Source organism: Hyperoodon ampullatus (genome assembly GCF_949752795.1).
Source record: "Hyperoodon ampullatus genome assembly, chromosome: 3".
NCBI lineage: Eukaryota > Metazoa > Chordata > Mammalia > Artiodactyla > Ziphiidae > Hyperoodon > Hyperoodon ampullatus.
Window position 1 is genome coordinate 170256061 of NC_136916.1, and position 70960 is coordinate 170327020.

The 70960-nt window shown below is 49.5% G+C and overlaps 3 protein-coding genes and 1 pseudogene across 4 annotated transcripts in view; 2 read left to right on the plus strand and 2 right to left on the minus strand.

Moving 5' to 3' along the window:
* The window catches only part of LOC307049681 (serpin A9-like), a 5408-nt pseudogene extending 3975 nt beyond the window's left edge, over window positions 1–1433 (minus strand). Inside the window, exons 1-2 of the transcript in view lie at window positions 1371–1433; window positions 246–516 (exon numbers count right to left, since the gene is read on the minus strand). The product of the transcript in view is annotated as a serpin A9-like (transcript). The remainder of the gene's footprint in view (window positions 1–245; window positions 517–1370) is intronic.
* Window positions 1434–13776: 12343 nt separating this feature from the next.
* On the minus strand, window positions 13777–24930 carry LOC307049784 (serpin A12-like; the record flags this gene model as incomplete). The annotated part of the gene is made up of 4 exons (XM_079699389.1): window positions 24273–24930; window positions 22297–22561; window positions 15591–15738; window positions 13777–13968 (listed from the first exon to the last, which is right to left on the minus strand). Exons 1-4 carry the CDS (start codon window positions 24904–24906, stop codon window positions 13777–13779), a joined length of 1239 nt encoding a protein of 412 aa, XP_079555515.1. The 5' UTR covers window positions 24907–24930.
* A 2796-nt stretch (window positions 24931–27726) lies between these two features.
* On the plus strand, window positions 27727–55447 carry SERPINA4 (serpin family A member 4; the record flags this gene model as incomplete). Its single annotated transcript, XM_079699201.1, is given in 9 exon segments — window positions 27727–27782; window positions 29251–29384; window positions 48758–49056; window positions 49058–49421; window positions 53148–53401; window positions 53403–53422; window positions 54313–54418; window positions 54422–54472; window positions 55250–55447. Coding segments are annotated over 9 exon segments (1482 nt in total).
* Window positions 55448–67233: 11786 nt separating this feature from the next.
* SERPINA5 (serpin family A member 5) lies at window positions 67234–70809 on the plus strand (the record flags this gene model as incomplete). The annotated part of the gene is made up of 4 exons (XM_079698896.1): window positions 67234–67840; window positions 69185–69455; window positions 69813–69960; window positions 70621–70809. 4 exons carry the CDS (start codon window positions 67234–67236, stop codon window positions 70807–70809), a joined length of 1215 nt encoding a protein of 404 aa, XP_079555022.1.
* Window positions 70810–70960: the final 151 nt, after the last annotated feature.

The following is a 70960-nucleotide window of genomic DNA, read 5'->3' on the forward strand; positions in this document are numbered from 1 at the left end:
GGGCAATTCACTTCTCCTTTCGGAGCCTCTATCTCCTTATCTGTGAATGGGGGTGGTAACACTTCTCATCTGTCAGGTATTCGTGAAGTTCAAGGGAGAACATGTCTGCAGTCCCAAGCTCACTGTCCAGCATGTAGCTGGTGCTCAATTTGCAGGAGTGATTATTCAACAGCTGTTATCATGACCTTTTCCTCATCCTTGGGTGTGTACCATCACCTGCCTCAGGCCACAGCAAATTGGCATACATACCCACTTCTTCTGGAGTGAGCGGCTCCACTTCAGTGTCCTGGCTGACAAGGCGTGTTCCAGCTGCCTCATCCTACCCTCACCAGGAAGGACAAAGAAGGCCACAATGTCTCTGCTGTAGTCCATCTGCAGCACAGAGTAGTTCAGCCCTGGATCCACCCCAAAAGGAAATTGTTCTACCTGGTGCATCATTGGAACATGCACAGTGGTCCTCTTGCTCACCAGGAATGGGAAGCTTTTACTTGTATATGCAGGGTTAAAGGGCTTCTCCTACTTGGCTAGCACAAAGAGAGAAGAGATGTCTTTATGTCAAAGTACAATTAGTGAGGTGAAGACGGCAAGAATGGTGAAGTAAGGACCTCTGAAAACTCATTCCTCCATAAAAACAATGAGAAAACTGCAACAATGGTCAGAATTAACTTTTTTAGAACTCTGGAAATTAACCAAATGCTTTCAGAAAATCAGGGGACAATTTATTAAAGAAAAACAACTAAATCTTGGTAAGAACAGTGAGCTTTGTGGTATTTTCACTTGCCCTAGTTCCATTCTCCACTTCCCAGCCTTTTGTAGCCTGAAAAAATAATGGCCTGAATTCACAGTGAGATATAGCAGCCTGGCAGTCACTGAAAGGAAAAAAATAGGGCTGGAATACTAGAACAAAGTGAGAGGACTGACACTAGCCAACTTCAGTACTTACTATAAAGCTACAGTAATCAAGACAGTGTGTTATTGATAAAAGAACAGACAAATAGATCAATGGAACAGAATAGGGAGCCCCCACCTTGACCCACATAAATACAGTCAACTGATCTTTGACAAAGGAGCCAAGGTAATACAATGGAGCAAAAAGTCTTTTCAACAAATGGTGCTGGAACAACAGACATTGATGTGCAAAAAAAAAAAAAAAAAAGTTAAGGAGAGATCAGGACATTTTCCAATAATAAACAAAAACAGAGCTTTTGTCACTAGCACACCTGCCCTATAAGAATACTAAAATTCCTGCTCCCTCCACGGGCCTCATCCAGCAAGACTGGCGCCAGGATTTTAGACTAAGTGACCCGACAGCAGTTGGAAACTCCAGCAGTTTTGGAGTAAGTCAGTGTTGGGCTTGTATCAACTCTGACGTTCACGATGGGCACGTTTTTAACCTCTCTGGACTTCAGGTTTCTTTCTCCGCTCTGTGACATAGGGGTAATTACCTGTACCCTGTAGAGTTGCTCAGAGGATCAAGAGCAATAGGGCGCTTGCCTACGTCAGGCCAGTCCCAACGTGACAGCCACGTTCCCAACAGCCTCTTTGTTGAAACTAAATTTATGTAAATTGGATAACACTTTATTGTACCAAATACGACTAAAATTAGAGGAAAGTATACGAGGAATCTTTTTGCTGAATGAGTAATTCCTTTAGGAAACTGCAAATTTCTCTCCATTTCCATTTATTTGATTCACCAATGTTTTGTTTTGTAGCTTTGTGTCTGTTTGACTAGAGTTGAGTTTTCTCTCTAAGCTGGGCTCACATAGATCCACCCACCTACTGGACTCTTTATCCACACGTTCCAAGCTGAGCCCCTAAGCCATCCCCACCCTGGGCCCGGTGGGCATAGATCAAAGCCGCTTCTCCTTCATGGCTCTGGTGCTTTTGCGCTCTTCACTTGGGAGCGGGGTGGAGAGACAGGCTTGTGGCTGGATATTTGCGACTGTGAGGGGGGAGAGGCTGTAGGCCGGGACCAGAGGGAAGGGAGCTGCTGCCAGGTTCAGGGATGAGGCACCAGGGAGCGCCGGGCCATCCTACCAGGGGCCAGAGTCCCATCCTGGAGAGGTCTTGGTGGGGTGGGGCACCCGTTAACACCCTGTGCCTCCCTGGGAGCCCACATCCCCATCAGCAGACATGGCCTTGCTAGAGGACTCCGGACTCCGTGCCCCCAATCCTGCTGAGCGGGGATCTGGGCTGAGCAGGGGGCACCCTCTGAACTAGTAGCCTCTCAGGGGTGTTGGCTTGTAGGAGTCCCAGCCCCGTCAATGGCGCTGGCCTCCACGTGACCTTGGGCAAGTTGCTGCTTCTCTCTGGGCCTCAGGGAGGAGGCCTCAAAGGGCTCCTTACTTGACAGCCTGGGCTGCATGTCCACAGGCCTCAAGAGGCAGGTCTTTATGCTCTTGGGGGAAAAGCAAAAGGAAAAAAGCTTATTCTGTTGGCTCTTAAAATCCAACCTCCTGAGACTTCCCTGGCGGTCCAGTGGTTAAGACTTGCCACTTCCACTGCAGGGGGCGTGGGTTCGATCCCTGGTCAGGGAATTAAGATTCCACATGCCTCACAGTGCAGCCAAAACAACAAAAAAAATCCAATCTCTTTCCCCGCTTGTCCTCTCTCCTCCCAACCTCCTGTCCACCCGAGGCCACTCCTTCTCTCTCCCAGCCCCACGAAGACCCTCGCCCCTCGCTCTGTGGTGACGACTGTGGCCTGGAGGTATGTGTGCGTCCTGCCAGGGGCTCTGCCTGTTGGGGTGACAGGGACACTCCATACTCTCTGTGCTCGCCCCATCTGGGGTCCTCCTTCCCAGACCCCACTGCCTTCATCTCACCCTCCACAGGCTCACACCCCCTCAGTCCCTCACAGTCTTCCAGCCCCAGTCACTAACCACACTGCAGACAGCCTGAGCTTCCCCCAGATGCAAATCTCAGGGGTCACCCACCTGCCCAGATCCTTCCATGGCTCCCCACCAACCTGGGGAGGGATGCCCAACTCCTGGTGTTCAAGGTCCTTCTCCACTGCGCCGCAACTTACCTGTCCCCCAGCTTTACCCTGGAGCACACAGCTGGTCCTGTTTCCTGGACAGCTGGTCCCATTTCCCTTAGTCCACCCACCCTCTCCTGTCTTCACTTGCCTCCTTATCTAGCTTGGCTGTCAAAGAGCTTTATTTCCTTCCCAAACCCTATGCTCCCCGGGGCCGCTGTGTCTGTGACACTCACTTTTGGTGAGTCCCCAAACCTGGAATGAGCCACCTCTCTGCTCTTTCTCTGCCAGCGCTGCGGGGAAGGAGGCTCAGCAAGGCAGCCTGGTCCACTGTGAACTCCCAACCAGCCACCTCTATTTGCCTGGCAACAGAGCTCTCATCAACGCATTCACGCACGGACTTTGGGGAATCTCTCAACCTTTTCCTTTTCCTTGAGGTGGACTCCTCACCCTGCCACAAACACATGTACCCACGCATGCGTGCACACACATACGCACACCAGACAACCTTGCCTCCTACCTCACATTAAAGAGAGACCCTCAGAAGAGGAACTGCCTCCCCTCCCCCATCAGACATACCCCTGCTTTCCCCAGCACGCCTCCTCTCCCCCATTACTTCTAAGGTCCACCTCCCTTCCCAAACTCTAGAAACCTTCCTTTATCTCCATCACAGGACCCTTATATCTCTCTCTTCTGTGTTTAAACACTACTCAACTGGATCCTTGCCACCGGCTTTTTAAAATAATTAATTAATTATCTTTTATTGAAGTATAGTTAGTTTACAACTAAACTTGAGTTAGTTTCAGGTGTACAGCAAAGTGATTCAGTTATACATACATATATATCTATTCTTTTTCATATTCTTTTCCCTTACAGCTTATTACAAGATATTGAGTATAGTTCCTGTGCTATACAGTAGGTCCTTGCTGGTTATCTAGTTTATGTATGGTAGTGTGTATATGTTAATCTCAAACTCTTGATTTATCCCTCCTTTCCCCTTTGGTACCCATAAGTTTGTTTTTATTTATTTATAAATACGTTCAAGTCTTGTCCATTAAGATAAACCACCACCAACAACAACAACACATTGCCTTCTATCTATTGCTCTATCTCCATCCTCCCCATCACGGCCCAAATCTGAAAGAGCTGTGTATTCATGGCCTCACCTTCCACTCACCCACTGGCCCACTCTAGCCTGGCTTCTGGGTCCACAGAGCCAGGACCAGGCTATGAACATATCTAAGTTCTCATCTTACCTGACTTCCCAGGAGCTTCTGACACTGGAGACCACACTCAGCCCTAAGCATTCCCTCCCCTTGGCTCTGGGACACTGCGTCCTCCTAGATGTATCATATCTCTCTGCTTCTCCCCCTTGTCTCCCCTGCTGGTTCCTCTTCTCCCAGTCCTCACATGTTGGCGAGCCTGCCAGCATCTGTACTTGGCTGTGTTGCCCTCTTCACTTTAATCTCTCCTTTCTCTCCAGCTAACCTCATCACGCCCACGGTTTCATTACTAAGAGATGCAAATCATTCATTACTTTCAAGCTCCAGCCCAGACCTTTCTTCTGAACTTCATGTATTTAACCACCTACTTGATATCTCCTTCTGATGTCACAAATGAACCTTAAGCTCAATGTGACCCAAATGGGACTGAGACTCTTTCCCAAGCACCATCTCCCAACCAAAGTTACAACCGAAACTTCCTTTCAACATCTCCTTCCACGGCACCACCACTCACCTAGTTATTCAAACCCAGGACTCATCCTTGCACCTCCTTCTTCCTCACTCCCCTTGTCAACATATCACTTATGTAGTTTAAATGTTCCAACAGCCTCCTATTTCCCAGAGTGGGCACTGATCTTTAATCCAACCCACAAAGCCTGTGCTCTGCTGGCCTCTCTAACTTCATCACACATCTCAAAGCCAACGCTCAGACTGCTATGTCCAGCCATTCTGCCCATTTTCATGATCCTCACAGGTGACGCTTGTTGGACCCTACTCCTAGAGTGTTACCCACACTCCCCTCACTGACCTTCCCCCTAATTAATTCATATTCATTGTTTAGATCTTAGCTCATGTTGCTTCCTCAAGGAAGATCTCTTTGACTACCCAGATAAGAAAAATTCCTCCTATGAAATGTTTTCATAGCACCATTAACCTCTTGGTGAAATACCTACCATTGTTATAATTTTGCTTTTATTTGTGTGGCTGAAAATTTAATGAATCAGGAAGTTGTCTATATTGTTCTCCCTGTACAGCACTGTTTGACCAATAATAAGTGCTCAATAATTGAAATAAAATTAAATGAGCAATTTATCTCTGAGGGGTGATACTGACTGGAAACGAGCAAAAGAGACTTTTTTAGGGTCTTAATTAGGATGATCATTCCACAGGTATATACGTATATAAAATTTGAATTGACTTACACTTCTGGCCAAGATAAGTCTGACACTGGACTTGCAGTTAGAAAACTGGGCAAAATATATGAAACAATTGAGACACAAAAAATATGAAACAATTCAGACACTGAACAACAGGCAGAGAAGGGAAACAAATGAGGTAAGTCCTATAATTGTTTCAATTTTCTGCCTATTGGCACGTTCTGTACACAGGGAGGGGAGCCCAAGGAGAACATGGTAGGTTTGCTTAGAAGATGGGCATCAGAGTTTGGGAAAGCTGAAGAAGCTACAATTTGTGCAGCAAAAATGTACATTAGCTTAAATCCAAAGGTAAGTGCTCAGCTCTTCATGCACAAAGTGAAATTCCACAAAGTTGGTCCAAAACAAAAATAAACAAACAAAAAAACCCTGCTGTTAAGATGTAAGCAGAACAATTCCTAGGATTCACATAGCATGGGGAGATATTTAGGTTATAACCTGCCAGAGTGAAGAGACCTCATGGAACACCTGGGGCATTCAGTAGAGACCCTGGAAGTTTTGCATCTTGACATTAGGCTAAATTAACTTTGGTTTAAAGCTGTTCTAGGCACCCTAACAAAACCTGAAAATATGCATTGACAGAATAAAGCAGTTTTGTAGGTAATTTAGTTCACTGTCAAAACCAGTGTCAACACACCATAGAGGAAGACAACAAAACCCAGAGCAAAAAATTGAAATGCCACAATGTCCAGCATCCAATCAAAAATTGTTAAATATTCTAAGAAATGGGAACATGTGATCCACGTCCAGAAGAAAAAATCAGTCAGTGGAAACAGACACAGACATGACTGAAATTATGGAATTAACAGACAAGGACTTTAAAATAGCTATTTAAATATGCTTAAACAATAAAACATTGATATAATGTGAGAAAAATGAAATGTATAAACAAGAATCAAATTGACCTTTTAGAGATGAAAAATTCAGTATCCAAAATGAAAAATTCACTGACTAGGCTCATGAGAAAATTTGAATTGTAGAAGAGATCAGTAAGCTTGAAAATAGAGCAATAGGAGCTCTCCAAACTGAAGAGAGCAAACTGGGGGAAAAAATAACAGTGTCCCAGTGACCTGTGGGACAAAATCAAGTGGCCTAACATATGTGTAATTGGAGTCTAGGCAAAAAGTGGGGAGGGGAGGACAGAAGAAGCTTTGAAGAAAAAATGGCCAGAAATATATGTGTAATTTACACTGTATAAACTATACCTAAGTAACATAGACTAAATAAAATAAAATGAAGTGAATGCAGCCCTGCCATTTCTTTCCCTGTGCGGTATGATCACACATGATTTTCAGTCTGTCTAGATTGCCCTCGCTGCTCTCTCACCTGACAAACTCCTTTCCACCTGCCAGCTCCAGTTCCAAATCACCCACTCACCAAGTATTCCTGGATCCCATAAAAAGTCTGTCTCTCCCTTTACAAACACCTGGAGCAAACCAGAGCAATTTACATTCCTACGTGTCAGTCTTCCTGGTCAGACAGTCTGGACCTTGTGTGGCTTCCTCTGGGACAGGGACTATGATCAGGGAGTGATGGGGAGAAGAATAAAGGGAAATATAAAGATGGTGGAGGCAGTGGGAGGGCAGTGGGAGGAAAGGTGGGAGCCCTGAGGGCCAGGCTTTGCTGATTCACCCACGCCCAGGGACTTTTGTAAAGACCTACAGTTGGCGAAACACAAGTTGGCAACCTAGAGGAGTATGGGGTTTCCCAAGCTTGGCTAATTGTCAGGAGAGCCTGTAGTCTTGTAAAAATTCAGATTCCCAGGCCCAACCTAGAACTGCAGAGTCAGGCTTTCCAGGGAAATATGAGAAGGCTTGGGAGTGGAGAAAGCTGGGCGCTCCCTCCCCACACAGCTTGTGCCCTGGCCCCAGAGAGAAGCTCTCCAAGATTACTTTTGGCTCTGAGCTCCTCAGCTGCTGAGGTCTTGGACTTCCTGGAAAGTAAAGGCCTGTTTCTCCCCAGATCGTAAGACCAATCTGGCTGGATCAGCAACAAAGCAGGAAAGGACCCCCATTCACAGTCCCATGAAGATGGAATCTTTCTCCCAAGTCCATCCTCCAACTGCCTCTCCTGCTGTGTTTGGGCCACTCTAGACTCTTCCTTTCTGGGCTATAGGATCTCCTGCCTGCCTCACATATCCTTATGCTTTGGTCCCATTCCTGGTTTATGAAGATCTTCATATCACTTCATATACTTTTCTCTTTATATGTATATATTTAATGTATTTTTGCTGTTAACTGTGGAGCAGATTGGGTGCCTCAAGGCTGACCTTGCAATGCCATCTTAACCAGAAGTGACCCTTCAGAGCCTCCCAACAAGGACCCAACATTACCCACTGTGGACCTGTGCACCTGTCTCAAGGGGAAGGGCTACCCAGAGCTCCTGGCAACTTCTTTCGCTGCAACTTTGCTCATTTCTTAGCCTGCCTGGATGATCACCTGACTTTTAGGAATCTGAGTCAAGCTGAGGGTGGAGATGTGGAAGGGGGGTAGGTCTAGACAGATGCCCAAGCCCTGAGGAGTTTTTTTTTTTTTTTCTGACTGTTCATCTGTTTCTGGCTGGTTTTGGAGAGGAGGCCTCTATTTCAACACTATGAAACACACAGGCTTCCCGCTCCAGAAGGGATCTTTCTCCTTAGGGGTCCCCTTCCCCAGCCTATTCCAGGAATCTGTGAGTCTTTTGTTTACATCATGCCAAGAAAAACAACAGCCAAAATGTTACCTGTGCTGGAAGGACAAGTGGCTTTCATGGAAGTGCACACAGTACACTTCCCTCCCCAGCCTGGATGTCTTTAACAGCCATCACAGATATGGATGAATGTTTACCAGGTGCAAAGTAGATTCACAAGCATTACATCATGGAAGCCCCCTCAAATACCCTGTGAGACGTCTCTGACGATCCCCACTTCACAGAGAGGAAAAACTAAGGATTGGGCCCAATTAAGTGCCTTGCCTAATGCCACAAACCAAATGCAAGACAGAGCTGGAATTTTAAGTTCAGCCTATCTGACGCCAGGGCCTCCTGCCAACCTCCAGCGCCTTGAAGCCCCTGCCAAAGTCCTTAAAGTGAAAGGCCATTAAATGCAACACCGTATCTTGGGTTTGAGCCTGGAACAGACAAAAGGATATTAATGAAAAAAAACTGTTGAAATCCAAATAAAGTTCAGTTAATAGTAATATACCAACATTAGTTCCTTAATTGTGTCAGGTGCCTCATGGTTATGTAAGATGCTAACATTGAGGAAATCGGGGCCAGGGGAAGCAGAAACCCTGTACTATCTTCACAACTTTTCTGTAAATCTAAAGTTATTCAAAAGTTTAAAATTTATTTTAAGAAAGAAGAATGGCCAATCAGGCTCATAAGTCATGAACACTTTCCAACCTTGGCCTGAGACTCCAGGACAGGGGATGGGGAAGGTGAGTTCCATGAAACAACCTCAAGTGCTTTCTGCCTGTGACATGGACCCATGCAGTAGCAATATCCTTCCTTTACCAGCTCTCCTTCCTGATCTCCTCAAGGGGGAAGTCTCTCCTTGGTGCCAGCATGACTTTACATCCATTGGGTGGCTGCTAATTTTCCTTTATTACAAAGTAGAGCAGGCTTCAGGTTCAGAGGCTGCAGGAGAAAACGGTCTCGGTGGAATATAATCACCACCTTGGTTGTGTTGTATATTTTTACAATTAATTTTTATTTGTGTCAAGTTTTTATCTTTCGTTTTCTATATTTGGTTGTGATGTTAATTTTTCTGCTTAAACTTTTTTTTTGCTTTTTTTTTCAAACGTGCATTGATTTAAAGATCAATCTAGGTAAATAATGGAATGAAAGAGATGGGGGTTCAGCCACAGTCATAAAAGTGGTTCAGGAGTGGATGAAAGTTGGGAAATTAAGTGGAAATGGAAGGCACGTTTCACAAAGAAAAAGGGTGTCTTGACCTTGGACTCTTATTGTCACACCTGATCACTGACGTGGTGACCCAGGAGGGTGGGAAACACTCTCTTGGCTGGGCCTGAGCCAGAGGAAGCTGGCCACGGGACCCTAAGCTCTCGCCTGCCTTTCCCACACTGGCACCCTGTCTGGCACAGACTCAAATGCTCAAAAAATATTTGTTGACTCAATGAATGTGTGGAAGAATGAACATGCAGATAAAACTCTGGAGTCAGTTCTGTCATTTCCAGTATGAGTGCCAAAGTATTGTCTGAGATAGAAAGGCCTTGGGGGACCATCCAGGGCCACCCCATCATGGCACAAATGGGAAATGGAGGCCTGGGAAGAAGAAGGTGTTTGCCTGAGTCACACAGTTTGCAGGAAAAGCAGGGCCAGGAAGGAGGGCTTCTCACCTGTGATTATCCTCACCAGCATACCAGCCTGTCACTTCCGGTGTGTGACCACACGAATGACCTCAGCCCAGGCAGACAGGAAACCAGCCTCCTGGCACCCTGCGTGTGCTTGAAAAGCCGTCTGCTCGGAAGCCACATAAAGGCTTTCTGCATTACTGGAAGGTCAAGTTGGATCACATCCCAGGGGCCTTCCTACCCTGGGATTGTGATGTTGGACACTTCCGTCCTTGGCTGAGGCAGCCTCTCTCCTCTCATCAAGTACACCCATTCATGGGCATCTCCTGGGCCAGAAGTCTCCAGACACCGATCATACCTCAGAGACCACGGAAAGCAGAATCTCAGGGATGCCACCTTCCCAAAGAGGTTGACCTGACCACCACCAGTCCCTCCAATCGCCCTGACCTGCTCTATGCAATGTTCTTATTTAGTTATCACTCCTGTTGTTTGTTATCTGCCTCTGTCTCCCAGCCTGGAAGCCCCACAAGGGCAAGGAGCTTGATATATTTTGTTTACTGATGTGTCTCAGCCCCTGGAACAGTCCCTGGCACAGAGTGGACACTTGGCAAATATTCGTTGGATGGATGGACAAATGTTCCAGAGTCCTAGCTCTGTGGCTTTCTAGCTGTGGGGATTTGGGCAAATTAAGTGATCTTCTTAAGCCTCAGTTTTCTCATCCGTAGAATGGAATGGCTACACTAACTTGAAGGGTTAGTGTGTCAGGGGTTTGGGGAAAGGCCCTATGCAGTGCCGGGCTTCTGAGAGGCATATAGTCAGTGTTGGTTACACCAAAGTCAAAACACATTCATTTGCTCATGAGGTCTGTCAGTCCGCAAACATGTGGCCTGGTAAGGTTTCTTAGAAGAAGTAGGAGTCAGCCTTTTCTGGACGGATGAGTAACACGTTGAAAGGAACTGGTGGGATGGGGAGAGTATGGGGAACAAGGTGAGCATCCGGGCGGGGTGGGACGGCAGGAGCAGGGCAGGGAGGTGGTGATGCAGAGGGTGTGTTGAAGAAGCAGGCATGGCTGAGCCCCACGGCAGGCCTGCCAGGCAAAGGCACATGGCCTTCCCTCCCTGAGGAGAGGAGAGCTCTGGATGGGGCTGGCTGTGTCCAGAACATGGGTGATTTCTGGGACAGTCTTTCTTTTCAGCAAACATGTACTGAGCATGTTATCCATGATGTGCCCTGGCCCTGAGCCCAGGGGACACAGGGACACCCAGTCTGCAGCCATCGGGACACTTAACAATGCACGAGTTTGTCTGGGTCACCCTCCAACTAAATGCCTGCTAAAGCTGTCCACAGTCCTTCAGTTAAAGACCAGCATTCTCCCTGTGGCCCACGAGGCCCCAGCCTACCTCTCCAGCCTCACCGCCCACTTCCTCCCACCTTATTTTGTTGCTCTGGCATGTTCATCTCATTTCAGTTTTTTGTCCACACCACCATCCCACCTCAGGGCCTTTGCACATACTGTTCCCTCTTCTTGGTAGTTTCCCTCTGATCCCCATCCCAGCTGCTTCCCCCTCTTTTTTGTCCAGGTAGAATTTATTTCTGTAGTGAAGAATGAAAATATGACTGTGAAAGTAGGAAATCATATAGAAAAATATTGAAGAGGTGCAACAGTCCTTTTTAGAATAAAGTTAATTAAAAGAAAGATGATTAAAGCACTAGATTTAAGCTTCATTTCCATTTGAAAGACGAATCAGGGTTTTCCATATGAGGAAAATACATGAGGAAAAATACACCCATATGCAGTTTTAATTAATAGCTATGGTTCAAAAACAGATGCTCCCAGCATTCAGAGCTTTTCCCAATTGTCATGTTCCCAGGGCCTAATCCCCCACTCTGGGTCAGACCCTCCTATTACAAACTCTCAAAGCACCCCATGACCACCTTTCATCATGTTCACTAGAGCTCATGATCATACATTTATGTGTTGTTACTCGATTCATGGCTGTTTCTTTCACTGGATATTAACTCCATGAAGGCAGGGGCCAGATCTGTTTGTATCAGCTTCTAGCCCAGGGAGTGCTGCCCCATAAGTCATTGTTTCATGCAGGATTTGATTGTAGCCCACATGGGGGTGGAGGGAAAATTCGGACCCAGGAGCCATCACAATGTGTGGAGGTGAGTACTTTACTGAAGGGCTTCTTGGTAGAGAAAATTCCATAAAGAGGTCATAATGGATTGGGATTTGAAGGATGAGTAGGAGCTCATTAGGCAGGAGCTGAGCATGCCCAGTAGAGGGGACAGCACCTTTCAACAAAGGAGGGGGTGCTGAGGCTCAGAGGCTTTAAATGACATGCCCAAGTCACCCAGCTACTAAGTGGCTTACCCTCCTGTCCCATGTCCCCAGTGGCATACGTCACGGACCTGAGACGACTTCTGAGGGTTCTGGTGTTCATCTGGTGTCCTCCTACCTCCACCCCCAGGCTGGTGCCAGGGAAACGGTGACTGTCAGCAAAGTACTCCACGGGGGTCCTTTTGCTCCCACACCTGTGTCCTGGGTGCAGGATCTCAACCTTCTTGCCCTCCCCACCCTCTCAGAGAGAGGCTGCTTACTCTGGTGCTCCTGCATCTTGACACTTAACACCCTCAGCCAGTTCTATCCCTCTCCAGGCTGCCTTCCTTCCCATCTTTTGTGGGAGGTGGATCTCCAGGGCCCTGCGGGTACCCAGGACAGAGGAGAAGGTGCTTATTGAATACACACACGCGTACACACGCACACACACACACACAGACACACACACACACACACACACACACACACGCTAACCGGGACGGGGCAGCTCTCTTACCTTGGACTGGAGCTGAGGAATGACTAGCTGGACCCCCAGGTCTATGGGGAGCCCCTCCCTTCTTGCCCAAACCAGATGTCACAGCTGTTTGCTGCCTGTGGCTGACCACTAGGACAAAGGGAAGTCACTTCACCTCTCTGAGCCTCACTTTCCACATCTGGTCTATGAATGTCCATTCTGACTGCTGGAGGGGTAGCTGAGACCAGAACACAAAAGTCACTGTGAGCTGTGAATGCTAGGGGTTGGCAACTGCTGCCAGCTCAGGCTCCTTAGGGTCAAGCCAGGGAGGATCCCCTCCTCCCAAAACACCTTCAGCGTTGGCTTTGGGAATTTACAGCAGGAAACAACGGAATCAAGTGCTTAAAGAAACCTCGTACTCATATTCTTAGCCCTGTGAACACTGGTGCCCCCTAGTGGTCATATGCAGACCCTGCAGGGGCACGCTTTCCGGGGGCGGTGCATGGACCCCATTCACTCTTCAGCTGAGCTTGCTGACAGGTTCAAACCCCAGGGCTCTTCACTTTGGGCCGAAATAGTGGCTCTGGAGTCAGACAAGCCTGACATTGAGTCCTGACTGCTGCTACTCTAGGTTGCATGTACTCTAATGCTGGACCAGCCCCACTCCTGTTTTTCTGGGCTGAGTCCAGAGCTCCCGTGTGGACCCTGTTGGGGAGATATCTGTGTAGCTCACATGCCAACCACTCAAAGCCAAGGGCTCTCAAAGGGGAATTAACCTCTCTGAAGCAGTGCACTAGTTTCCTCAGAGCCCTAGAGGGGATTATCATTTGTCCTCAAGCATTGTCTATTTCTATAGGGAAACAGGGGCACAGAGAGGGCATGGCTTTCCCAAAGACACTTTGTTTCTAAGATTAGAACCCGGGTCTCACTCATTCCGGACCCCAGGTACTCATCTTGGCTCACAGCTTCCCCATATTGTCCACCAACAGTCAGCAGACCTTGGGGGTGTTGTTTATTAAATCACAAAACCCCTCCACCTGCCGGGGTGAGATCACTGTCAAGTGGATGTGGGTGGGGCATCTAATCCTGACATTTGAATGGGGAGAAAACTGATGGCCAGAAGTCAATGGTGCGGCCTGTTTGGACAGTGGTTTGGGGAGCCCATGATAGTGTGAGATTAGGTGAGAAAGTCCCTGTGGTTTCATTCCCAGGGAGACAAAACATATTCAACCCCAGAACACAGTAGGGGTCTGTAGCACGTTGGATTTCCCCCTTATCTCCCAGAAGGATTAACAAGCTTTCCAAGGAAGAGCAGGTTATTCATTCCATTCTCCCTAATCATCAGCAGAAAGCGTTTGTTTATCTTGACCTTAAACGGTGTCTCCATGGGCAGTGTCTGTGCTCCGGAGCCCGCGGCCCCTTCTGTGCTCTTCTCATCCATCTTCAGGGTAGCCTTGTGCACCGCCTGAGGGAAACAGGAGCGAAGTCAGTGCTTGCGAAGCCACTTGGACGTCCTGGATGGGCAAAGGCCAGCAAGAGGCCCAGAGAGGGAGAGGCCTCTGCCAGAGTCACCCAGCACAGCAGTAACTTGGCTGGTGCCAGCGGCCCCAGGGCTCCTGGCTTTTCTGCTGTCATCCCTGAAGGATGAGCAACAAGTAGATGCAGCATGAAGGAAATAAATGATGCAGGGGGAGCATCAGCTACAGGGAGGGGGACAGAGTGGGGTTTGCTATGTTTCCCATGACTTACAGGGAAGCATCAATGGTAATAAAGGCAGAAAGACTATCCTGAGCTTTAGCTAGATGGAAGGGAGATGGAGGCATCCCTGGCCCAAAGCCTCCAGCCCGCTTCACACTCCTTTCATCCTCCCGGTGGAATGTTAAGAAGGAGTCGGCTTCCAGGGTCTGATGACTCAGACCCCAGATCCACCTGAAAGGGCATCAACATCTGTGACTAAGGATTTGACACTGGGAAATTGATGGGCTTCTGTGAAATACTGATACATTTCATTCCATTCTACAAAATGGTAACCATTTTACTGGCAAGCCAAGAGCTGATGTTTACATATAGAATCGCAGCTATCAACACATCTGACTGCAGAAAAGAAAAGGGCCATTGAACTCAACAAAGGCCTATAGGAAAGGGGCAGGTGGTATTGAATGTGTATGCAAAGTCTGCAGCGGGAAAACTTTTAAAAGCAATAACATTCTATGAACTGTCTTCCTTCCTGTGGCAAGCTAGAAAATGCAGCTGAGTGAGCCACCCACTGTCCGCTCATCTTGGCAACTCAGATCCTTCCTAGATTGGCTGGAATTTAGCCCCAGCCAATCCCCACCCACTTGAGCTCCATGCCTTCCCACTTCGTATCCTTAGGCCATGCTGCTCCCCCTACAGGAAGATCTTCCCCGCACCCTTCTCTGCTTGCTGAAATCTTCCCCCTTCTCAGTGCCCTTTAAGCCTAAAAGTAGGGTTGCCAGATAAAATACAGGATGTCCAGTTAAATTTGAATTTCAGATAAACGATGAAATTTTTAGCACAAGTATATCCCATGCAATATTCAGGATATACTTATACAAAAAAAATCATTCATCACTTATCTGAAATTTGAATTTCACTGGTGTCCTGTGTTCTATCTGCTAAATCTGGGCACCCTACCCCGAGTGGTCCTCTCTGATTGCCGCCAATAGGCAGGTGCTCAGCCTTGCTGGAGACCATGGAGTCCTTTTTGCTTGCTTATCTCTACATTACGTAGAACATGTTCACGACTTAATCCTCACAAGCCTGGGTCAGTTCTAGGCCTGATGAATGTTCCAAGCCTCCATCCATTGTTTGTTGCATTGAATCAACTTCCAAAGTAGGACCAGGAGATTGATGGTTCAGATTTTAAAGACTAGAAACACGAGGCTTGGGAGGTTATGTGATTTGCTCACGATCATACGGCTGGTTAGAGGCGGAGCTGGGTTCGAGCCCTGCCTGACTGGTGGGTGAACTCTTGGCTCATACAGCTGCTGGGACAGTGGCTCTGGCCTGGGGCTGTATGAAGGCTCCCTGTGCTGGAGGGGGCAGCGTCGGGCCAGGCAGGCTTACCTCACCCACTTTCAGGCTTCGATGACGGGAGATTCTGGTGAGATCACCGTGTTCCTCAAAGATTCTGGTGATACCCAGGTAGGAAAGAGTCTTCTTCAGGTCGAGGTTTCTGGTGATGAACAACTGAGGCACGAACACATCTGTGACCCTAGGGTGTAGAAAGTGACCCAGATGAGCAGCAGGACCCTGCCGTTTTTCCAGGCAGGCTTTAGGAGAGGTGATGATGAGGCATGTGTCCTCCCAGCCCCTGAGGTCTCAGAACTTCTCTCTATCCACAGAATGAGGAGAGGCTCCTTAAGCCTGGGATGGGGTTTTAAAACATCCATGCTCTCTGAACTGTGCTCCTACTTCCTATCAAAGCTGCCCGTGCCCTCATCCACAGAAATGTCCTCGAGTCCCCATGTCTCAGGACGCCTTCAGCGCAGCCATGGGGGGTCTCCCCACTGTAGCCTCAGCCATGCCCAAGCCCTGAGCTAATTGTGACCCCGGCAATCTGGTGCTAGAAGCAGCAGGGCCCTGAGGTCGGAAGCCAGGCAGAACTGAGTTCAAATCCACTCTGCCTTCCATGAGCTCTGTGACTTGGAGCAAATGATTTCACCTCTCTAAGCCACTTGTATGAAAATGATGATGGTAGCACCCACAGGACCAGAAGAGGGCTAAAGCGAATGCACGGAAGGTTCTCAGCAGCGTCAGTGATCAGCAAGTGTTCTCCCCTTGGCCTTGAAGGAGCAGCTTCGCGTCCTCCGTGGGTGGGACCTGGGTTGGCCTCCCTGCCCTGGGCCTGGGGTCCGATGTCCTGAAGCACATGTGGACCCTGGATTCCTGTCCACCTGGTCGTGGACCCCATTTCTTCTTGCTTCTGCAAGGACCTTACTCCTGCCTTCATTTCCTTTTTCTCCTGCACCGTCCATAAATAACATCTACTGGATCACCCTCCGGGGCAGACTGCAGGCTCTAACAACCCCCATCCTCAAATCAAAAGCAAAAACATCTCCCTTGGCCCCGAGTCACGCCTTCAGCTTCCAGCCCATGTCTTTTTTCTTTCAGAGCAGAAGCTGTCTCTACCATCTCCACGTTCCCCCATTATCGCCTCAACCCATTTCTCCAGAGGTGCCGCTGACCTTCCCTTGCTAGAGCCAGCAGCCACATCTCCGAGAGCGGCACTAGACAGTCAATGCTTTGTTCCATTTCGAAGCGCTCCCACCCAAGTCCACCCAAGTCCATGCCCTCTGCTCTCCGCGTCCTTCACCGGCCACTCCTCTAGTCCTCCTCGCCTGTCTCTCATCACTATAGTGCTCCCAGGCTCCCCACTTCTCCTCTTCTCTTGTATATCTTTTCTTCCTCCTGAGGGATCTCATTCTGTGTTGTGGATTTAAACACCAACGATAGGCCCGGTGACTCTCAAACTTACCTTTCCACTCATCCATTCATTCAACACATGTTTTTTTTTTTTTTTTTCGGTACGCGGGCCTCTCACTGTTGTGGCCTCTCCCGTTGCGGAGCACAGGCTCCGGACGCGCAGGCTCAGCGGCCATGGCTCACGGGCCCAGCCGCTCCGTGGCATGTGGGATCTTTCCGGACCGGGGCACGAACCCGTGTCCCCTGCATCGGCAGGTGGACTCTCAACCACTGCGCCACCAGGGAAGCCCAACACGTATTTCTTAAGTGCCTACTGAGTACCAGGCTCTGTTCTACATGCTTAGATGCATCTAGAACAGGCAAAAATCCATGCTCTCGAACTTGTGCTCTACAAGGGAAGACGGGAAGTAAAACCATCACAACAAAAGTGAGACATAAGCCTAGATACATGGAGTGGTAGTCTCAGTAAGTGCTATGGAAGAAAAATACAGATTGATCTAGGGGGATCAGGAATGCTGGAGTAAAGGGAAGATTTGAGCAAGCTTTCAAGGGGGCAAAGCAGTTCCGCAAGTTATATTTTTTTCTTTTTTGTGTGTGGTTATTTTTTTTTTATGAGTGAAATGGCAAGCCATAGTTGGGTTTTGAACTGATGAGTGACATGGTCTTGATGTGGGTTTAAAGTGATCATTTTGTCAGCTCTATTAATCATATACTCTTGGTGGTGGGGATAAGGATGGGAGTTGATGCCAGGAGACCATGTGGAAGCTAGTGAGCGCAGTGGTCAGATCCTGGGAGTCATAGAAATGGTGGGCAGAGGCCAGACTCCAGCTATATCTTAAAGTAGGGCTACTGGGATTCCCTGGTGGACTGAATGAGGGGCTGAGAGAGTGATCAAGGAGGACCCCAGGGTTTTTAGCTGGAGCACCTGAAAGGATGGAGTGGCCATTGAATAAGATTCGAAGCTTGAAGAGTCTCCATGGGGGGAGATCAGGATGTTCATTCTGGACGTGTTGAGACTAAGGTCTCATCAGACATCGGGAGAGATCCTGGATAAGCAGATGGATATGTGACTCTGGAGTTTGGGAGAGAGAACTGAGGCTAGGGATAGAATGATGTGGAAGTCGTGGTCGTACAGGTGGTGCTGAAAGCTCTGAGCCTGATGCACACACTCAGAGGTGAGTATCAATGAAAGAGAGGCACTCAGTTCTGAGACCTGGAGGAGAACGGGGGCAGTGAGGGAGACTGAGCAGGAGAGAGGTGAGAGGAAGGGTCCTGGAAGCCGAGTGAAGAACACCTCTTAAGAAGGTGGGGTGGCCAGCTGGGTCGAAAGCCGCTGACAGATTGAGAAGGAAGGTCTGAAACTGGCCCAGGATTCAGCCACATGGATGCCCTTGGTAACCTTGGTGATGGAGGTCTCCATGGAGAGGTGAGTGCGAAGGCTGACTGCAGTGGGTCTAAGAGAAGATGGGAGGGGAGGGGCTGCGTATGGTGAGCAGAGGCAACTGCTTGAAGGTATTTACCTGCAAAGGGGAGCAAAGAACGGAGCAACAATGGGGGAAGTAAGGTCAAGAGAAGATTGTTTTTTGATGGGAGAAATGAGAGCATCTTCTTATCTGATGGAAATGATTCAGTGGAGAGCAAAAACATTTGCTGATGTAGGAGAAAAGGGAGTTTCTAGGGTGATATTTTTGAGTAGTGAGGGGAGATAGGGCATAAATGGGTCATAAATGGGGAGGTTGACTTTAGTTCATGCCAAAGTGGGAAGGCAGATGCTGGAAGGGAGATACACATCCCAGTAAATTTGTATACGTGTGATGGGGTACCCAGGCTGGGAATGGACCCTAAAAATTTTTGCCGAGAAAATGGATATATCAGCAGTTTGATGTCTCCTATAGGTAGAGCTTTCTATTTGCCTTTGAGAAAACTGAGCCTTTCCTCTGGGGAACTCACCATGGCAGGCCTCTATGCAAAAATCAAAGCAGACATCTTTCTTCTGAACAGACAAGAGTCCAGGCTGTAGTCACCCACAGCCTAAATTCCCAGGTGTCCTGCACAGACAGGTAATTGGGGTGTGTCATTTGGGTGTGTGTCTGTTGACTTGGTCACTTCTCCTGGGGAAAAGGTGAGTTTTCTCTTCAGCCTCTCCTAGAACACATGCAAGAGTCCATCCCCCTGCCCTCACTTAGAGAGGACCGATGCAGAGGTATGGACTTGACAACTTGTCCTTCAGACCCAGTGAGCTCAGAGGGTAGGAACGTTGGACCCTCATTCAGATGAAACACAATTTCCTCCTTGGGAACCATGGGCGAGACCATTGCCCTGCATGGTGATGTGGAGTTTCCCGTGTAGGGGTGGACTTTACTGCTCTCAGCCATCCTGGGTCCAGAAGTGACTGGGGAGACAGGACCTCAGCTGGGGTGAGAAGAACACTCCTCTCCATGGTGCTCCTGGCAGGGATTCCTGGCTTCTAGGCACAGAGATTCTGGGAGCAGTCATGGTCAGGGGGAGGCAGACCAGGAGCTAGCTGGGAGGGCACTCTGGAAGGGACCCTGAGAGCAGCCTGTGCCTGGACTCCATGAGAGGCCACCTCCATGCACTGTAGGTATCCCTGGGCCCAGACTTGCTGGCCTGCAGGAGATCTCAAAGCGCTTATCGCACACTTGGGTGGAGGAGCAAAGGAAGGAGGGTGGGCCCCTATCCTGAAACCAGAGAGATGGCGACAGTCCCCCAGGAACATCTGTATGTGGTTAGTAGTGGCCTCGTGGTGGTGTCAGCTCCGGGGGCTTCAGAGGGGCTTGGTGAGGGGAGCATGAAGCACCAAACATTGGCACCAGAGCTTCAGCCCAAGGAAAATTGTCAGAAATGACTTGGGAGAAGGAGATGGGGGTTCTAAGGATGCGAGTCCCAGTGATACAACTGCCAGGTCTCAAGCCACCATGATTTGAACAATAAAGGACATGGGATCTTCTGAAGTCCACGTCTCATGAGGCCAGGACTTCTGGGTGAAATGGGGATGGGGGAACTGGAGTCCTTCCACCTTCCTTTCCCCTTACACATCCCTCAACCCTTTAGGGAGGTCCCCAGGACTCCTCTGTGAACCTAAAACTCTGTAGAGCTCAGGCTGGACGCCATCAGTCTCTTTGAGGGCATGCCTGTGTTACGGGAACCCACGCCTTCACCTTCACCCGATGAGCTGACGTCCTGAGGTTCTCACCCGAGGGTAGGAGTAGCAGGACTCCTGTCATTCAGCAAACCAGAGGTTCACCAGATCTGAGGACCTGGCAACTCTTCCTCTTCAACCCGTTAGAAGGGGAGGGAGAAAGGACCTTACTCTCATGGCATGCCCTCTGAGGGGTGACACTGTGCTCAGGCACGTTTAATTCTCTCAGGAGTCTTATGAAGTCGGCATCGTATGACCACATCATAGATGAGAAAACTGGGTCTCAGCTAAGGTTGGAATCCAGACTCTTGTTTCTGTCTCAGGCACCAGACTTTGCCAACCCAAGCCCCCTGGTTTGCAGCAGGGAGGATCAGGGGGTGTTGTGTAGAACCCAGGGTGTAATAACCCTCGTGGGGCCAGCCATTTAGCCTGCTGCTTTTCCCTACCCACTCCCACCCCCTCCAAATAGTGACTTCATCTAAAGCATTCAGAGCTAGAATTTATCTCCCATGAGCTTGCAGCGATATCTAGATATCTGAACTGCATTCTGCAATTCCCCCGAGGGTGTGTTCCCAGGTGAAGGAAGCTGCATTCGCTCGGTTACCACCCATGGACGGTCCAGCTCAGTCCTAGCATTGTCCCTGCCTCTCTTAGAACCCTCCTCAGCTCCCGACAGCACGCTGGGCATGGCAGAGCTTCTCAGTAAACACCTTTTGGATGGAGAATGATGGTGGGGTCAGGTGGAAGAGAGGACAAAAGGACCAAGGAGGAGGACGTCCTGATACCGCTTCTACCCAATGGAAGTTGCCCTTTCCACCTCATAGACCCACTGAAACGGAGCAGGACCTTATGGTTCTCGTCCCCCATGTCCTCAGCCTGGCTTTTGTCTGTGGAAAAACTTTAGCCAAAGAATAAGTTTAATCAGAGAAGTGAGAAGAATGCAGAAACAAAAGAAAACAGTCAAATGAAACCAAATAATAATAGTTTAGTCATTATAGCAAAGGCAAGGAGCTTTAGTTCCTCAAGGACTATGGGTAATATTCTGAATCATATTTGTTGAGCTGTCTTATAGACACTGACACCCGCACCAGGTGGAGAACGTTAACTACATGATGACCAATCTGTAGCCATGACATAAGTTGTCACAATTCTGAGAACTGGCCTCAAAGGAATGGGAACAAACTGACCCTGGAACTAAAGACTAACTGTACTTAAAACAATGAAGATGACACAGATCAGACCACTGTGTGACCAATTTCAAGATGACGGTCAGAGCTGACTATGCTGTTTCTGCATGTAGCTCCGTCCCTCCATCTATAAAAGCTCTTGCCCACTGATTGGGGTGGGAGGGAGTTGGCCTTTGGTCAGGAGTCCGCCCTTCCCCCCGCCCCCTCTCCCGCCCCATTGCTGGCATCAGACAGAAAGCAAACTTTCCTTTCCATCAACTTGCCTCCTTTTTGGCTTTTGAGCGGTGAGCAGCTGGACCCTCACTTTCTGTGCCACAGACCCATCCTAGCCCAGCAACTTTCGAGATACCTTGAAGGTCTACATGACAACAAGCCCCCAGGCCCTAACTCTAATGCTAGCTCTCACCTTTCCTGAGAAAAGCTATTAGGAGGCAAGTGCCTGGGAAGGATTCTGGAGGCTTGCCTTAAATCTGTTCTAACTTTATGGTTTAAAAGAAAATTATTTACTCACTTTGGTTCTTCAACTATTATTAGTATAACTAACTTGGGGCACACTTCACTGGTTTTATTATGACACCACAGTTGAAAACAGTCTATGTACAATGTACAACTCACAGCTCCCTTTGACATTCCAAGTGCTTGTGCTCACAGTTTCCCTCTGACTATCATTCCGTCGCTCCTATCCCTTCCATATGCACCGCTATTCAGCCTTGAAGACGGCACCAATGTCACCTGCGCCGTGAAGCCCTCTCTGACCACCGCTGCCTGTCAAGTTTTTGCTTCATCCTCTGCACTCTCATAATGTTTAAGCATCTATATTTTTATGACTTGTTTTCCAGTCTACCTCCTACCAAAATATAAGTTCATCATGGAGCCCAGAATAGGGCTTATCCATGGGGTAAGAGCTCAGTAACTCTGGGATAGAAGAAGCCAAGGCAGTGGGAGGAGATGGAGGAAGAAGGAAGGCACTGCATATGTCAGGCACCCTCTTTATCTTCATATGAGTAATTTTTTCCATCTGGCAAAAGTGTTCATCCCCAAGGCTTCCTCCACGTGCTTCATTTTGCCCTCATCAGGAAGAATGAAGACCGCCGTCATGTTGCCCTGGTAGGGCATTTCCAGGACAGTACAGGAAAGCTGGTCATCATGACCAACTTCATACATGCCCATGTGGAACATCATGGGCACCTTCACTGCCTTGTTTCCATCCAGAATGAAATCTTCCTCTTTAGTTGCCTTTGGATCAAACTCATGTTGCCACCTGGCTTAAGATTGAAGAAGAACAAAGTGACACGTGTGTCCTGAGGGAGAAGAGGTTACTGGATCCAGTTAACCCCTGGGTCTCTGTCCATATGGACCTAAGGAAGGGGTTTGGATACTCCGGGATATCAGAGTAGGTCCACAGGAATCCCTGACCTCATGCCATGCCCTGAAGACTTCTGGTGAGGTGAGCTTGGTCCCAGTGATCAGTTCCCAAAGAAGCCAAGACTAGCGTTGCTGACTGAGAGGGGAGCTCCAGACTGTCCTAAGCCCAGGTGTTCCTGAGGCTGAGAAACCCTTGGATTCTGTTACAGAAGCAGGAAGTGGATTACACTTAGTGGGAGCTATTTGGGTCTGATGTGAGTGAAAATTCTCAAGTCTATTCTAAGTCAGCCCTGGAGGAGCCACTTGCATATGGGACTAAGAAAACTAAATTAACAGGCTGCCCTTGGGAGCGTGCTGAAAAGCAGCGAACTCCTAAAGCTGGGTGTTTTGACCCCTACTTTTTCACCCTAAGGACTCTTTGATGGCATAAACTCAGACCTGGGTCTTTTCACACTTGCTACCCTCAGAGCCCCCAGTATAAGGCCCTTAGGGCCAAGTCACTGAGTTCAAATTTCTGGCTTTATTGCTGTAGAAGGATGACCTTGGACAAGTATCTCAATCTCCCTGGGCTTCAGTGTCCTTATCTGCCAAATGGGGATATTGATGGGAATCTCATAGGGCTGCTGTGAGACTTAGTAGGGAAAGGCAGCACAGCTCAGTGACTGTGTGTAGTGAGTGTTGAGTGGATGCTAGTCATCATCAGCATCATTGTCGTTGTTCTTGTTGTAATCTAGGGGATGTAGGGACTTTGGGAAATTCTTGATTCTCCTTTCTTCCCTGCTTTGGGCAGACTGAGATTTCAGTCTACTATTATCACTCCTTTTTTTTTTTCTATAGCCATCAATCTCCTTGTGGATTTGGGGAGAGCTGAACTTCCATATTCAGGACCACGTTGCTGACAGCCCAGTAGTGATCTTGCTTGGCCTGACGGTTATTGGCCTCTCATTCTCACCTATGTTGGCCAACATTTGTGTGTGTGTGTGTGGTGTGTGAGTGGGTGTGTATGGTGGTGGTGGATGAAGCTTGGATTGGAGAATATTTTTCCATCTTCTTTTTCAGTACCTTACCCTCAGACTTGAACAATCTATAACATGTGGTAAGAAGACAAAGGCATCGACCAATGTGATCATGATCACCACCATCAACACCATCACCATCCTGGGCATCTACTTGGAGATATGGAAAGCACAGCCCTCAGGTCAATAGAAGTGGATTCTAGTCCTGACTTTCATTGGCTGGCTTTGTAACTTTAAGTAAGTCAATTAATCTCTCTTTGAATTTCACTCTCCTGATCTAAGAAATGGGGAAAAGAATGTCAGTCCAACCTCTACAACCAATGTTGTGTTAGGATAATCAGTAATAATAAAAATTCACATATGGAGAATAGACTTCAAAGAATTCATTTCTCATACATTTTCACTTTGAATTCCAATAAACACCCTATGAGCTATGTATCGAGGTACTCCTTTTTCAGATAGGAGAAATAGGATTCAAAGAGACTAATTACATGTGAATTCAAGGTTACAGAGCAAGCAAGTGGACCACCTATGTATTTAATTCAAGTCTACTGGTCATCCTATCCTTTTCACATCAACATGCCCTAAGCCGTACCTTGAAAGACAACATAATTGATAAGAAGCATCACAGTGTCAGGGTCTATCTTCTTGATTAGGTTGTTGATTCTCCACTGGGTTTTCACGCTGACATAGTCATTGATCTGCTTCTGAGCATTTTCCAAGTTCTGGAAGTTGGTGGGGACAGTGTCTGCCTTGTACAGGTTCTTGACATCTGTCAGAAACTTCTTCTGTGGCTTTAGCTTCTGGTCGATAAACAAGGCATTCTCGAGTCTCAGCTTATGGTCCTGGTTCACCTGGTTCAGCCTGTGGATGAGGTAATGGAAGCCTTCATGAAGGTCTTTCTCAGGTATATTCCTGAAATTGAAGGCTTCCTTGATCTCAGCCAGGGTGGAGTCCTGGGCACCCAGACACAGCATGGCAAAGGCCATAGAGATGCTCCAGGGGGAGAACAAGATATTATTGTCAGGGCTGTTGAAGGACAGCTTCTTGAACAGCTTGAGGCCAAAGTCTGTGTTTCGCTTTGCAAGCTCCTGAGCTGTCGTCCTTTCCTTCCCTGCTTGGCCCTGACTCACAGCTTCATGATTCTCTGGAGAGAAGTTGGGCTTCAGAAGACCTTCCACGGTGAGGAGGCCAACCAGAAGCAGGCCCAGGCCCAGCATGGGGTTCATTTTCCTTGGAGATTGTCCTGTTGAGTAGTAGACCTGAGGTTAGCAGAAAAGAGAACAAAAGAACCCCATTACCCCTGTCTTATCCACAAGGAAGACCAATGAAAGAAGTGATACAGTGACCAACGTGCACTGTGCATAGCAGTTCATAAGTGCTTTGACATCCATTACAGCGTGTAGCCTTTGCAGTCACCTCAGGGAATAGAAATGATTGCATAACTGAAAAGTCTGAGTGTAGAGGAGTCTTATAGTAAGAGGATCTCAGTTCCTTTAAGGAACTGCTTCCACCCTCCATTGGATCACAATAAAAATACCCCATGGTGTGGGCATCTGATGCAGGCTAAGCCATCATAACACTGTATTCCCCTGCCACACTGATTAGTTAAGAAATGAGAGGGTGACAAAAATCAGATAAATCAGTGTCTTTCTTTGAGAATGCAAAGTCCTCTTAACTCTGGGGTGACTGGCTTAATGGTAAAGCCTTGGACCTTAATGTGGACATGACATCCACATATAGAAGGAAAGATGAGAGAGAGAGAGATGGAAAGAGAGAAATAAGAAGACATATTTGGTGACATCTTTAGAGTTCCTGGATTGAGCTTTACCTGAAGCCACCCACTTCCATTTTTCAAAGTTATAAGAGCCAGTAAATATCCCTTTCAGAGCTGGCTGGCTTGAGTTGGAGTATTTTTCCTTACAACCAGAGATAAAGTCCTTTGTCTAAGATCACATGGTAAGTGGTAGATAACCACCCCAGGAGAACCCAGGTCTCTAGCAAACTTCCTTCCCTAGACCTTTTCCAGGGAAGAAAAGAGGCCAGCGTTATGGAGAGAAAAGGCCAAATCTGCCTGGCTCCAGGAGTGCTGCTTCTTTCACCACCTCTCAGCTTTGACATCTCCCCATAAGACTGTGAGCTTTTGGGGGACAAAAACTTCATTTTCTGTTTTCCTTTCATCTTTAGCCCTTATGCTGCCAAACTACAGTATTCCAAAAAGTGTGTTCATTTCAGTAGTTGGACATGTTGATGATTCTTTAGACCAACTTATATGTCAAATAAAGGCAGATTTTTTTGCTTGGTCCTCTGTTATCAATTCCTGTGTTTTTTCCTGTAATTTACATCTTTACATACTGGTAATCTGTGGGAAATATTGAGCTGCTCAACAATAAAGACTATTCCTGGTGGTTTAGATTGGGTTCCTGAGAAGCAGAGCCTGAGACAAGGGTTCAGGTATATATTGTATAATGGGGGAATGATCTTAGGATGAGCCCCTCAGGAAGTGAGGGAAGCAGGGCTAGAAAGGGAAGGAGCTCAGTGAGGATGTGGCCTCAGATAACATCTAGTCTGGACCGGATCCACAGGGCATGTCCATGCCCTGGAGCACGGACACCCTGGAAGCATTGACCTTCTGAGGCAAGAGGACTGGCTTTTCAGAGGGAAGTAGTCAGTGGCTGTGGTCTGCCCCTCAGGATGTAGGGCTTAGGGCATCACCTTCTGGGTCAATTAGCTCCTATCAGCCAAGGGAAGTTTTCTGGAGAGGAAAGGGCAGCTGTGAGCTAGTAGCAGCCAACTTTCACAGCATCACCAGCCCCGGGGACCTGGGCCCAGCAGAGTAGAGTCCACTGCAGCTAAATCCCTAGTGCCTGGCACCAAGTAGGCTCTTTCCAATTGATTGAAGGAGAGGACCAATGAGGAGCAGCACAAGGCCTGCACCCAGGAGCGCCCCCAAATCCCAACGTTCTTTGTGGCCCCAAAACCTCTATGCCAGGTCCTGTGGATATGGCCTTCATCACAGCAGACATGAGTCTTCAGGGAGCTTGTGGCCCAGTGTTTGATACTGTACTACCATTGCTTCCCATGATCCCTTCTGTCTTCCTAAGGAAACTTCACTTTTTTTTTTCAGGTGTCTACCTCAGGCAGCTCACATGCTCAGGGACAGGGACCCCCTCCCCAGCTCTAAGGGTAGCCCTGAATGAGTTAGGGTAACCTCCACTCCCCTGCTAGTGACTGGTCCCCAAGCCAGGCCTAATCCAATCAGTGCACAGTGAGTTTCTGCCCTGAGAGTTGTTCAAGGAGGGCCACGGGACTGAAGTGATCCAGTGAGGGTGTATTTCAGGGCTCTTTGCTGGAATGTTGGGGTGTTGCCCACTCTCTTCCTCTGGATGTCCAGACAGATGTAGGTGCCAGGGACTACCATAGCCCTTTGTCCCAAGAGGGGAGTGACTCTAGGACAAAGCCAGAACACAAAGAGGGTGCATACAAAGACTTTGCCAAGAAACAGGGGCGGGGGCCCAGAGTAAGTTCAGCTGGAGCCCATCCTACCCCTAGACTTCCAGTGATGCTAGTGTGAGTTATGTGGTCAGTTACTTCAAGGTGAAAGTATCCTAACAAATACGAGGTCTTTTATTCTTATTCATTTTTTATTTTTTGTGCTGGGACTACTTACCAGGCAGACAGGAGTCCTGGCTCTGATCTTGCACTTCATAGCTGTGTGAAACTGTGGAAGGGCCTTCCCCTCTCTGAGCCTAGGTGACCTCTAAATACCTTTCACTCCTAATGACTCATTGTTTAGTAAAAATTAAAAACAGCTGGTGATGAACCAGGGCTCTAGGGACTGTCTGAAAATAGATTATAGAAGTGAAGATCAATAAAATCCCCGAGGGTGTTTCAGATAAAGGAAAGAAAACAAAATGGAAAGGACTCAATCTCTCAGGTTGGACCATACAATGTCTGCCTCATTAAAAATAGAAACTTCTCGTATTCAGAGTAGCAGGCCACCTTTGTGTTCATTATTTCCCAATGACTGGAAATGAAGAAGTTAAGACATGGCCGTCAAGGAGCTGAGAGAACATTCTAGCAGCAGGGTGACCAGCCAGGTGAGGTGTGAAGCAATTTGAGCAGGTTGCCCCAGGAGCCGAGTACGGATCAGGGCAGGGCAGGGCAGGGCTAGAACTCAGAGCAGAGAAGGGAAACTGCAGGAAACTCCATCCTAGAAGCATTTTCGGGCACAGACAGCTCACATACGCGGTTCTACAGTGATGCCTGGTCAGTGACCCCTAAAAGTTTTTTCCTACTCCACTGAGTTTCAGAAGTAAGAACTGATTATGGAATTAGAAGACTGAATCCTGGTCTACTCCTGCTTATGTGTTTGTTCAGTGGCTCCCAATAAGCCTCTTTACCCTCCAGAAACTTAATATCTTCATCTATTAAATGGGGAGGAGGTGATACCTTGTCCCCACTGGGGACCCTGCTCAGGCCCACTGGGTGCTAACAGCCTGGCCTTTCTCCCCTCCAAGCAGCCCACACTAGCCCCATTTCTGGGTCCTTCCATCTGTCACCACAGGCCCTACACTGACCCAAACTTGTCAGATGGATACTAGTCCCAGATGCCTGAGTAGGCTAATTTTGATCCCATCAATTAAAATACCCAAGGGACTGGTTATTTCCCAATAAACTGATAGATTGCCCAAGTTGAGCAATTCTTTGTTCATTTTTATTAGGGACTGTGTTTATTTGGTTTTATTTACTCGAAATAAAATAAGTAAATAAAATAAAGAAGGAAAAGAACAGGATAGAAACCAAACTCTGTGGAGTACACATGGGGCAGATAAAGCTGTAATCAGAATTTCAACTCTTCTCTGACTATCCTGGTTCCACATTCCCTAGTAATTTGGGAAAATATTTTTCTTCTCTTAAGAGTAGTAGAACTAGCATGGCATGGACTCAGGACTCATTGATCCTAAAGACAGATCCAAACCAGTTATATTCCAGGTATAAACAAGAAGTCCTTTGGACGAGTGGTTGAGGTGCCTGAAGTCTACACACGGGGTGGGGGCGGGGTTACCCACAGGGGGCGGGGCAGCCGGAGCTGCTTTGATGCCCTGCACCATCCTCAAGCCTGGTAATTGGAATACCCTCATTACAGTGACTAAGGGATGGGAGCAGCGAGATATGATAACACTTTTAACAATAATAATATTTGTAATTTTACAAAGTACTTTCATACTTGTTATCACCAACAGTTTGAGGAAACAACACGCCAACAAATGGAGCACACACAGGGTACAGAAGAATTACTCCATGCATGGTGCTTTGACTTCATGGCGAGAAGACCTCCCCCCACCCTCCCCAGGTCACCTGTCTCCTGACCGTCTGCTATCCTATTTCTCTTGTCTGTGATGAAACTGAGCAAAAAGGAAAAGTTTAGTGGTGTCCGTCCTCAAGCCAATGAGACTAAAAAGTTTAGGGTGCTTGGGACGACCTCCCATCTTCAATCACTTGAGCCCTAATGAGCGAGTGTCCACCAGCCAGAGGGCCCCTGCTCAGTGAGGGGGTCTCTGCCTGCACAGGCTGGACACAGGTGTCCTGCCCCACCCTGCAGCATCTGAGTCAGCGGGAGATACGGAGTTTCAAGAAGGCCCGGGTTGCGAGAGCTGTGACGTGAAGCTGCCAGAAGCTTCCACCTGCTCCGACCTTTGCACTGGTTTGTGTGCCAGCTTTATTCTCTCTCTCTCTGCAAACTGGCTTCTGCTGTGATCAGCTGGGCTTCCATCAGGGCAGCAAAACCAAGGAGAATTATGGGATATAAGGGATTACTCCAGGGATGGGGTTCCCCAGGGTTCTGGGAGCCAGTGAGAAGTCTGTGGAAGGTCCCTGCGTCTGGTGGCCAGCCATCTGGTGGTGATACTGATAGTGGTGCTGGTGGTGTAGTGTTGGTGATGGTGGTAGTAGTGACAGTGGTGGAGGCGGTGCAGACAGTCAACAAATCCTTACCCTAATAAATATTTAATTACAATTTCTGGCTGACAGAAAAAGTGCTGTTATACCCCTTTTCCTTGAAATATGTTTTAATCTTCAAGCCCCTCAGCTTTGACGTGTTTTCGATCATCTATCCCTAAATGGGAATAAAGGTTCTGAAGGGATCCAGGTAGCCTTTGACAGACAGGTGGGAGAAATAGCAGAGGGTTCCTAGAGTGGGACAGGGGGTGCCCAAGATGGAATTCCTGCTCTCAGCCTGCCCTCCACTACCATTCATTCATTCATCCAAGTCTTCACTGACTGTTTCTCTGGGCCTAGCACTGTGGTAGCCTTCGGGGCTACAATGATAAAATATTCCTCCAGGTTGCCACAAATGTAGGTTTTCCCTAGAAAAATACAATGGCTCCCTCTCCTTTTATCTGGAATCCAGTGGGAGAAAGGTCTAAAAATTCATCTCTAGGTTTGCTATGTCAGAGTCTGCTGATCTAGATAATTAAGTCCCCAAACCTGGATATTTAATAAAAGGAAAAAAAAATACAGGCATATAACCCCTCAGCTGAACTCTGTGCTTGAGTGGCAAAGGAATTGAGGTGACAATCAGGGTGGCCAGCGTCTTGGGAATTTTGGGGGCTTCAGGATTCGCCTGGGAGGAAGTGAGAAGGAGGGGAGAAGGAGTGTCCAGGTGGGCAGAAGCCCCTCTGGACCTGGAATGCAGCCTGGGGAGAGTCCCCTGCAGTGCGGACAGGAGGCACTGAGCATGATCAGGTGATCTCCAGGTTGGCACGTGCCACCCGATGGCTTTTCTCCCCACTCTATCTCTAATCGAGGGATAAAGTGTGCCAGCAGCTCTCATCTCCCACCTGGACGGTGACAGCCACAGCCATAGGGGTTTCTTTGGATGATGAAAGCTCCACTCTGCCTCTAGAGGATTGTGGTGGAAAACAGCTTTCTCTGTCACTTCTTGGGCTGCTGTGATCCTGTTTCCTTTCTGTCCTTCCCAGCAGTTTCTAAAGAGGTGCCCTAAGCCAACATTCCCTTGAACTCCTCTTTCAACAGGACTTTGATTCTGGAGCTGTTGCATAATGTCACTTTCTAAGGGGGCCCAACCTCCCACCATCAGTCTGCCTGGCTGACCTGCTCCTGTTTCCGAAGCAGCCCCCACAGGAGTCTGGTTCTGTGCTGTGGTGCTGGGTCTTCAAAGAGAAAGCAAGGGCATCTTCCATTGCCGGGTAAGTGTTTGTCCTCACAGCTGAGCTTTTTGCAGTTCATCACTCCCCCATGCGTTGGCCTCTACCCACCTTTCCAGAAGCATTCCTGCTAGCCCTTCACATGTCCACACTGCAGCTGACGCTGCACATCCCTTCTCCCAAACATCCAGGGGCTGCACTGCCTCTTGGAAACTCCCTTCCATCCAGCTCCCTAGAGCTGCAGACAAATAGACCCTTCAAGTCAAATTCCACCACCTCCAGAGAGCCTCCGGGGTTGTTTGCAGTTAGAAGAGGCCACACCCTTCTCTTCCCCACTGTACCTGACCTGCACGTTTCCTAGGGCACGGCTCATGGGCTGTTTGCTGCTTGTCATTTGCTCACTGCCCTGGTTTCAACACTACCTTCACCAAGAGCACCCATGACCTTATGAACCTGTGTGTCCAGCCCGAGTCTGGTGGACATGGAGGCTCACTGCCTTCAGCCACGGGGGTGTGGTCAGCAGACAGAGCTCAGCCCTCGGCTCCTTTAACCAAGCAAGATGGGGATTTAAAAATCCAGCCAATTCAGCCCAAGATGGACAACTCTACTGAACAACGTTCCCTCTTGGCCAAAGCTTTGTGGGGCTGGTCACGCAGTTCCACTTTCCCGTCTGCTCCATCCCGCCTCACCTCACTTCCGTTCACAGGTGTTGATCCCCGTCAAGCATCTTCTACCCAAACTCCAACTCAGGCAGCAGCGCTGGGCCTTCTCCTGGGCTTCTTCGTTTGTTCTTTCATTCAGCAAATCTTGATCCAGCCCTGGCCATGTGCAGACACCGTTCTGAGCAATTGAAATTTGGCAGCAAGCAATGTGAGACTTAAAGACCTGCGGGGAGAGAGACTAGAAACAAGCAAATAAACGAACAAGACACTGTAAATGCTGTGAGAATGGACAGGTAATGGATCAGAGAGTGACTTGGAGGTAACCCTGGATGGAGGGGGAGTATGGAAAAGCTTCTCTGAAGAGGAGATGTTTGATCTGAGTGCTGAAGGTTGAGAAGGAGCCAGCCATGGGAAATGCTGTTATATCAGGTTATTTTTGTCTGACTGCCCTGGACATCTCACCAAATGCTCCCAGGCCCCAAGTGGCCTCCCCTGTCCCCAATCCTTACTACACTCCTCTGCCTGGGTTCATGACCTTGGGGGATGCCACGCCTGTCCACCAGGCACTCAGCCCAGATCCTTGCAGTCCCCTGCCCCTTCCCTGTCCCTCATCACCAGGTCCTCGTGCCACCAATCTTCTGGGGTGACCACACTCCCAAGCCAACCGCAGGCGGCCAGCACCCGTCATCAGCTGTTGCAATACTCACCTGACAGGTTGCCCTTCTCCATCTTTCACCAGCCTTCTGGCTCATCTTCTTTTTTTTTTTTGATACACATGTTCTTTTTTTTGTAAATTAAAAAAAATTTTTTTTTTGGCTGCATTGGGTCTTTGTTGCTGCGTGCGGGCTTTCTCTAGCTGTGGCGAGCAGGGGCTACTCTTCAATGCGCTGCGTGGGCTTCTCACTGCAGTGGCTTCTCTTTGCTGTGGAGCGTGGGTTCTAGGCGCATGGGCTTCAGTAGTTGTGGCACATGGGCTCAGTAGTTGTGGCACATGGGCTCAGTAGTTGTGGCTCGCGGGCTCTAGAGCACAGGCTTAGTAGTTGTGGTGCACAGGCTTAGCTGCTCCGCGTCATGTGGGATCTTCCAGGACCGGGGCACGAACCCGTGTCCCCTGCATCAGCAGGTGGACTCTCAACCACTGCGCCACCAGGGAAGTCCCTGTGCCTACACTCCTTCCCCATAAAAATATTGCTTTGACTTAAGACATAACATAGTGTTGAAAAATATATATTCTCCAGTAACCTTTCCTTCAGTGTTTCGCCAAACAAATAATAGTTTTTTAGGTATATTTCACTGCTGAAACAGAATCTAGCAAACTCTAGATTGAAAAGACTCTAGCAAACATCCTAATTTGAGACATACTAGTCTCAGTACTGTCATCTAACTGTAGAGCAAACCACCCATATGAGGAATTTGTTTGATTCAAATTCCTGCTTCGGATCTTCAGCAGCATTTTCTCTGGTTCATTAAACAGTATTTGCTAACAAATGAATTCATTTTAGTTTGTTGCCATATTATTTTCCATGCACTAGTTCAGTCATTTTTCTAAGACCAACAGTATGTGACCTTTTGTTTTCATTATTAAGAAAGGTACCTAAAAAGAGGCTTCTCTGAGAAACTGGTCACCTTATCTTTCTTGATCTGGATCCTGGCTATTTGGATGGGTTCAGTTTGTGAATAATTAATGAGCTGTACACTTATAATACGTGCTTGTTTCTGAATGTGTATTACACTTCAATAAAACATATTTAAAGAGATTTCTAAAATGTGTTATTAAAATGAATAGCATTTTGTAATGTGACAGATTGAATACATGAGTTTAGACAATGCTGAAAAAAATCTAGAGATTGGTCCTAGTTTTTAAATAGCTGGCTAATTGTGATGATTCCACACGATCAGAGCTAATATTTCAGGGAATAACATCTGCTGAGGAGTCAACCTTCTGGAACTGTGTTCAGCTGCAAGTAACACAAGACTTGACTAAATAACAGCTTAAACAAATTAGAAGGTATTTTCATACAACAGAAAGATGACAGTTCTTGGCATTGTTTCAGCAGCTCACAGACGTCAGGACTAGTCTTTACCACTGTTTTGTCCTTTCTCTCAAGATCACAACAGAGCTGCCACACCTCTAGTCATCACATCTGCATTACAGAAAGGAGGAAGGAGGAAGGATATTACCTACGTTAGAAAAAGAAAATTCTCCCCAAATCCTTAGAAGATGTCCCATTATTTCTCTTTAGCCAGATTTCTGCTCAGCTATCATCTTTAGTAGGAAGGGAAACTAGGAATGGAACTTTTTTGTAGAGCACATGGCTGCTCTGTATAAAACTGGGGTTCTGCTAGCAAGAAGGAGAGGCTGGCTGTTGGAGAAGCATTGAGCAGGGTCACAAGGCGAGGCCTGGAGTGGTTACGCTCATGGGTGTAAAACCGTATTTCAAATGACCTTTGAGGCCTTTGGAGCACTTTGGCTAATGCCTTATGAGATGTGGTTTGACCTTCAGAGTGCCTTGTGCTGGGGCTGATGGGAAGCCAGTATTCGGAGCAGGAGTGGGCCAGAGCAGCCTTTGGGCAGGTGGGGAAAAGGCATTCTGTCTAGACGGATACAGCCCCGCACTTGGGAGGAAGGACTGGCCAGTGGAGTACAGATGGATTTCAGCCCCCACTTGCCTCCTGCCCGAGTGCCCTTGTGCAGTTTGCAACCTGCACAACTGTGTGCAGCAGCAACACATGTCAGTTCCGCCATTTCCTGTTTGTACAGTTCTCTTTGCATAATTGGTTTTATTATCCATAATCCATAGCTGCTTTGTAGGAATCTCTTTAAGTGGGTTATTCATGTTGTGAGGGTTAGTTTAATTAACCCCTGGGTAATATAGTCTGTACACTCTGTCAGTGTGCTGAGCCAGAAACTGCAATGTGAACCAATCGTCAGAAGTTGAACCAAGGACCAAGGACAATACTGCCCCTTGCACACCGTGGGGTGCTCCCCCCACCAACATAACTTGGACTCTGCACGTGCAGTTGCCTGGGTGACAGGTAACTGAGTAAGAGAGCCAGTGCAAATCACGTATTACAAACGAGCAGAGCTTCATTTCTTTTTTATTAAAATGATAAAAGGTAAACAAATTTCTAATATTTTCTTCCATGTTTTCTAGGATGCTCTAAATGCATCTTGATGTTTGTTTATCTGTTTTACAGTGAATCAATTCACAGGACTTACGATTTTTAAGAAAATTCCTCTCTAAGGGAATCTTTTCCTCCCAGTCTTCTGATCATCTATTCTAGGATAAGCAAAACGGCTGAATTTCTGATTATCTGGTTCTGCACTCATAGCAGACATGACTAGTCGGTCCTAGGACTCTTACCTGCGGAGCCAGGCACCTCTCAACCCCGTGCTCTGGGCAGCTGTTGACATCTGATCAGGAGGCAGCGCCAAAATGTACCTATAGCTATTGCCCATCTTCAGACGTGGAGGGGCCGATTCAATCCAGTTCAGTCAACTTTTCCTGAGCACTTCTGCTGGATGCAGGGAGAGAGACAAAGAAATCAGACCCCCTGCCCTCAAGCATAGGTACTTATAAACCCTCATCACAGAGTTTTCATCTCATCTTATCACTACATCCTATAACCGTACTGGGAAGCCACCATACAATTAAGCTCTCCCTCTGTGTCCTCTGTTTATCCATCTATAAACAGGGGTTTCTCAACCTCGGCACAAATGACATTCTGGGCTGGATCATTCCTGGTGCGGGAGGCTGTCCTGTGCATCATAGGGTGTTCAGCCTCGTCTTTGGTCTCTACCCATTAGATGGCAGTAGCCATCCCTCCCCCAACGATGACGATCCAAAATGTCTCCAGACATCACCAGAGGTTCCCTGGGGCACAAAATCCCCCCTCCACCCTAAGTTGAGGACGGGGGCACTAAAGCCCCATTCAGCACCAGATTCTCAGACTAACTCAGGACACAGAGAAGGAATCAGCATCCACAGAGGCCTGGGAAGGATTTCCGCGCCATCTGCTGGCGACTCGAAGCCTTGTCCTTGCCGAGCCTGGTGAACTGCCCGGCCATCAGCCAGATGGAAGCACCCCTGGGAGGTGGATGCTCCGAGGCTTAGCCTGGGGAAAGGGCTGGAAAAGAAAATGGAGAATGTAAGACTCGTGTTTGTGCTTTGTATAAGATTCACACATTAGAGCATAAACCAAGGCTGCTGGGGTCCTTGGTGAAGAGCTGCAGTCTTCTCTACCCCTGTGCTTCTCAACGGGGTGACTTTGCCTCTCAGGGGACATCTGGCAGTGTCTGGAGAGGTTTGGGGTCGTCACAGCTGGGTGGGGGTGGGGGCTACTGGCACCTAGTGGGTAGAGACCAGGGATGCTGCTAAACATCCTTCATTGCACGGAACAGCACCCACCCCCAGTCCCAAATGCCAAGAGTGTCAGGTTGAGAAACTCTGCTCTAAACCAAGCATTGAGCTTCCCAGAGTGTTCCTTGCCTCCTGGGGCAGACCCTGGGCCTGGGTGCACACTTATACACTCCGACACACACGCGAGAAGCCTGGAGAAGTGCCCCAGACTTCAGGGGAAACGCGTTTGGAATAACGCAGGATCAGACGGGGCTTAGAACCCAGCCAGCAGTGTTGGTTTCCCTCCTTGTGAAGCAAGCACCCCACTAGCAGCACACATTTACATGATGATTCCTGCATACCCCAGCCCTGGGCTGAGTGGACAACGGAGTTGATTGCTGCGACCAGCGTTTCTGAGGAATGCATAATATGGAGTTAGAAAGACCAGACTTGAACATTGGCTCTGCTACTTTCTCCCTGGGTAAGCTGGAGAAAGTTGTTGACCTCTCAGGACCTCATTTTCCTCATCTGTAAAATGGGCACAATACCAGCAGTACTAAGCTTCCACAGTACTTGAGCTTATTTGGAGGAAGTAAGGCGGGAGAGAGAGGGGCTGGGCAGCCACACTGTCAGCTCACACTCAGGGCTGGAGCCACCCTTGGGCACAATCCACTCAGCTGCCAGGCTCTCAGGAGGGGGTGAATGTCCCTGTACTGAAGGTGACTCAACTCCTCCCTACCTTTGCCGCCTCTGTTCCTGTATCTGCCTCTGCCTCTGCCTCTGCCTCCCCAGTTCCTCTGCAGCTTCGGGGCTCCTGAACCTCACCACCCCACGCTAATGCACTCTGCTGTGCCTCCCTGAGAGAGGGGCCCTCACTGGTCAACCAGTCACTGGCCGCGCTTGGGGCCAGATCATGGGCACTTCCCATGGCCCCCAAGGCCTCTAGCCCCCGTGGGAGGGGGAACGAGCTGTGAGTGAGACCCCCAGCCGAAGCCATGGCAGGGAACTCAATGGCACACAGTAGGGTCACTCTCAGGGGGCTGAGGGTGTGGCAGGTGCGGGTGGGGGAGGGAGGCGGCGCATTCAGGGGTACCCGGCCACGTATGTGCCGTCAAGGGCAGGAGGACACAGTCAGTGAAAGGAGAACCCGGTGAAGGGTAGAGCGGTGGCTTCTGGCAAAGAAGGAGGTGCACCGGGACGTGGCCTGTCCACTGAAGTGAGTAGGCTGACCGGGTGTCTGAGACCGTGTCCGTGCGTTTGGCCAGACCTTGGAGATTCACAAAGCTCTTTTCGGCTTCCTCTTCCAGCTGATCCTCAGAAACCCCTCTGTGGTTGCAAGGACATCCTTATTTTCCAGATGTGGAAATTGAGGCCCAGCTGGGGAAATCACTACCCGCTGGACATGCAAACAGCAAGGGCCAAGACCAGGCCCGACGGCAGGTGTAACAGCAAGCTTTGTACAGCATGGCTGCCTGGAGCCAGGGCCACTTGGGAGAGCAGATGGAGGCTTCCCCTCCATGGTCTGGAATGTCTCCTTCATGGCCCGGAGCCCCGGCACATCAGCACTTGGGGGGCGTGGGCTGCTACCTTGCGAAGACAGCCACGCTGAAGCATCATCCCCTGGGTGGCCTCTGCATCAAGAGCACCGGCAGCTTTGTGTGATGGGGGGCTGGGGGCGTGCAGCACTCCTTACTCCTTGGCACAACGGCAGCAGTAAATCCCCCCAGTCAGATACTGGAGCCCGTTAAAGCCCTGCTTCCTCTTCCAGCAGAGGACGTGGGGACTCCAGTCTCAGCAGGTCCGGGGTATCTGCTCAGAGCCCCCCAGTTTAAGGCCTGCCAAGAGAGAAATCGCATTTGGTTCTGGAAAGTTCTTCCTGGAGAACAGTGGCCTTCTCATGGCCCTCTCTCCCCATGGGGGGGCTTCCCCGCTGTCTCTGCCAGGACTCCTGTCACGTGAGGCCGTGCTTTGGAGGCTGGGGGGGAGGGGGAGGGGACCGCTGCTTCTGTCAGCTGTCGCTGCCTCGCTGGCCGTAGATTGCAGGCCTATGTGTGTGGACACCAGTGACCCGCCACGTGCGTCTGCCGGCTCTGAGTGAGTGCAGTGCCACCGCCGCCCCTCATCAGGCCTGCATTAAAAGCCTCAGCCCTAAGTCTGGCCGCGTGCCTCTGAGGCCCGTTTCCCTGCCGGTTTCCTGTAGGAGGAAAACCCAATGATGGTAGCACCTAGGGGTTCTGTTCCTACAAAGTCGTAAGTTCTTCCTCCTCTCTCCTCTGCCTGTGGGAGTGTGGGGCACGAGCTCACACATGTCGTATAGAACTCCATTATAGAATAGAATGTAAATCATCCTGTCTATAGAGAGAACTCTATATAGAACTCTCTCTATAGGATAGAAGATAGAACATACCGTGTAGAACTCTCATTATAGAATAGAATATAAATCATCCGTGTCTATAGAGAGAAACGGAGATTCTAGAGACAGAGTGTATGCAGACCTCTGCGTAACCAAGTACAGACAACGTGTGTGACACATACAGAGGAAGGGGTGAGATTGAAAGCCTGAACTGTCTAGGTCTAAGTATGGATCAAAATAAAGGTCCCCCCAGAGCCACAGTGCCAGGCTTCCTTTTGTCCAGTCTGCCACTTTGGGAGCAGCTGCAAGGTTTTCGAGAGACCTGGGGGGCGTCCTCTCATCTCGGGGTGCTCGCTCAGCTGCTTGATGACCTAGTGGGGCCGACCCCCTTCCCACTGGTCCAACAACTCCCAGACCCTGTTGGCATCGCGTTATCTTGGAGACGAGATTGAACGCACAGATGCCCAGGTCCACCCGGCCTGCTGAGTTGGCAGCTTCAGTGCGGGGTCTGGAATCCGCGGGTGATCCTGTAGCGTCAGGGTGAGTGTGTCTGGGTGACTCTGACATGGTGGGGCTGGGCTAGCATGTACTGGAAGGAGCTCTGGCAGCTTATTTGAGGGCAGACCTGCCAAGGGTGAAAGAATTGGGTCCCACAGTAGAGCAGGCCAGTTAAGAATCACCAGACTCCAGCCCAGCTAGTTGTACTGGCTTCCTCCACCCTCTCAGTTTTCAACTTCAGGGAATATCGACCCAGAGAGGGCTACCGTTGCCCGCCACTTTCCCCACCTCAATGCTGAGCCCAGGCCCTTGTCACCTGTTTCCTGAGGTCAAGACCTCCGGCCACCCCATCTGTTTCCCAGGCACCTGGCCGCCTGCTACTGGGCTGCCTTCTCGGGCTACGCTTACAGCCAGGGCCTCCGGGTCTCCACACACCAGGCTGTGAGGTCCCACATGCTCCCCGGGGGTCCCTGAAGTTGCACGAGCTGCCTTGGATGAAGAGTAACAGGCAGACACCCGCACTGGACCCCAGCTGGCAAAGCACAGCCCCAAAGCCCCCGATCTCCTCTGACCCACTGAAAACCAGGGACTATTATCCCTGGGTACTGGAGGTGAAACAAGTCTCGGAGAATCAAAAGGTTTCCCCAAGGCCATTGCAAAAATGTGACAGAAAGGGGCATCCTGGTATGTGTCACTGGTGTGGGAAGTGGGGGAGCTTCTCCATGGAGGGCAATTGGTCAAGGGTATCTGGAGTGGGGTGAATTGTATGTCCTTGTCCTAAGCCCTGGCCCCTGTGAAGGCAACTTTATTTGGAAAAAGAGTCTTTGTAGATATAATTAAGGATCTCAAGATGAAATCATCCTGAATTATCTAGGTGGTCCCAAATCCTGTGACAGGTGTCCTTATAAGAGAAAGGCAGGGTGATTGTGAGACACAAAGAGACATATGGGAGAAGCCACATGAAGACCGAGGCAGAGATTGCAGTGATGCAGCCACAGCCAAAGAATGCATGGAGCCTCCAGAGGCTGGAAGAGTCAAGGAAGGATCCTTCCCTAGAGCCTTTAGAGGGAACTTGGCCCTGTCCACACGTTTTTGGCTTTTTTTTTTTAAAGGTTTTTATAACACTTTTATTTATTTATTTGTTCATTTACTTATTTGTCTGAGTTTGACTATTTTATTTTATTTTAATTTTTATTGGAATATAGTTGACTTAGAATGTTGTGTTAGTTTCAGGTGTACAGCAAAGTGAATCAGGTCTACATATACATATATCCACTCTTTTTTAGATTCGAATGTGGGGTTATGTTTAACATTAGTTGCTGGTACCTGCAGGGACCACATGAAGGTTACCACCATGCTTCTCCCCAGCTGGCTGAAGGCCAATGCCTAAAGAAGGGAAAAACTAAATTGATTACCTTCCTTACCTCCAGGCTGCCTTTTCTGTCTGAGTATGTGACTTCCTGCTTGAATTCACTTCTCCTTTCTTGCCCTTATATGTAGTGCTGTTTTTTGGACAAAGGAAAGCTGGCTCTAAAATATCTGGATGTCTATGTTCTTATTCCACATTCTTATTTATTTATTATTATTTTTATTGAAGTATAATTGCCTTACAGTGTTGTGTTAGTTTCTGCTAATTGTATTTTTTGACAGTTTCAATGTGTATTTCACAAAATATTGGCTACATTCCCTGTGTTGTACAATATATCCTTGTAGCTTATTTTATACATGATAGTTTGTACTTCTTAATCCCCTACACTTATTTTTCCCTTCCCTACGGGTAACCACTAGTTTGTTCTCTATATCTGTGAGTCTGCTGCTTTGTTGTTGGCCCTGTCCACACCTTGAATCTGGATTTTCTTACCTTCAAAGCTGTGAGAGAATAATATTTCTGTTGGTTAAGCCACTTAGCTTACGGTGCTTTGTTAAGCAGCCCTTGGAGACCAATGTAGGATCACAGCCCAGATCCTGCTTCAAGGACTCGGTCCTAAGGAAGAGATGGGGAACGGATGTGCATTTAGGTCTAACGATGTACATCCCCCATAATCTCCTAAGGCTCAAAAGGAATTCAGAAGTAACTGAAATGTCCAGTGGCAGGGGATTGCCTAAATAAATGATGGCAGATCCTGAAGAAGTGATATTTTGGATGTTTGGAAGAATGTTGTAGTGCGGGGGATGACAGTCTAATGCTGGGTGGGAAGTGCAGGACACGAAGCTCTGTGTGTTAGATTGAAGTATATGAATTGCTGGTGCTCGGCCATTTTTGACCTCAACATCCCCAGCGGTATGAAGGAGCTTCTAGAAGGAACATCTCTGACTTGGCGCTGGGGGCTGAGTGGAGGGATTAGGGAAGGGAGGGGCTCCTGGTCAGCAGGAACAGGAGACGGCCACCCAAGTGGGACAACGGCACGAGCTAAGGAAGCGAGCAAACCAACAGTGCATCTGCGGCTGCGCATCTCAGGCTGATCTTTATCTGGCCACGCTGGGCTGGACCTGGAGCAATCTGAAGGCTCCCCTTTTATCATCCTCCCCCAGCCTGGACCTGAGACAGGCCTGAGCCCACAGCTCTTCCTTCTCTCCCAGTGGACCCAAGGGAGGCAGCTCCCGAGCTCCCTGCTCTGGCCATCCTGACAGCCCTTCTCCGCATCCTAGGAAGAGGAAAGGGAGGGTGTGTAGCCAGAGGGAGCTGGAGACGTTCCCAAGGGAGAAGTTAGGGGCTGCTTTATGAAGAACCAGCTTCCTCGCCCACATGAGCAGTGAAAACCATGTAAGTGAACGTGACCCTTGTGACCTTGGTCTCTAGGAAGCTTAGTGGCAAATAGCCTTGTGAAAACTTCTAGCTCATAAATATGCACTTTCTTTGACTTTCCAGCTGTGGCATTCTGTTTCTGTTAATTTACTCTGACTTTGATAATATCTCAAAATCAGGTAGGGTAAGCCCTCCAGGTTTGTTCTTTTTTATCACTGCTTTGATCAGCATTCCAACTTCATTTATATTTTTCCTGACGGTGTGTCTGATTTTTTAATTTTTAACTTTTAACTTTAAATCTGGAGAGGTCCCCTAAGCCAGCCTCAAACCCTTTAACGAATCAAGTGTGACATAAACATTATTTTTTCCTCCCAAGAATGCAGAGCTGGAAAAGGCCTTGAAAATCTGCTAGCACCAAGGTTATTGCAAACTGGCAGCAAATAGGTTGAACCGGTAGAAGCCGTACTGTTTGAAATGGATGGATTAAAAAAAACTCATTTAAATTAGGGGCGCACGTTTTAAAATTGGGATAGTTCTCATTAAAAAAGAAACCCAGATTTCCAACTCCCTTGGGACAATCAGAAGGTCTCTTGGCGCCATCGTTAGATCAGGCACCAGGTCCATCTAGACCTTCAACGAATTTACTGAGCATCTACTACATGGCAGACGTGGCCCTGGCCACTGATGCTTTCCTGCGGTGCTCCTGTGACTTGCCTCATTATCCTGTTAACAGCCTGGTCCCCGAGAAGGTCCAGTGTGCAGCCCTTACTGGTCCAGCCACTTCCATTTACAAATGGGGAAACTGAGGCCAGAGAGGGAAAGGGACCTGCTGATGGCCACCCAGAGACCATTGGCCATCAGGGAACTGGAACCCGGGCCTCCTGACTCCTGTTCCCAGCTACCCGGCCACCCTCACTGCCTTCAGCTGGGGGAGCCTGTTACTTTCACACCTCCCTGTTCAAGCTCATGTTATCAGCACATTCTCAGCAGCACCGGGGGCTCGCAGGCATCTGACTAATCAGAACCCAGGAAGCCTGCCAACTGAGTGACTCTGCAGCCTCTTTCTAGGGTTGTATTTTTTTTTTTTTTAACTTACTGTGATCCAACCGTCACCAGGCACATGCAACCCAGCCATCCCTGCACTGAAAGCAGTCATTGCAACGGATGCAGAGTTAATTGTCAGCTAACTGTCTCTGATGCATTTGACTTCTGCCTGTACATCTGTGGGACGTTGGTACGTTGGTACATTGGTCCCCCTTGCTGGTTTCTCCTCCCCCTGCTCCGGTTCCCTCTGGCGGGGTTTCTATGGTGATTGAGGAATGAGGAAGGGGGACTCCACTTTCTTTTTGAGAAGGTGTCTGTGGCTTCAGAGGCCCCTGGGGCTGCTCAGATGCCCCGCCACCTGCCTCACCGGTGACAACCTCTTTGATTTGGGCATCGCACTTTCCCCTCAGCCTGGACTCCGGCCACACTTGTCTGCATGCTTGTCCTTGTCCCTTCTCTTCATGCAGGTCTTGGCTCAAAAGCCACCTCCTCAGGGTGGACTGCCCAGCCCCAGTTGTTACTGAGTCCAAGCTCGCTCTGTTCACCGCACAACATGCCGATGAATCGGAGACGAGGTGTTGAGGCAAAGAATCCGACTTTATTCGAAAGCCAGCAGACCAAGAAGACGGCGGACTAATGTCTCTAAATAACCATCTTATCGGGGTTTGGATGCCAGTTTCTTTTATAGCACAGAGATGGGGAGGAGATGAGAAAGTAAAGTCAAAAGGGCATAAGTTTTGCAAATATCCCCTGGAATGGCCAGCCTCAGGGAGGGGATGTGTTAATTTCTTCTTTCTTGCAACCATCCCCAGGTGGACAGGGTCCGGATATTTCCCTGAACAAAGGCACTCTGGTTTAACATTCAGGCAGAGGGGCAGGGTTCTCCAAGGCAGGCCATTATGTATACACAGTATCCTTTTAGTGAACAAAATCAATGGGAAGCAAAGGTTAAAGTAAAAGACACAGATCCAATGTGTAGTCTGATTGGGCTCTTCCCTGTTACACAATCCGTCTGTATCTCCTCTTCCCCCCATGTTCCTTTTGGCACGGATCTGAAATTCTATTATGTGTTTATTTGTTTCCTGTCCATCACCTGGACTAGGATGTAAGTTCCATGAGGGCGCGGACTTTGTCCTCCCCAAGGCTCAACTCCCAGAGCCCTGCACAGTGCCAGGCACATAGTAGGTTCTCAGTAAATGACTGATGACTCAGTGAATGGACTTGCACCTCCTCTCCAGCCCCCGCCTTCCTCATCCTTGAGAATATCACCCATTCCGTGTGGTGTCCTGCTACTTAGTGTCTGTCAGGTGACCTGTGCTTCAGAGTTCTTGGAAAAGAAAAAGGAAAAAGAACTGCTCTAGGAAAACCCTAAGTCTGGGGCCGTTTGGAAGATTCATGGTTATGTAACAAACCACCCCAAACCTCAGTGGTTGAAAACAACAATCACTTTCTCACTTTTATCGGGCTTAGATGGGTGGGAAATTCAGGCAGGGTTTGGTCAAGTGGTTCTTCTGCTCTACAGGGTGCTGGCTGGGGTCATTCGCTTGGCTGTGTTCAGACTGTGGTTGGGCTGAGTAAAGAGGTCCCTGGAGGCTTCATCCACGTTTCTGCTGCCTCAGTGCTCCTTCACGTGACACCTCCCTGCCTTTCTCTCTCTCTCCCACCTCCCACCCATTTGGTTAGCTTGGGCTTCCTTACAGCATGGCAGCTCCAGGTCAGCCTCCTTACCTGGCAGCTGGCTTCCAAGAAAAAATGTACCAGCATGTGAAAGCAGAAGTAGCTGATCTCAAGGCTCAGCCTCAGGAGTTTATACAGCATCACTTATGCCCCAAAGGATTAAGACAAGTCACAGGGGAAGCCCTGACTCAAAGGGAGGGAGGGGAAATAGACTCCACCTCCTGACGGAAGGAGCAGCACAGACTGTGCAGCCATATTTAATCCATCACAGGGACTGATCCCTTCCCAGGCCCTGTTTAAAGGACCTGGTTAAAGGCATACTCCAGGGCACATGAGCTAGGGCCTCACCCAGTGCCACTAACTTGAGGATTGCAATTATTTACACCATGTCTAAGCCAAATGATGGCCTAATACAAAGGAAGGGTTTACTGCTCAGTAAACCCTGTGTAAACTCTTACTAAGGACAAAATTGAGGGAGAATATCAGCCCAAATTAAGAGATCGGCATTTGTTATTCATTAAAATATGTGTGTTTTTTTGTTTTGTTTTGTTTTGTTTTGTTTTGTTTTGTTTTGCGGTACGCGGGCCTCTCACTGTTGTGGTCTCTTCCGTTGTGGAGCACAGGCTCCGGACGCGCAGGCTCAGCGGCCATGGCTCACGGGCCCAGCCGCTCCACGGCATGTGGGATCCTTCCAGACCAGGGCATGAACCTGCGTCCCCTGCATCGACAGGCAGACTCTCAACCACTGTGCCACCAGGGAAGCCCTTAGTTACCTCTTTAAGACCTCTATCTCCAAATATGGTCACATTCTGGGGCACTGGGGGTAGAACCTCAACATATGATTGGGGGCACATAATTCAGCCCATAATAAACCGCCACCTAAAATTTGTTTTGAATGTCAAGACTGATGACACCACACGTGCACCCAGAGGGCATGGGGAGGTTTATTGTTCACATAATGAGACTTGCTGGAGAGGACAAGGCAGGCTCCCAAGCTGGTCCAAAAATGGCCCGAGAAAGCAGGGATGGGAGGCCAGCTTGGGGTTTTTACAGTGGCTGGTGGGAGGGGCTGGGGTGAGGATTGACCACCAGTGGGCTTTCTCATCAGCTCGCCCAGACATGGGGCAGAAGGGGGAGGAGGGATGCGGCTGAGAAGCGGTCAGCCGCCAAGTATCAGAAAGTGGAGTGAGTCTCCATCACGAGAGCCTGCTGCAAATCCCTATATCTGCACAGTCTTTCATAAAGCCCCATCCTTCCTTATCTCATTATCCTTAACAGCCCTAAATGCTGAGACCCAGATGGCACTGAGCTGAGGGATCCAGAGGAACTCAAAGTCTAGATTGTGTGTTCTACCTGCCTTTGGTTAGACCTGCACAGAGCCAGCAGTGCTCACAGAAGGGCCTGGTGGGGGCTGGAAACATGGGAGGGAGGGAGACAGAGTTTGAAAGACTCAGCTGGGCCTTGAAGACAAGAGATCCTCATCCCCTCCCTTCTCTCTTAGTTCAGAATGACTTTCACCTTCTGGAATCACCTGCTCAGGATCAGATAGGAAATTCTCATGGCTAAGATGCTGTTGCTCTGCACAGTCAGAGGGAGGAGTCTAATGCCCTTGAATCAGACCAAACCATGATCAATCTAAATGCCCCCTCCTCCATGAAGCCCGCCCTGTCTCTCCCTTCCAATCCCTTGCTCTAAGGCATATGGACGTGCCTGGGGCTGCCTCATGCTGTTGCTGTTCTTGGTCACACCTCGTCTCCTGCTCCCTAAGGTCAAGGTGGTGTCTTGTGCACCTGTGTGTCCCGGATGCTGCCTCTCCCATCTTCTCCCACCCCCTGTCCTTCATGCCCTGACCCTCAGGCACACTGGGGTCTCTGCACCCATCATTATTCCATGATTCTTTCTTCTGCAGAACATTTTTTCATGCTGTTCCCCTATCTGGAACACTGTTCCCTGCTCTAACCCCTCTCCTTTAACTTGGGAACTCCTCATCCATCTCAGCTCTGATGTCCCTTCCCCAGGACACCCTTCCTAACCCCCATCCCCACCTGCAGCCAGAGTAATTCCCTGTACAGTCAATCCTAACTCCTGAACTTATTCTTCACAATTATGTCCTACAGTGTGTGTATCCAGCCAATGAGAATGTAACAATGCTGTTCACCATAGCAGAAGCTCAGCAAGGAACTGGATGATTGATTGAATGAATGAATGAAGGAAAGAATGGATTCAGAGATCAGCTGAAGTCTTCTCCTCCTTGAGCCATATGGCCTGAGAAGCAGCCAGACATCACCCCTACCTGCAGCTGTCCCAGAGTGATCCAAGGGTGCTGAGGTTCCCTGATTACTGGCGAGAGAGCAGCTTCAGCTCCATGATTAGAGAGGAAATGAGCGATTGGATTCCTGGACCAAGGAGGCATCTGTTCCCGCCTTTGCTCCTGGGGTGCGCCGTCCTTGCTGTTCCCACCTTTGCTCCTGGGGTGCGCTGTCCTTGCAGTCTACCATGTGACATCTTAGGAGGTTCCATCACAGAACCACGCCGCTATAAAGCTGGCAGGCTGCTCAGAAACCACGTAGTCCAAGACTGCACACTGGAAACCCTGGGCAGGATCTAGCCCCTAGATGGGTCTTGTCTGGCCACAGAGAGCTGATACCAGTTCCGCATGCCCACGGTTTCCCACCATGTTGCCCCGGAAGCTGCCTTCCCGAGTTCGTGAAGGCGCTGAAGTTTGCTGCCCCTGGCCTGGCCCAACTCTTTATTTGCAGGGGCAGGGATATGGCTGAAATGGTGGTGCGGGGCAACAGAAACCCAGAGAGGGAGATGGTACTACTTAAGTTCACATGGCAATTGAGGCTCAGAGTGGAGACCAGGCCCACTAAGGGGCTCCCTTGAGCCGCAGGAAAAGCAAGTATCAGGTGAACCTCAGCAAATAACACAAACAGGAAGGGGTGAATGCTCTTGGGCCCCCGAGGAGGGAAAGGGGATTCTCCTGGGAGGAGGTGAGCCAACTTGCAGTGAGGTTTCTCTCTCTATCGAGACTCCACTCTGTACCCATGGGTCGGTTCATTAATAATTACCTAATCAGGGAGGTGGTAGGTGGTGCAGAGAGGTCTCTCCAATCTTCCTGGGCTTGATAAATCCAAGCCACATCTAGAGCTCAGACAGGCACCCAGGGGCCACTCCAGGATTGACTGTGCCGTGAGTAACCCTATGAGGGTCACAGTAGAGACTAAAAGGAGGGTGACCAACCATCCCAGTTTGCCTAGGACTGGGAGTTCTGGGACAAGACTTTCAGCGCTAAAAGTAGGAAAGTCCTGGGAAAACTGGAACAATTGGTCACCCTAATTAGCGGTGACAAAGGCTAGAAAGACCCCTACATATGATTGCACCAACCTCCTTGCTGCACTGGGCAGGGAACTGGTGCTCAGACCCAGGACAGCCTCCCGCAAGGCCACGTACAGCTGGGGACCCAGGTCTTCTGGCTCCAGCTGCTTTTGGAGAGCTCCTGTCAGAGCTTCTGGGTAATCTCACTGCAAAGCTGGAGAGAAGTGTGTGTGAGGCGGTAAGGAGTGGTTGGTATAGGTTGGTAGGAAGCCATGTTAGGGGGAGGGGTGTTCCTTGTTATGGTCCCTCTCCAGCGAGCACAGCAAAGTTGAGTAGATGTAATAGTGACTGTATGGTCCCCACAGCCAAAGATATTTACTATCTGGCTCTTTATAGGAAAAGTTTTCTGACCTCTGGTCTGGGTGAAAAAAGATGGAGAGTTGAATGAGGGTCAAGAGGGACTGAGAGATTGAATGGGGTGGGATAGATGGAAGGCCAGATGGATGCTAGGGGTGACAACTGGGTTTGGGGCTGAGAACTAGGTAATGGTAGGGCCACTTGATGGGGCAGAGAAGATTTGGTGGAGAAAATCGAGCATCCTGTTTGGGGCAGGTTAAGTTCATTAGGGAAAGGGACCAATTCTATCCCTGAGACTTTGGACAAATCATGTGTTGAGCATCAGTGATCTCATTTGTACAGAGAGGTGATAAGAATACCAGCTCTGTTGACCTCTACCTGGATAAGAGGGTCAAACAAAATGGCATAAAGGCGATTTTGCAAAGTGTAAAGCACACCACGGATGTCTGTGGGGTAGTCGCTAACATAGCCTTTGGCGTGAGCACCTTTGACGTGATGGGTCACTGGGCTAAGGAAATAAACTCAGATGGTGCAAGGCACCCCAGGCTGAGAGTCCGGAGACCTGTGTTCTAGCTCAGATATTTACTAGTTTGGTGACTTGGTTAAGTCACTTTTGGAGTCTCTGTTTCCCCTCCTCTGTAATGAGAATGGAGTCCAGTGCCGTGCAGAGCTCACAGAGATGGGAAAGGAAATGGGATGGTGGACAACGAGCTGCTTTGTAAATCTGAAGCCCTGCTACAGAGTGTCGTGGCCCCACACACGTGGAGGTACTGGGTGTTTGCTACTCCCCTGCAAGCTCATCTGCAGGAGTTGAGAGTATCTCTTAGATCCCTGGGGCCCTGCCTTCTGCCTGGCATCTCAGTGGGGTTGGGCCTTCTGCTGGGGGGTTTCCTGGGCACATTCTTTCCTCTTGTAGACCTGAGAGCACAGAAGGTGCATCTTGCCGACTGCCTGCTCCTCCGTCTGGCTGGACTACTGGTCCTTTCTCAAGGTCAGCATCATCCCGAGCATCACGGCCAGGGTCACATCCACGGCCCCCATCAGGAGGCTCTGGGCACAGGTGAGGGCTCCCCCAGCCTCAAGGTCACTGCAGGCAATACTGCCTTTGCTCTCCGCTTCTACCACCTGATGGCTTCCCAACCCTACGGGAGCAACGTCTTCTCCCCGCTGAGCATCTCCGCCACCTACGCCATGCTGTCCCTGGGGGGTCCGCTAGCACAGCTGGACCCAGATCCTCAAGGGTCTCAGCTTCAACCTCACAGAGGTGTCAGTATCTGATATGCACAGGGGCTTCCAGAACCTTCTGCACACCCTCCACCTCCTGGCCGACAGGCTGGAAATACGTGTGGGCAGCACCCTGCTGTTGAGCCTGGAGCTGCCGCTCCTTCCGAGATTCCTTAAGGACTCCGTGACCTTCTATGAATCCAAACTCTTCCACACCAACTTCGACGACTCTGAGGGCACAGCCCAGCTTATCAACAACCAAGTCAGGGAGGAAACTCGAGGGAAGATTGTGGATTTGGTCAACGAGCTCAGCGCGGATACCACGATGGTGCTGGTGAATTACATTTACTTCAAAGGTAAGAGTCAATTCGTTGGTGGGTCCTACATCTTCCCTTTCCCCCTAATTTGTTGAAGGATCACATAGAAACTCCCCCAAAACAGAAAGTGGATGGATTGGGTCTTATAGGGTTGAGCAGCCTTCTGAAAATTTAATGTTAGAGCCTCAGATAGTTAAGTTTGTGTAGTATTGATTTCCACCCCTTCATATCTTTAGACATATTTTCTTATTTTTTTAAAAAAATAACAGCAATGTATGAAATGCATTCTACCCAATGGTGACACGTTGAACTGCTGGAATCATATCCAGCTCTGCCACTTACCAACAGTACAAACAGGGCAGGTTGTTTGCTTGAAGGACTCTTATAAGGATATAAGAGTCCCTGCTTCAAAGTTTTGTTTCTGAGAATCAAATGATGTCACATATTTGAATACTCCTTAGAAGAGGGCCTGAAGGGATCAGCAAACTACAGCTCCTGGCCAAACCTGAAGGCCACGTGTTTTTGTAAATAAAGTTTTATTGGCACACAGCCACGCCCATTCATTTCTGTATTATCTCTGGCTGCTTTCACGGGACAGAGATTAGTAGTTGCTACTGAGACAGAATGACCTGCAAAGTGTAAAATATTTACTTTCTTGCCCTTTGCAGAAGAAGTTTGCCAATCCCTGGCCATTATATATGCTCAATAAATAGAGTATTTATAATTATTCTAATGATAACAATTTTGAAGACCTTTAAAAATACATATAAGTATAAAAGAAAAAATAGAAATTGCCCAGAATCCTACCTTCCTGAGGCAACCAGCATTAACATTTTAGCCTAATTCCTTCCAGTCTTCCATTCACACACATATGTTAATAGAGTTGAAATCACAGGTAGGAACAGTTTTGTACAGTGTGTATCACTTAGGGTGCCATCCAGGAAGCATGGTCACCGTGAGTGGGAAGGGAAAGGGGGTTGTGAGAGGAATTAGTCCTGGCATGTTTGTGGGAAGGACTCGGGGAAGTGAAGGTCTGGAGGAGGAGGGATTTGGAGGGACAGAGAAAGAGTCACTGGAGCCAGTGGACACGTTGGAACGTATCAGGAAATCTACATGCCAGGCACATCCAGCCACCAGAGTGGTTCCATGTAAGGAGAGCTTGGAGAGAGGCCCAGGCTGAGCACCTGGCAGTGGTCTGGAGACACTGTTGGTCAGCAGGGTAGAGCTGGACAATGAACTTGGCGGAGAGCATAGGTGAGCTGGAGCACACAGCCCCTCTGGTCTGTTCATCATTTCGTCTGCCTTCAGCGGGCGATGGCTGCTTCATATCTGCCTCTCAATCCCCTGCTGTAACCACCTTGAATCTACAGGAAACAGATTCTGGGGAACAGTCCCAGACTAATAATCCAGCCAAACTGGTCACTGCTTGCATTTTTACATGTGGAATTTTCAGGCACCACTGAAAACTTAAAAAAATTTTTTTTTTAATTCTGCAATACGTATAAATTCATAGGGAGTTGCAAAGTTGTACAGAGTGGTTCCATGTACCTTTCACTCAGATTCCTCTAGATAACATCTTACGTAACTGTAGTACAGTAGCAAACCAGGAAGCTGACGTTGGTGATGATCTATAGACTTTATTCGGATGTTATCAATTTTCACATGCACTCATGTGTGTGTGTGTGTGTGTGTGTAGTTTTACGCTATTGAAAACTTTATTTAGATCTCATTTTAGTGGCTGCACAATATTCTATTGACTCCATTCCATTTAAAATATAATATAATTTACATGTGTAGTATACACCATCACCACACCCAAAGCTCTGGCCAGAAATAATGAAGATTTTGGTGCTCTCTTCCTGAAAGAGACCTCGCTGCAGTTGTGTTACTGCTCGTGGCACAGAGAAGGAGGTGCTCCAGAAATAGACAGGAAATAGACATCCTGCCCTCCGACACATCTGCTCATCACTCTGGGGACACAAATGTAGCCCCAAGACCTCAGTCTAGGTCACATGGTGACAGTAGTAGAACAACTGTGGCTTATCTTAAAAAATGGAAAGTCCCTAGAAGAAACCAAAGCAAAGATATGCAGAATCTCTGTAGATAAAATTATATTGAGAGATATTAAAGTCGACAAATAAAAAATAGATATACCGTATTTATGAATAGGAAGACTTAACATGGTAAAGATGTCGGTTCCCGCCCAAATTGATCTAAATGTTTTAAAGTAATCCCAACAGGTTTTTAAAAGATTCTTTTTGGTACCAGTTAACAAGTTGATTCTAAAGTGTATATGGGAGAGCAAAGGGCCAAGAATAGTTAAAAAGAAAGAATCTGTCTGCTGGGGAGCAATACTGGTTATAAATATTAATTTAGACTGTGTGGTATGCATAGACGAATGGGACGGAACAGAGAGGCTGGAATGGAACCCAGAAATGGCTCCATGGATATATGGACATTTGATATTTGACAAAGCCTGCATGATAGAGCATTGAGAAAAAGCATAGATTTTTATTATTTTTTTTATTTTTATATTTTATTAGTTTCTGCTTTATAACAAAGTGAATCAGTCATACATATATATCTGTTCCCACATCCCTTCCCTCTTGCGTCTCCCTCCCTCCCACCCTCCCTATCCCACCCCTCCAGGCGGTCACAAAGCACCAAGCTGATCTCCCTGTGCTAAAAAGCATAGATTTTTAAAAAGCAGTCCTGGGACAGTATCCGCATGGAAAAAAAATGATTTTGTACCCCTCCATCCTACAGATCATAAGCATTCACTGCAGGTGAAGTAAAGTCCTAAATGCAAAAGGTAAGAGTAAACCTTGTAGATGAAATAGGGGAGTATCTTCATGACCTGGAGGTAGGAATATTTTTCCTAAGCAGGACACAGAGATCGAACCATAAAGGAAAAACCTGATATGCTCACTGCATAAAGTGAAGAATTTCAATCATCAAAACACACAATTATGAAAGTGAAAAGACAAGTCAGAGAGGAAGAGAACACATTGGCAACACACAGAACTGATAGGCAACTAGTGTTCAGAGAACTCCTGCAAATCACTAAGAAACAGCCCTATAGAAATATGGGTAAAAAAGTGAACTAGCACTGAACTAAAAAATAATAATAAAATAAATAAAAAACCAAACAAAAACCCCAAAACCAAAAAAAAAAAAAAAATCCCCCCAAACTTCTAGTTGATCCATGAACATACTAAGGACTACTCAACCTTATTTTTTTTTTTTGCGGTACGCGGGCGTCTCACTGCTGTGGCCTTTCCGGTTGCGGAGCACAGGCTCCGGACACGCAGGCTCAGCGGCCATGGCTCATGGGCCCAGCCGCTCTGCAGCATGTGGGATCTTCCCAGACCGGGACACGAACCTGTGTCCCCTGCATCGGCAGGCAGACTCTCAACCACTGCGCCACGGGGGAAGCCCTACTCAACCTTATTTTAAACCAAGAAAGTGCATGTCAAAACCACAGTGAGCTACCACTCTATGAACATCAGGTTGGCAAAATTATTTAAGTACAATGATTTCAAGTAATCGGTGAAGACAGGAAACAACCTTGCTGATATCCTCTGGGGTCTCTTATGTTAGAGCCTATCTGAACCCCCAGATCCATTCCCCAGGCAGGTCAGGTGCTGAACTGATGAGATGGTGGAGGGTGAGTCTTGAGTGATGATGGGGGGATGCACTCCCGGGCTGGAGGATTGGCTTGTTGGTCCACGGCTGCTCTGTATCTTCTTCCCTTCTTCCCTCCAGCTCTGTGGGGGCCACCATCCATCCCCTTGATGACCGCTCCCCATGACTTCTATGTTGATGAGGATACAGTAGCCAAGGTGCCTGTGATGCTGCAGGATACCCAGCACCACTGGTATCTTCACGACAGATACTTGCCCTGTTCGGTGCTATGGATGGATTACAAAGGAGACGCAACAGCCATTTTCATCCTTCCTAACGGAGGGAAAATGGAGCAGGTGGAAGAGGTTTTGACTCCAGAGATGCTGACAAGGTGGAGGTCATCTGCTTCAGAAGAGGTAATCCATCAGGGCATGGTGAGGTGCAGAGTCTGCAGCAGTGCCCTTCACATGGACCCTTCCAATGAAAGCCAGTGCCCCACATGGGAGTGGAGGGGATCGCCAAATTATGGAAGAATTCTTACTTCCTTCAAGACTTCCCTTGGGTTTCCTTAAATAAGGAACACTCCTATTGTACCCAAAATGTGATTTTGCTCTCATCAGTGAAAAGAGAAGCAGACTAGGAGTTAGGAGTCTGGGTTCTAGATGTAGCCCTTGTACTGCACAAGCCTGGGGTGAAGTGACACTGGCCCTCTGAGGGTCCACCCTGTGCAATGCATGGGTAGACTTCCTGTCAAGATGGCTGACTGAGCTGGCGTAGAGAGGTTTCCACCCACGCCAGGAAATAGCAGGGAAGCTTTCACGTCACCATGGGGCTATGAGCAGGAAACGTCTCCAGCCACACATAAGAAAAAGACCTCAGGCCAAGGCCACATGTGGGTGGAAGATTCACACAGCCCATGTGGTGGAGGAATTCCACCCAAAGAAATCAATGCATCCCAAACAAGTGAAAAGCACGGGGCCTCATCAGAGACAAAGGCAAAACTGCCACACCGGGAGATTTGCATCTCCCTGGGCACCTGGCACGTCTGCAAAAAACAACCTCTGCTGAAGATGAACTCCCAAAGGAAGGAGGTCCTGCAGACGGCAGGCCCTGAGGGCAAAGAAGGAGCCTGGCTTTAAGCCCCTGGCAGCGCTCATCTGAGGGAGCGGCACAGGCAAAGTGTGTTTGTGACCCCAGAACTCAGATGGAATGTGGGCAGTGAGCACGCGCAGTCAAGGAGAGCGCAGCCAGCTGGGACACTTGGCTAACTCCTGAGTCCAGTGTTTTAACCCAGTGCCTCTTTCAGGTATTTTTACAGGAAGCTCAAGTTGTATATCCCCAAATTCTCCATTTCTAGCTCCTATAAATTAGATCAGATTTTGCCCAAGCTGGGCATCACGGACTTGTTCTTGTAGCGGGCTGACTTGTCTGGCATCACTGAACAGCTAAACCTGCAGGTGTCCAAGGTAAGTCATCGATGGATATCAACTCCTAGAGAGCTCAGAGGGGAACCTCCACCTCTTGGAAGGAGCTGGGTGCTGGGTGCTCTCCCTGCCACCACGTGAAGTCTCAGAGTCCAAGTTTTATTTAAGCATCCACTGGCATAGGGAGCAAAGAACAAACCCCCCATGTGCTGGGTGTGGTGCTTGGTGCTGCAGATCTAGGGTCCATCAGGTCCCTGCCCTCAGAGAGCTCTTCCAGTCAAGTCCAGGAGACAGCGCCCTCATAGATCATGGCAACTGAGAGTGACAAGTGCAATGACAGAAACAGAGGAAGGATACAGATGAGGCTGAGTTGTGTGTGTGTGTGTGTGTGCAGCATAAATTTCTTAGACCAGAGAAAGGGACCTATGACCTCAGCTACATACAACAAAGGTGCACTAGAGGGTAGAGTCTTGGGTTTGAGAGTTCAAATTCCAGTTCTGCCTCTTATGACCTTAACGGGTTACCCAGTCTCTGGATTTATTTTCCGCATCTATAAAACAGACATAATACATTGACCTCTTAGGATGGTTATGAAGATTAAAAAGAGCATAGGCACACAGTATGTGCTCAATTAATGAATGCAATGGTTATTTATGAATAAGAGGTCATTCAGCTCAATAACCACCACCCCAGTATAGACATTCTTGCTGTGATATCCCAACAAGTGGCTTTGATCTTCAGTGGTCTCTGGTTCCCCTCGTCTTCCCTAAGCCCCAGCTCATGCTCTCTCGGAGGTAACGCTTGTGATTTCCTTCCCAGAGTTTCCACAAGGCCATCCTGGAGGTGGATGAGGTTGGCACCCAGGCTGCAGCAGCCACCAGTGGCTTTCTCACCTTCTGGTCCCGGGACAATCACCAAGCCCTTTGGTTTAACCAGCCCTTCCTTGTGGTGATCTTTTCCACCAACACCCAGAGCATCCTCTTTCTGGGAAAGGTTGACAACTCCACGAAACCATAGCCCTCCAGGGCTGGCTTGTCTGTTACAAGCAGGAGGACTTGGCCTGGAGGGCTGAGTTTGAGCAGCTCTGGATTTGGAGTGAGGGACGCAGAAGCTGCTGAGGATCCGGGGCAGAAGTTGTTGGTGAAGGTGAGGGATGTGGGTGGTACCAGACTGGTGTGTTCTGACATCCAGCTCCTCAGGGCTATGACACCTCACACAGATCATCTAACCTCTTTGAACAGGTTTCCACCCCGGAAAGTGGCAGAAACCCCCCAGGGTAGTTGTACAGATTAAACGAAATGATGGCTCTGAGGAGTCTGCCTCTGCCACACGGCTCTGAGCTCGTCGGCGCAGCCTCAGGAGTCACCGACAGATGGAAGGTCCCACAGGAGGACATCGCTCAGCAAGACCAGCCCAGAGTTAATCACACCAGCTCCAGGCTACAGGGTCAAGGACCTGCAAGTGCTCAGCACCCAGAGCCCTCCAAGGCTCAGAGGAATGCACACGCCCCTTGCCGCCCCCTGGTTTAATTGGTCCATCTCCCCCTGCGCCTGCTGGGATGTTGGCTTCTGTTTTTTAACAGCCAGGCAAGAAATAAAGTCAGGCCCAGGCTGACGCACTCCCCCGCCGGCCCCTACAGAGGCAGGGGGTGGGTGGGTGGATTTAAGAGTCCCAGACAAACCTGCAAGAAGATGCAGGCCTAGGGTTACTATGGCAACGACACCGCTGGGGTGATGTGTGACAGTGAAGCCCTGGTGTGAAAAAGGTGAGAAAAGGGAGGCAGTCACCCCCCAGTTTAGCCTTGCGGGTGATGCCTCATCATTTTGCTTTAGCTCATCCCTCCCCTGCTCAGAAGGACTCAGTGGCTCCCTATTGCCTGCAGGATAAAGTTCACACTCCTCTAACTGCAGTCAAGGTCCTCCCTGATCTGGTCCCTGCCTGCCTCTCGTGCCCCAGCCCCTCCTGTTGCTCTCACGGACCCAATGACTGCAGTCACGGAAACTCTTGCTGTCTTTCCAGGTTGCCCATAGCTTCCCACCTTCGGGCCTCTGGTCCCCGCAGACCCCCATCACCCAGAACGCTCCCTTCCCCATCCCTGGGGGTCTACCAGGATTTCCAACAAACGCCTCCTCCCCTCCTTAAGGCAGACTGTCCTCCTACCAACAGACATGATTGGCTGACATTAATCTCTGCCCCGCATCCCGGCCAACCCTCGTCCCCCTTAGAAGGAGCGTCTCAGAGGCAGGACCCTGTTCACCCTGCATTCTCTTCACTCACCCCAGTAACTGGCCTCAGCGCTGATCGTATGGTCTGGCATGTGGCTGAGGCCCAACCAATAGTTGGTGAATGAATGAATGAATGAATGAATGGAAAAGGCTTGCCCTGAGCAAGGTCCTCGAGCTATTTGTTCTGCATCACCACCCCCTGACACATCCCCGGAATTGATTGGGTAAATATTTAGTCCAGCTTCTCAGATTTCAAAATGCCCTTTTGGAGCATTGAAAAAAGAGATCTACGGGGCTGTGTGTGACCTGTGTTTCACCTCTTGGGAGGCACACTTCTTTGGGACCGGGCGGGTATGCTAGCGATTTCTGTCATTCTCCTCTGGCAGGAAAGGCGAAATCTTTTTTGTACTTTGTGATGGGAGGGCAGAGGGAGGCAAGTGAGTGTCATGAGTGTCATCGTGGAGCCTGGGGGACCCAGGTGCCAGTGGAGGGACGAATTTCATGGCCCTCGTAAGCAGGTGTGGAGAGAAGCATCATGGGTTCATTTGGTTGTTCATTCTCTCATTCAACAAAGAGTTACTGAGTGGAGATTGGCCACTAGCCAGGAAGCCAGAGGGATTTCCTCAGTGGAGGAAGAGGCACTTGAAATTTGGGGTGAGACAGAAAGCCTGCAGTCCCAGCCTCTCCGTTACCTGTGCTGAGGGGCTAGCTCGAACCTCTCCGGATCTCAGTTTCTGCACCTGTAAGTGGGCGTGTAATCCCACAGCAGCTGTAGCAGTGGGGGGTGGGGTGGTGGATGGACGTGGGATCCTTGGAAGATACTGGCCTGGGAGCCGCTAGCTCTGACTGAGCACGTGAACGTGTGAACATGTGGAGGGCAGGAGGGTGTCTGCTCCATCCCTGGCTGCCTGGGAAGGTGAGGAGTCCTTTTCTGAGATAGAGCAGGTCTAAGACTAATGGTTTCCAAGCTCTGTGGGCCTGCAATGAGCAAGGCACAGTGACAAACGCTTTCCAGGAGTTATCAAGAGGCCACAGAGCATCTGAACGTAGAACCTGGACTTTGGAGTCAGAATGCCTGTGTTTGAACCTGGAATCTACCAATGACTGAGTATACTACTTGGTTAGTGTATTAGTTTTGCTCTAACAAAGGACCACATCTGAGTGGTTTAACAACAGAAATGTACTGTTCCACTCTTCTGGAGGCCAGAAGATCAAGGTGATGGCAGAGTTGACTCCTTCTGAGGCTGTGAGGGAGCATCTGTCCCAGGCCTCTCCCCTGGATTCTGGGGGTTTGCTGGCCATCTTTGGTGTTCCTTGGCTTCTAGATCTCTGCCTTCATATTCACATGGCATTCTCCCTGTGTGTGTGTCTCTGTCCAGATTTCCCCCTTTTACAAGGACGTCAGTCTTATTGGATTAAGCACCCACCCTAGTTCAGTATGACCTCATCTGAACTAATTACATCAGCAACAACCTTATTTCCAAATAAGTTCACATGCTGAGATACTGGTGGTTAAGTCTTCAATTCTGGGGGGACACAGTTGAACCCATGACATGCTGTGGGACTTTGGCCACCCCTCTGTGCCTCAGTTCCCTCACCTGTAAAATGGAAATGATGCTACCTAACACATAAGCCTACTGTAGATTCTGGATGAGGTTCTGTATGTAAAGCACACATCTTTGCTGTTCCACAAATGTTCATTATTGTTATTTCATTTTATCTTTGATCACAACTCTCCTCTAAAGCAGGGTCACAACTTCACATGCCTGCCAGAGCTAGCAAGTCACCTGAACAGGTAAAGTGGGCTGACGGTGGTGGGGACCAGGCAGGTGGAATAGTAAGAGCCCCCATTGAAAGGCATTTCTGTTCCACATTGTCACACACACACTCAGGGGGGTGACAGAACCCAGCTCTGCCCAGTGTGAGACTTGCCTATTGGGAATGGTGCTCTCTGTTGCTCTTGAGGTCAATGGAAAAATAAATCTAGCATGACTTACCGGGTCCTTTAAATTCCCATATTCTGGCCACTGGCCATCTTACTCTCTCACCCCAGTTGTCATGGACTGAATTGTGTCCTCTGAAACTTCATATATTGAAGCCTGAACCCCCAACGTGATTGTATTTGGAGAAAGGGCCTTTAAGGATGTAATAGAAGTTCAATGAGGTCATAAGGATGGGGCCCTAATCCCACTGAACTAGTATCCTTATAAGAGGAAGAGACACCAGAGCTTGCTTCTCCTCCCTCGCTTTCTCTCTCCCCCTCTTTCTCGGTCCCTCCATATGTACACAGAAGAGGCTGTGTGAGGATTCAGCAAGAAGGCACCATCTACAAGCCAGGAAGACAGATCTCACCAGAAATTAACCCTGACATCACCTTGATCTTGGACTTCCAACCTCCAGAACTGTGAGAAACACATTTCCGCTGTTTAAGCCTCTCAGTTTGCAGTACTTTGTTCTGGCAGCCAGAGCAGACTAATCCATGCCCTGAGACACCCTCGAAACTTTTCCAAGAGTACCCATTCCTAGCCCCCGTTCCTTCAGAACCCTTCTGAGTGACAATAGGCAGTCAGGGTTTGCCCCGTTCCCCAAATTCTCAAGATAGTCCTTAAAATGTAAGGACTGGGACATGGTACGTGGGGTGTCTCCACAGACAGGCACATGGGCTGGAGAAGTTCTTCAGCATCTGCTTAGTCCCATCTTTCCCACATAGTTTCATCGGGAACCTGTTTTGGAGTATTATACTAGTTTCCTGTTGCTGCAGTAACCAATTATGACACACTTAGTGGCTTAAAGCAACACAATTTATTCTCTTACAGTTCTGGAGGTCAGAAGTCCAAATGGGTTCCTGGGCCAACCTCAAGATGTTGGCAGGGTTTGCTTCTGGAGTGCTTTGGCCCACGGCCTCACATCACATTGTTTTTCTTCTCCTGCTTTCCTGATCACATCGCCTCCTCTGACTCTGATCTCCCACCTCTCTCTCTCTCTCTTTCTCTCTCTCTCTCATAAGGAAGGACCCTTGTGGTTATGTTTAGGACCCACCTGGGAAATCCATAATAGTACCCCCACCCCGTCATTTCAAGATCCTTAACTCAATCACATCTGCAAATCCCTTTTGTTATATAAGGTCACATTCACAGGTTCTGGGTATTAGGATGTGGATATCTTTGGGGAACTGCTATCCATCCTACAAAAGTAGGTAACAGTGATTCCCTCCTTATAGAACATAGTTTGGGAATCTCTAGACTATGAGATGAAGGACTCTTGCTTATGTCACATGGCACAATGGACAGAAAGCAAAACCTGGACAGAAGGGACCTACTTCCTCCTTGTTAATGCCTCTCCCTATTAGCTGTGTACCTTTGGGCTGATCACCTAACCTCTCTCAGCTTCCGTCTTCTCACGGATTCCATGGGGATGCAGGTGCCCATCATCTAGCGCGTTGCGAGGGCAGGGAGCACAAAGCAAGCACCTGATGCCTGGTAGTGACTGTGCTTATCTCTAGGTTGAGATAAAGTTCAGTATTATACCCTTTGCAGGGTGGTTGTAAGGACTAAAAGAGATAATGGGCCATAACTGGGCCCAGAATCAGGGAGCGAGAAGGGGGACATCTCAGAGGTTGTGGAGCGACCCTGGGTGCTGAGCGTCAGGATCGCTTCCTCTGGGTACCGCCTGGCCCTCTGTTTCCTCCACCAACTCCACACGCGACCGTCACCCACACAACCTCTGGGTCATGGCCACACACTGGATACCCCGGTATTAGGAAGCCCCAGGCATGGGGACCTTGGAAATGAAACAAGGGTTGAGCCAACACCCTAGCACTTGGAAATGTTCTTGAAAGTGTGGGGCTGAGTTTTGAAGCCCCAGTTTCAAGGTAGAAAAGGACAGTCCAAGTGAGCCCACAGAAATCCTGGAGACAGACCTTTGCTTAGCAAAGAGCACTGGCCCTGGAGCCAGCGACCTGGGCATTCAGCCCCACCCTGTCCCTAACTGATGCACATCTCTGAAAAGTTCCGTCATCTCTCTGAGCCTCGGTTCAGTTATGAGTGCAGTAAGAGGGGTGGATACAGTGACCCCTCATCTCAGCCATTGTGAGACCCTCTCAATCCATCTAATTTCCACCAGGATCTGGCGACGGGGAGTCCATGAGTCTAGTAAGCGCACAAGCCTTTGAAGAACTTGGGTCCTCACTCCTCCAGATCTGCAGCAAATTGGCTGCAGGAAACAAAGGGATCAGCCTGGAGGAAGGGAGGAGGTTTGAGAGGCGGTCCCTTTCCCTGTGTCTGGACCAGCCGGCAGCTGGTCACCTGTCCATCCTGGTCTGCCTGGGATGCTCGTGCCATTGCTGGCAGTTGGTGGCTGGTGTAGGGCTTTCGGGGCAATGACGAGACGGCCCTGGTCAGAGTTCAGATGGCTTTGGCTTGGTAGGCCTAGAAGCCCTGCCAGGACAGGACAGGGTGAGGCTGGCTGGGGCGGGGCCAGGGGAGGGGCGGAGTCAGGGCCCCGCTGTAGTCGGTGACAGATGCTGGCTCCAGTCCAGCCAGCCTTCTGCTCTTTACCGAGCCCAGCCGACCGTCGCGTCTGCTGTGTGCACGCTCGGCCACTGGACACAGTAAGTACAGGCACAGTGGACGGAGGGCCGTGGGCTCAGGGGCGAGGAATGGACTCTGGAGTCATGGGATTTGGAGGGCTTAGAAACTTTGGAGGTGCCCCAGGGTGAGCAGGACACCGTGGTGGGGAGGGAGCCAGGGCCTCTGGAGCAGAGAAGTGGGGGACACCCCGCCCCTTGCTGTGTCGTCTTGGGGATGACACTAAATCTGGCCGAGCCTCAGCCTCCTCGCGGATAAGATGCAAATGACTGCACCCCTTGCACGGTGTGACTGTGAAGATTAGATAAGTGGTGGTTCTCACCCAAGTATGATTTTCCCCGCCGGGCACATCTGGTATGTGTGGAGGCATTTTTAGTTGTCATAACTGGGGCGCGGGGGTTGCTATTGGCTTCCAGTGAGTAGAGACCAGGGATGCTGCTAAACACCCTGCAATGCACAGGACAGCACCCACCACAAAGAATGATCTGGCTCCAAATGCCAATAGTGCTGAGAAACCCTGAACGGGGACAAAATGTCTGGTACCCAGGACGTGCTTGATAAACCGTAGCTTCTATTGTTTTCTGTGCCTGGAACCTTGGACTTTTAGAAACCAGGAAAAATGTTCACATATAATCTGTTTCCCTGAGATAAGGCTGCCCTGCCCAGGGGCTGCTACCCAGAGTGGTTGTTAGAGCTCCAGATGCCATTTTGCCGTTTGTTAAATAAACAAAATGTGGATGTGAAGTGAGTGAAATTTTCAGTTTTTCTAAGGATGGGGCTTTTGGCATGAAATGCAACAGTAAAAGGGAAACTGCTCCCCTGGGCCAACAGCCTTACTGACAGATCCAGAAACTGCAGCTTGAAGAATAAAGGGGGCGGGAGGGAACTTCGGGAGGTGATGGATGTGTTCAGGCGTTGATGGTGGTGATGGTTTCACGGGTGTGTACTTCTCTCCAAGCTCATCGAGTTGTCTACATTAAATATGTACAGGTTTTGGGGTGTCAGTCCGGCCTCAATAAAGTGGTTTTAAAAAAGAAAGAGAAAGGAAACTGAAGCTGAGCTATTCAAGGTCAGCTGAGTTATTCAAGGTCAGCTGGCATGTTAGCCCCAGGGCCACGAGGGCTCAGCCCTGGATGCCCAGCCTGGTTCATTCCCACGACTCGGTGGCCAGCGTGTGGTCTAACACCTCTGAACTACAGAGAAGGAGACAGGGTCCATTCATCCATCCACTTATCCATCCACTCATTCATTCATTCACAGGGGTGCCTGAGCATCATCCCTTGACTGAAAGTGTCATGGCGGGACCAGCACAGATGAGGGTCTTCTCTTACAAGCACATGTTCTAGTGGGGGAGAGGCCGGAACAAGAGGGGTCAACAGCACACGCATACGTAATTGCACTTCTGTAACTGATGGAGCCATGAGAGAAACAATCAAAGGGGCTGTTATAGAGAATAACCGCGGAGAGGGCGTGGTCATGTGTGGACAAGGTACCGCCAAGAAGTGACAGTTAAGTGGAGGCCTGGACTCAGGCAGAAACTGATCCTTGTGAGAAAGGTGGAGAAACGGTTCCAGGAGGGAGAGCAGAGTGTGCAAGGGCCCGGGGCTGGGATGGGGCTTCTGTGTTAGGAATTGAAAAAGAAGAAGTGTGCCCTGGGAGACAGAGCTGGTCACATGAGGCTGGGGACAGCAAGACAGAGCCAGACGGCATGCATCCTCATGGCTTATCGCACAAATCAGAGTTCGGTTTTACCAAGCCAGTAGGCAGCAAGAACGTTCTTAGGTAGGGGAGCGCCTTGACCGTGTCTGTGATTGAAGGCGATTCTTTCAGAGTGTACTTATGTATGTAGGATGGCTCTCAGGCCCAGGAGAAGTGGGATCCAGGTGAAAGAAAAAAATAAAAGGCTTCCATTAGGACGGTGGCAGGGGAAATGGGGAGAGGCAGGCAGATTTCGGAGCTACAAACTGGCAAGCCTTGCTGATAGTCTGGAGATGGGGAGGGAGGTTAGGAAAGTCCCCCAGGTCACTGATTCCAGGAAGCTCTGCCCCCTGGTCTTTAGGATCCAGGGGAAGTTGTGATTTTGTCTTTCGCTCTCTGCCTGGGCTCCATATCTTGTATCTATCTCCTTGCGTAATTAGCAGATAGTGGACAGACCCTTCTGAGCTGCACACCTCCCATGGCTGAGTCCAAAGTCTACCTCAGTGGGACTTTGTTGCCTAACATTTGGAATACACGCCAGCAGATTTTGGGTCTGGATGGTGGGGGACCAGGGGAAGGACTGCCCAGGGCCTGCTTACCCCATGCCCACCCTCTGTCACCGCAAGTCCCTTTGACCTGGGATGCCAGATGAAATTGATCGATCTGCTCTCTTCCCTCTGACATGTGGGAGCATCTCTGCAGACACACTGGTGTCAGGGGCCCAGGAGAGGGTCAGCCAGGCCAGGCTCTGCCGGCACACTGCGGGGGCTGGTGTCCTGAGAGCCAGGCTCACAGAGCCTGGAGCAGACTCTCCACTGGCTCAAAGTTGGCACAAAACTCTGTAAGCTGTATATTTGTACCAGAGGCCCAGGAGTGTAATGGCAAAGACTGGGCTTAGAAACTAGGAAACCTGAAATGAGCACCCCCAGGGCTCCACTTTCTCAGAAGTAACCTCTCTGACCCTCTGTTTCCTCTTCCGTACAATTGTGACAAGGATACCAACTCCATGTTGCTGTGGAGGAGTGTAAATGAGCTAATTCAGGTGAACAGGTTGGGAGAGACCCAGGAATACTCACCAGTAGCCACAGAGGAGGGGGAACAAATGTGTCATTCCTCAGAGCCATGAAAGGGAGCCAAGAGGCAGTGTGTACACCAGTCAGAGGAATCTGGATTTTAACCTGGTTCCATCACTCACTGGCTGGGACAAGCTTTTCCATTTTGCTAAGCCTCAGTTTATTTGGCTGTAAAATGGGGCTAATAACACTTTTGGTAAAGATGAAATGCAGTAGTATTTATAGAGTGTCTAACAGGTCCTTAATAAACAGTGGCTTCAATAAGAGGGAGAGAGAGAGAGCTAAATGGAGCAAGGTTTTCTGGGTCCCAAACCTGCAGCCCAGGGGAGCCTGAGGGAAGCTGAGCCCTTGCTCTCTACGGGGACTCATGGGGTGTTCAGAGAAGTGGCTCTTGCCCATCAGATCGCTGGTGTTTCAGGGGGGTCAGGCAGTGGTGGAGCCACAGCACCAGACCTCTAGGTTTTTATGAAGAAACTGAAGCCTGAGAGGGGAAGGGCCTGGCTCAAGGTCACCAGGCTGCAGGGGTGGGAGGATGGGAGACTGGAACTCTCACTCCTGCTCCCCTGCCAGCTGCCCCTGGGCTCCGTCCAAGCAGAAAACTCCTCTGCAGTCTGTAGCTATTCTTTGAAAGTATTTCTTTTAGGGTAATTATCAGCTCGGTGTTAATCTGTGTCTGGGAGCTGGGGGGTTGGTGAGCTGAACTGCTTCTTCAGCAGCATCCTGCTACATGGATGATTCTAACACTCCGCACGCTAAAGGACACAGAGATCACACCACCCACCCGTGTCCTTTAAAGACCTCCGTGAAGGCAAGTCTCAAAGTGGGAACAAAAAGGGAGTGTCAGCATGGGAAGCCTGTTTCTTAATTCTCTGCAGAGGAGGGGCTATCGGTGATGACCGTGGAGGCCAAGAATACAAGATCCGGAGGCTGTGATACAGAGGAGGAGGACCAGGGATCTGGGGGAACTAAATGGTGTGGTGGTTCAGAGCGTGAGTTGTGAGGGTCAGAACTAGGTCTGAACCCTAGTAGCTTTGCCACCACTAGCAAGCAAGGCATCCTCTCTGAGCCTGATGACCCGTCTGTAAAATGGAGCCAGTAATAGAACCTGCCTCCGTGGGCGGGTGTGAGGCTAAAGCAGTTGATATATGTCAAGACAGTGCAGCACCCCGCAGTGGCGGGTGCTGGCGATGCACCTGGGCCTCCCACGGGCATGGGGACTGCTCAGGCGCTACATTTGGTTCAGGGTGGCTGGAGGTTCTGCAGACAGAATATTCTAAATGAACTTCCTTTGTGGGCTCAGGTGCAGTTTGGAGGCCAGGGGTGGTGAGCATGACTTGCTTGAGTCTGTCAGTTTCATTCAGACAAAGACGGCCAGGACTGCTGATCCCCAGGCTCCCTGGTGTCCCCCACGCCAGCCACATCCGATGCAGCTCTTTGGGGCTCTTTGAAGTTTGGTTTTGCGTGGGTCTGTGACTCTGTGTCTGTGCTCGCCCTGGGCCTGGGGCATCTGATGACACGGTGTCCACCGGTGGATGCATGCCAAGCAAGAGGTCTCATCAGGGGTCAGTCAGGCCACTGTGGGAATTAGTTGTCCAGCCGCCACCAGGCTGCCACGAGAGTGTGTGTGTGAAAGCATGTACCCCACGGTACAGCTGGGGAAACGGGGGTCTCGGGTGGGGCTCTGGCCAGTCACTGCCACACCGACAACTCACACCTGGACAGCATGTCTGCACCGGGCACTGATCCAAGCACGTTACATATGTTGATCATTAAAGCCCCAGCCCCTGGTGGAGGTTCTGTCACGACCTCCATTGTACAGGTGGGGCAGTGGCATGGGTGTAACTGACTTGCACCACATCACACGTTGGAGGAAGCAGTGGGACTGAGACTTGAACCCAAGCTGCTGGGCTGCAGAGTCTGCACCGTTCACAGGGGTGGAAGGAGGGCTTTAGGAGGCCCGGGCACAGGAAGGGTTGGTTTCTGGATGGAGAGGAGGGGTCTAGGAAGGTGGTCATGGGAGAGACTGTGGGCGGAGGACAAGGCCAGAATGATGGAAGAGCCCCCAGGGCCCACCTGAGAGGCTGTAGACAGACAAAAGGAAGCTGAGGGCCTCCTCACCAGGGGGAGACACAGAAGAAGAGATGCCTGGGGGCTCAAACAACACACATTTATGGTCTCACAGTCCTGGAGGCTGGAAGTCCAAGATCAGCAGGGCTGGTTCCTCCTAGGGCTTCTCTCCTTGGCTTGTATGTGAATGTCTCCTCCTCCCTGTGCCCTCATGTTCCTCACGTGGTCACCCCTCAGTCTGTGTGTGTCTGTGTCCTCGTGTCCTCTTCTTATAAGGACACCAGCCACATTGGATCAGGGCCCACTCGATCTCATTTTAACTTAATGACTTCTTGAAAGGCCCTGTCTCCAATACAGTCACGTCCTGAGGTACAGGGGGTTAGGACTTCAATGAATGGATTTGGGTGACACAATTCAGCCCATCACAGAAGAGAAGGGAAGTTGGGGGGCTCACGTTAAGAGGGCAGAATTTCCTCCAGGGGGGAAGGTGCCTCTGATGAGGGACAAGGGTGGCTTTGAGGGGTCCTGGAGCAGCCCCTGGGGAAGGAGAGGGGGACTGAGGGCATCGTGTGTTCACTGATGAACCACAGGAGGCTGGCACGCTAGCCACCACGCCATGGAGCAGGTGCTCCAAATGAACAGGGACGAATCCAGCAGTGTGGCAGGGGCCACGGCGGGTAGTTGCCCTGAGCTCATAGAACGACGTGGGTCTTGCAAAGGCTACACCCAAGGAAAGGAAGTGAGGGTTAGGGGCCATGTATGGAAACAGGCTGCCAGGTTCCGGTAACCTCAGAGACGCTAACCCGACAGAACACGGGAGAACCCTCCGCCCCACGGCCCATCCCCCTGTGACGTGTACTTCGATGAGGGTGAGGGAGGCTTCTCGCCTTGGTGACCAGTCCCCACCTGGGATCTCGCCCCTCCGCCTGGTCCTTGCTCTCCCCACCCACCGATGCCCATGTCCTCAAGTCTCTGTGCTGCACTCCCTCCCGCGCTACCTAAACCCTCGCTCGCAGCCTCTCCGAGTCATCATCGCCCTTTGAGGCTGCTGGTTGATGGTGCCGCCCCCCAAGAACGTCAGCCTTGCTTGTGATCTTCCCATCCTCCCTCTGAGGTCACCTTCCCACCCTCCCTTTCAGGCCTGGGCAGCCACGATGCGGCTCTGCTTACTCCTGTGCCTGGTGCTCCTGAGCCCGCGGATGGCCGCCCTGCGCCGCCCCCAGAAGAAGAGAGTTCAGGAGCTGCCGCCCGCAGTTGCCACGGTGGCCCCCGGCAGCCGAGACTTTGTCTTCGACCTCTACAGGGCCTTGGCCGCAGCTGCCCCCGACCAGAACATCTTCTTCTCCCCGCTGAGCATCTCCGTGAGCCTGGCCATGCTCTCCCTGGGGGCGCGGTGCAACACGAAGGCGCAGGTCCTGGCGGGCCTGGGCCTCAGCCCCCAGGAGGGCCAAGAGGAGGAGCTCCACAGCGCCTCCCAGCGGCTGCTGCGGGAGCTCGAGCGGCCCAGAGACAGCCTCCAGCTGAGCCTCGGCAACGCCCTGTTCGCCAAGCCCGGGGTGCCCATCGAGGCGGCCTTCCTGGGCGCCATGAGGACGCTGTACCTGGCAGACACTTTCCCCACCGACTTTGGGGACCCTGAAGGGGCCCAGAAGCAGATCAATGATTACGTGTCAAAGCAAACGAAGGGCAAGATTGTGGACTTGGTTAAGGGCCTGGATGGCGACGAGGTCATGGTCATAGTGAATTACATTTTCTTTAAAGGTAAGGCCCTGAACTTTCTCTTCTAAGATGCTTTTGTCAAAAAACAAAAAAACAAAACAACCAATTCCCGCACACGTGAAAGAGTGGGAGTGGATTTATTCTTTTCTGATCCTGTTGATAGAGTGAAGCCAACAGCAGCTGGGTGAGACAGTGCCTTCTTACTGCATAAGGTGGAGTGAAAGACCCCAGATGCTGTTTCCTCCACTGGGGAAGAGCTGGTTCCTGTTTGTGCCCCTGGGGGCACTTAAAGCAACAGTTTCCACACAGGCTCTGAAGCACGAGTTTGTCGAGGCCACGATGCCAAAGAAACTGACAGCATGGCTACTCAGGGCAGGATTGTGGGCCTTAGAAGGGCCTTAGAGGGCATTCCCCCAGATACTTCCTGGTACCCATATCCTCCTAGGGGCTGTTTCCTCAGCCGAGAAATCCTGGAACAAGAGCCTGTTCCCCTGAACAGTCCTCTCTCCCCTCCCCAAGAGCTGACCTCCTCATCTTTATCTCCCTGGCATTTCTTGTAAATATCCCTACTCATCTCAGCTTGTACACCTGCTTCTCCTTCTAGATACTGAGCCCCTGAGCACCCTGCACGGGGCCTGCTGAGGATGGGGGAGGGGCAGGGAGGGAAGAGGAAAGAGGAAAATAGTTAAACTGTTAACCAAGCCCCCCTCTTCCCGTGGTCACAGATGGTGAGTATCAGGCTCGGACTCTAAGATTACTTGTCCCCTGGTCTAGGGCTAGGCTGCAGAGGACAGCTGTGAAATAATCTAAGTGGGGCATGCGGGCGGGATCTATATTTGATAACTAGTAAGAAAATGGAAACAATTACTTGTCCCACTTTGAAAAAAACGTCCCAAACAGACAAAGCAAGAAGCATAATCACAGACTTCCCAGCAGGAAAAGTCCTGTTTTTGCAGGAACCTTACCAACCTTTCTCCCAAACCCAGATTGAGATCCAATATTGGGAAAAGAGTGAAAAAGAGAATAACCCACCCAGATATAGTGTAGCTTTGTCAGCCATACATATTCGTTACCCTCTTCACTGGGATGTTTGACCTTGAGTAGCAACATCAGAGATTCAGACAAACAACATTAGGGGTGAAAGGTCTCTGAAGACACGAAAACCAACCTCCTTGTTTTGCAAATGTGGAAATAAAGCCCCACAAAAAGTTCAAGCCTGTCCCCCGAATTAGGAAGGGGCTTGTCTTTATATTCAAGAGGTTTGGCAGTCACTTCCGCCAGTAAGACTGCTCCAAAGAGGATGCTGTCTGTTTGGTAGGTTTACTGTCTGCACACTTTTCATTGTCAGCTGAGAATGTTTAATTCCTTTTCCATTTTAATCTTTAGCTAAGTGGGAGACAAGCTTCAACCGCCAAAGCACCCATGAGCAGGACTTCCACGTGACCTCGGAGACGGTGGTGCGGGTACCCATGATGAACCGAGTGGACCAGTTTTACTACCTCCTGGACCGAAACCTCTCCTGCAGGGTGGTCGGGGTCCCCTACCAAGGGAACGCCACCGCCTTCTTCATTCTCCCCCGCGAGGGTGGGATGGGGCAGCTGGAAAATGGCCTAAAAGAGAAAACACTGAGGAAGTGGCTCAAGATATCCATGAAGAGGTATTCTTCCCACTATTCCAGGGCCGGCCTGCTGCTGCACACCTGCAGGGCCACACGGCAGTGGTGGGAGAACTCACCTGGCCTGGGAGCCGCCTCCCAGCCCAGAGGCATCATGTGAAGTCCCAGCCCCCTGGCCTGACCCAGCTAGAGGAAGCAGGGCTGGAAGCTGGGTTTTCTGGCGGGGCCATCAGAGTGGGCAGCGACCTCGGGGACAGCCCAGGTCCAAGTCCAGAGTAGGATGGGTTCCATTGTAGGCAACGGGCTGGAGGAGCATTATGAAACCAAGAGGAGATGGAAGGAATACGAGCTCAGTAGCCAGTGCCCTGGGAGGGTCCAAGAAAGGTCTTCTCTTTCCAGGCAGCTTGAGCTTTACTTACCCAAGTTCTCCATTGAGGGCTCCTATCAGCTGGAGAAAGTCCTCCCCAAGCTGGGGATCAGAGATGTCTTCACCTCCCATGCTGACCTGACCGGCATCTCCAACCATTCCAGCATCCAGGTGTCTGAGGTGAGCCCAGAAGCTCCTGAGCACCTGCTTTCAGAAATTCCTATCCTATCCTATCTTATCCTATCCTATCTTATCCTATCCTATCCTATCCTATCTTATCCTATCCTATCCTATCCTATCCTATCCTATCCTATCCTATTCCATCCTATTCCATCCCATTCCTCATTCCAAATCCTTTCTCTCTCTCTCTCCTCTTTTCCCTCAGGAAGCAAAGGTTTCACTTTGCATCTTGTCCTCTGAACAATGGGAAACCCTATCCAGCACCGTGCCTTGGGGGAAGGTATCTTGTCTGAAGCAATCAAAACTAAAAATTGGATGCTAGCTCCTTCACTCACCAGCTGTGTGACCTCCAGCAATTACTTGACCTCTCTGAGCCTCCTTTCTCTCTATAAACTTGGAGAGTCACACCCTTGCTGCTAGATGATTTGAGAATTCAATGAAAGACACTCATGCAAAAAAAAAAAAAAAAAAGGCACGCATGCGCTCACCTGTAAGCCGTGGTACGCAGTAGTTGATCAATCACATCATCTCCTATCTGCTTCATGGCTCAGGAGCACAGAAACGTTGACAGTGATGCTGCGGGCAGAAGCTTGTCCGTTTGCCCCTGATGGCGTCTCCCAGCCCCTGGTGGCTCGGTGACGCCTGATGTCTCCCCTGCAGATGGTGCACAAAGCCATGGTGGAGGTGGACGAGTCGGGAACCCAAGCGGCTGCAGCCACGGGGACGATCTTCATGTTCAGATCTGCCCGGATGAGCTCTCAAAGGATAGTATTCAACAGGCCCTTTCTGATGCTCATTGTGGAGAACAGCAAACACATCCTTTTCCTCGGCAAAGTGACTCGCCCTTGAGATGGGGATTTCTCCTGAAAGGCACGGGCTTCCATACTGGAAGATGAGGGTGCACTATGGCCATGTATCTGCTGGTAGCTGGTGATATACACAGGTTTAATTGACTAATGAGGCTTCCACAAATAATAATAATAACAATAACATTGAAATA